A 70,139-nucleotide genomic window follows, 5' to 3' on the forward strand; every position below is an offset into this window, starting at 1 on the left:
ATGTGGGCACCAAAAGGGTATTGTCTAACGTACCCTACGAAACAATTTTGTTCTTTAGGGATGGCTTCTCTTTTGGTTTACGCTATTTCCAATTTTGATAATGCCTTCACACGAAGACGCTTCGTTGTGATGTTGGTTGGATCTAAATATACCCCGTAATATACACTTCTTTTAGAAGTACTAAAATGTTACATTTCAAAGTCCTTTTTATAAAAGTAAGGAAGAGCTTTAGGAGAATTTGTTGTCTTATTCACATTGAGGTACATGCCTTATACACACGATTAGAGATCAATCCTAGTTACATTCTATGTTTATCTAAACACACTTTACAGATGAATTCATTTTAGCCATATTGTATTAAAATATGGTTTGGTTTTTTGGAATGATTATTTTGATTCAGTTTGGATTAGGATAAAATTGCTTTATCTAGAGTGAAGATCGTTTTATTTCCGACCGTTGGATTACGTACATTGAGATCTGAAGATCGTTTAAGAGCTGTTATTTGGTCCGAGTCATTTCTAGTGTATGCTGACATTATTAGGCCCAATAGTTCTCAGTACTGGGTTATTCATCTACAACAGTATAAAGTTTGGATCAAAGCGTTAGATGATGATTTAACAAATGACATTCAAGACCCATAAAAGATCTTATCTTATTGGATTTTAGTCGAAAGGTAATGGATATCCGATGTCTGATATCTCCATGTTTTGTTAGAAGTTAGTCTTGAGCTTGAAAATCTTACGGTAAGTAATTTTCTGAACTACTGATTTTGGGATAAAAGAGTAATTCTGAAAAACAAATAAGGATCAATCTTCATCCCACAGAGTTCGGAATTAAGAGAAAAAAAGGAAACTGTAATGAAAATAAATGTGAAAAGCTGAAAACATGCATATACGAGAACTCGCTATTGTAATCAGAAAAAACGATGGAGACCCGTAAACTGACGGAAACCACAAACGCACCGAGACGCAAAGAATAGGTCCAATTCCAAATCCAAATTCCATCATTTTTTATGGTGATAACAATATTATCGGATTTAATGGTAACATGAGTATATGACGTAGCTGTAAGATTAATTCTTTAAAAGATTAGTTAAAGTTATTTACTTATTTTTTTGACGTAGTTATTTAGTTTTTAGTTGTAAATATGTAATTTAGTACACCAAACTTTGGATACAAATATAAGATTCAAAAACACCAGATTTTAAGTCCTCTTATTGTGGTTAAATACGCACGTATCACGTATGCTAGTTGGAATATAATACAGTCTAATTTTTTTTTTTTGATGGTTGGTAACGATATAGTTTAATGTTTAAGTTGCAATTAGCTATGTCAGACATTTTTAAATCTGGCACCACATAATTGTTTCGTATATTTTCGGATTCTAGTGACAACTCGAAGATAAGAAATATCAAAGTGAGAAAGTGGTTTAATTTGAATTTTTCTGAAAAATATTTAGTTAAACAGTTTAAACTATATTTTTTTTCGACATATGTCATTATAAAAGTTTTGGAATATAAGTTAGTACATTAAAACATATGTTTCATATGATCCTATTATAGAGTAATATCACTATATACCAATAGATACATGAAAATTAAGTGGTTCTAAAAAATGGTTTTGACTATATACTATTTACTGAGAAAAGTCCATAAAAACCCTAAGACATATATCTGAAAAATTGAGTTCTCTCATGCGGTGGATTCAACAGATACGAAAATGTGTTAGGAAATAACATACAATTGTTCGCGGTAATCGAGACAAAATAGAGGAAAGATAAAACAACAAGGGCAATAGAGAGAGAGAGTAGTTATTTACTATTTTTTAGTCGGATCCAACTAAATTACAGATGGTCTCTTATGTTTTACATCACTAACTAATATGTTAACATATTAATACTTATAACATTTGGACAATACTTGTTATTATTGTTACCACGCTACCAAATATCGGATAACACGCCAACAAATACTATATATTATTGTTAACATCTTAATAAATATCTGATATTATTGTTAGCACGTTAACAAGTATCATATATTTTATTGCATCATAGTAACAAACTATGTTAACATGTTACAATATTTAGATATTATTGTTAACAAGTAGAAATATTAACAACAAGTATAGATGTTAATATATATCATTGTTAACATGTTAACTTGTATTACATATTATTATTAGCATAATCCGAACAAACGATAACACTCATATGTAGTTATCGGATATATATACATTAAAATTAGCAAACGATAACCATAATACATAAACCGTTATATCGCATCTACCACATATGATACAGCATATCTTATGGCATGTGACAGATGTCATAGATAGTTATCAAGACTATCTCTGACCCCAACTGACGAGCATTAAATGCTGCTGTCGGTTAATTTCTCTTTTTTTTTGTAAATGTAGTGACGTCAATTGGATATAAGGGTAAAAATGTGAAGTTTTGCTGATGTGGCATAAGCCACTTAATTTTGAAATATCTTTTGGTATATACTTAATTAAATGGTCAACTTTTGGTATATACTAAAATGATCCTATATTATAACGATAAAATTATGGAAGTGCATTAGCTAATAGATAGTTAAATGTTGTTTTTCTTTTCGTAATCGATTTTACTTTGATAGAAAATTCTTACGTGTAGCATCTTTTGAAAGAAACTCTAAATCGTACATCAAATAAAAGAGATTATTTTCTGGGAGAGAAATAAACAACTTTTAATCATTCACATTTTGGGTTTTTCGTTAGTCAATATATTTACAAGAACTCAGAAAAAAAGAGAATTAAGAAAAACAAAAATCTATAATATTATGTTTTTGGTAATACCACTATTATAAAATCATCATATAACTAACATAATCAATTGACTTTTAGTTTTGAACTAATGAATCAATATTTTTTATAAAAAAAGAAATTACTATTTCCACCTTTTTGATGATTTAATTTATTAATTGATTTTTTTAGAGTTGGTAATTATGTTATTTTTAACCGAATTTTGGACGAAACTTTGAAATTTATAGAAATGTGGGTTTTCTTGTCATTAGATGTTTGCTCAAGCATATGCATATGTAATAAATATGAATCTAAGAATATTTAAGAAAGCATTTACGTGGGATCTATTTAAAAAGTTTACCCAAAAAAAGAAGAAGCATATTTTTAAAATGTCTTACATCTTCCCCCAAGAGGGCAGTAAACAGGGTTTCACAAATATTGTTATGGTTTTAATAAGGGTAAATTACATATATTTTTTTCTTCTCCCCCACCCCCCCCCCCCCCAAATATATTATTTGATTATATGGTACATATATTAGTTGACTATCATCTTATATATATTTATATATAAGATAATGACATACGAACTTACATTTCATGGTGGAAAATGGAGACATACTACAGTAAATATGCGATAGGCTCCGAAGCATAAGTTTATCTCCAATCAATTTTTATTTTTGTTAAAAACAGTCTTTAATCAATATAATGGGAAAGAATAAAAATCGATTTTATTTGAATAAATAATTAAGTGGGCTAGAAAAATATTTAACGGTTATGAACGAGAAAAAACTTGATTTGCCAACCACTTACGATTTCAAGTGGGTGAGAATTATATTTTATTTAATACTAAAGAAGTAATCCGAGTTTTTCTATCCGAATAACTTACTTATCAAAATTTCTAATGAATTTTACATGAAATAGAACTTACTCATCGATTTTATTAGATTAATTAATGGTGAAAAGGAAATATATGTCCTTTTGCGAATTGCGGTTGGCTTGGGACATCGAACCCATTAGACAACACAAAATCAAGTATACATTTGTCTTTTTAGTATATATTAGAAAAGCATATATATATATATATATGGCATTATGTTCTGTTAAGTTTAATAAATTTTAAAATTCAAAACTAATTAAGAATTAGTAAATTAGTCTATATCTATTTTATACTATTTAAATTTATCTTGAATCAGTAAATTAGTCTATATCTATTTTATACTATTTAAATTTATCTTAATTTTTTATATGAGATTTCTAACACATTCTTTTGAGAAATGATAACTTTCTATCTCAAATTGAAACTCATTGTAAGACTGGTAATAAACTTTTTTTCAACCATCCTATTTAAATTAACAAACTAAAACATATTAAGTTTTATCAGTTTTTAATTCAAAACTAACTGATAGTGAACTGCTAATTTTTTATACTATAGTATGTAGATTTTTTTCTTAATTTCCGATGTATAATTTTTAATATCCATTTTTCATAATTCTATTTTTGAGTATTTAAATACTTAGTAAAAATCCGTTTTCAATTAGTATGTTTAGAGCAAAAAAATGGATTTTCAATAAATTATCGTAAACAAAACAATGATAAAAACAAACCAAAGTATTATTATTCGAAAGATTCGAAACTAATCTAGCAAATTAAAATTAAGTGAAATTGATTTGCAGTAGAAAAATAATTGACGACAAAAAAGGGAAAAAACTTTGAAATTTGCACCTTATATTTTGAAGAAGTAGCTGACTAAACAAACTCCATATAGAAGAAAATCAACTAATTCTTTATCATTGAACAAAAAAAATAATAGTAATAATAAGTAAACAGAAACACGTGCTACCTACCAGTTGCTTAATTCATTTAACACCAAAAAAAAATAAAAAACCGACTCAAATTTATTTATGAATAGAAGAATACTTCTAAAAAATAGGGTTAAGTTTATAGGTTTTTTCTTTTTTTTGGTCGTCCCAACATTCCATTCCATAATGACAAATTACATGGTCCATTAGATTACAAAGCTTTGCATATCACACCTAGCTTGTTTAGCTAATCCACCAGCATCACAATTGGCTATTCTATCAATCTTCATAAAAGAGAAATCACAATCTAAGGAAATTCTCTCGATGTCTTGAATATATTATTATTTAGCTTTCATCTTAACTTAATATCTAACATAATTTTCTTTTAAAAAAAATTATTGCTATAAGGGTCTGACAAGTTAGACGGAAGGAAAACTTACTTAGGTACAATTGAATTTTATTCTTTTTTTTGGTCGGCGATAATCTATTATTTGAGATCCTTCCAACTGCGCGGTAAACCAAAAACAATCGTAATCATGTATGGTTTACGTAAATGTCTTCAAAAATTAAATAAAACAATTGTAGTCATGTATGAGTTAACTACCATTTCTCTTACAAAATTTTGTATTTCAAAACTCGATTTCTTGTAAAATAAAATAACACTACATTTTTAATATTAATCATATGCAATGAACTTATCTCATGTTGAGAAGTTTGATGCTATTTGAGACTGAAATAAGGTTCCTTCCTCCACAACGTTCGTATATGCGGAGAGTAACTGGGTGAATCAGAGTCTATACAGCAATTAGCCAGGCAAGGACCAAACATGTTTGATGTAACAGAAGTTTTTTATTTTTGTTTTTCATTTGCAGAAAGTGTTTAATTGACGTCAGATAATAGAAAGTGCTTAATTAATAGAAAATAAAAGTTCGCTTTAATTAATCTTGCTCCGTTATCTTTCCTAGTTAGCACAATTTAAATTTGTTCCTAAAAAACACTTGGGATTATATATATATGTATATATATATATATATATCAGTCACTAAATAGTTTAAAAAGGCGTATGTAGTTGGTAAGGCAGGCATATATGTTTGTAGTTTAAATCATGAAGTTGGTAGAACGTTATTAAAAGATAGAATATACTATTCGATTTAATAAGGTATACATAACTATAAAATGATGTCACAAATGCTAATGTTGATCTGATCAAGCTAATTAGTGTAAGTCGAGATCGAATGCTAAGGACACATACTTTCACCGTTTTACGTTCTTAAACTTCTAATCCACTGAAGCTCTCTTCTCACTGAGACAGCGTAATCGTAGGGAACATGATTAATAATTAAGTCACAAGGGAGTATAATTTATAGATCAATGTGAAAGCAAGATTTATGTAAAAGAAAAAAAGGAGAGTGAGAATTTTATGCCACATGCTTGACCATTTAGAAAGCAGATTACGTCAATAAATACTATACGTATGGTATTCGTATTACCTTACCTTTGATTGGGTGGGGAATCGTGGAGACATGTGAGCATCCAATTTAAGATTCCATAAAACAACCGAGTTCGCCAAGTGCCAAACATGCCCTGATGCACACTAGCTCCCTCGTGATACGATATGAATTTAAGTAGTATAATAATTTGAATTTGAGAAATTTCTCCTATATTGCCTTCAAGCAACACAGAGGCTCGTATTCGCAAGTCCGATCAGTTGTGTTATAATATACTACATACATATACAATCACGTTTAAACATAAATTCGTATGGTCTACTATATGCATATAGTATATTATACAGTTTGAGATGATTTACCGTAAAAAGTGTTTCACTATAGTAATATTTTAGAAGAAAAAACATCCGTTTCAATATAAATAATATTTAAAGGAATAAATTAGTAAAATATTCTATAAACATTGATTCATAAATAACTGTAGAATCGTAGTTAAAAAACGCAATTTTGTTGTTAAGCCTAGATGCCAACGGAGCTTTTCCATAATAGCAATTTTTTTGTATAAAACAAGAACCTTGTCAGTCTATCAGTCTATCAGTCTATATCTAAGATTTTGAGCTATTAGTTAATAAGTATAATTGCAATAAAATAATTGATCTTGTGTACTCACTGCTCGTGGTCAGTCTACTAATGTCTAAGATTTAGAGCTATTAAGTAATGTTAAAAATTAATTAATAGACCCTGTCTATGAATTAATATACAGATTAATTAATAGACCCTGCATCAATTTCTAACTATAAGTCGCAAATACACTTCTCCATTACGTTAATATTTTCTATAATTTAATGTACAATTGTTTAAATATTTTCCGTCATTTTAGTCGACTATATATATATATATATTTTGTTTCCGTCAAACATTATCAAATTTTCATGACTTTTTTAGTTTTTAGTTAAAATTTTCATAATTTTAGTTATTTCTTTTTCTCTGTTAATTGTATAGATTTTACATCAAAGATGCTATTTTCTAATTATATTTCAAAAGAATCATTGAATTTGCATTTGACTCAACTGAAAAGTCACCTTTACGATACATATGGATGCGTTAAAAAAAAAAACGATACATATCGATGGCATTACTTATTCTTTTATAATGTTTGTTTTCTTTTTTCTTCATTTAGGGTGACAAGTTTTGAATTTATTTACTTTATTATATATAAAATGGTGATTTTATTAAATATTTTTACAACTTGATAGTTTAGCTTACTTTAGTAATTCTTCTATTTAAATGTCGTAATTTATAATATTGAGGGAAAAAATACATGTATGCCACAAGTTGTGGATTTTAATAGATATTCTAACATATATGATGAATCATTATTGGTAGTTAGTGAATTTTAAATGACTGAGCTGGTCATAAAACGCACAGCTATGTTTTTTTAAAAGGTTACATATTCATTTCTCAAAAGCTATTTTAAAACTAAATATACTGAATACCAATAATAATTGATCATACAGTATATGCTAAAATTTTATCCATTAAAATCCGTCTGGTATTACTACTTATTTCCATATTAAACAAAAATAATAGCTATACATATATTTGACACAAATTAAGTCGCAATCGATAATACTATTAAATGAAATATGTCAATAAATGGGACCTACAGTTTGATTATAAAACCGACCTCCCTAATCACATCCCAAAATGGCGAACTTAATTTGCCTGGTCGATTCCTGAGACCTTTCCACAAACAAAAGAAAAAACACAATATGGAGTTTTCTATATCACAAACACTAAGCCAAGTAATAGATCCCACGACGGCTATTCTCATCGTCGTCTCACTTTTCATCTTCATCGGCCTCATCACACGACGGCGAAAGCTTCCATATCCACCCGGTCCACGTGGTTGGCCCATCATAGGCAATATGTTAATGATGGACCAACTCACCCACCGTGGTTTAGCCAACTTAGCTAAAAAATACGGCGGCTTGTGCCATCTCCGCATGGGATTCCTCCATATGTACGCCGTCTCTTCACCTGACGTGGCTCGACAAGTCCTCCAAGTCCAAGACAGCGTCTTCTCGAACCGACCCGCAACGATAGCTATAAGCTATTTGACTTATGACAGAGCCGACATGGCGTTCGCTCACTACGGACCGTTTTGGAGACAGATGAGGAAAGTTTGTGTCATGAAGGTGTTTAGCCGTAAACGAGCCGAGTCATGGGCTTCTGTTCGAGATGAAGTTGACAAAATGATCCGGTCGGTATCTAATAACGTTGGTAAGTTAGCTATGAATATGTTAAAAAGTAAAAGAAAAAGCAAAATCTTTTTTTCTTATGTACTTTAATTTAACATTTAACCCAAAAAACTGTATAGGGAAGCCTATAAACGTCGGAGAGCAGATTTTCGCGCTGACCCGAAACATAACTTACCGGGCAGCGTTTGGGTCAGCTCGCGAAAAGGGACAAGACGAGTTCATAAGAATCTTACAAGAGTTCTCTAAGCTTTTTGGAGCCTTCAACGTGGCGGATTTCATACCGTATTTCGGGTGGATTGATCCGCAAGGGATTAACAAGCGTCTCGTGAAGGCCCGTGACGATCTAGATGGATTTATTGACGATATCATCGATGAACATATGAAGAAGAAAGAGAATCAAAGTACTGTTGATGATGGAGATGTTGTTGACACCGATATGGTTGATGATCTACTTGCTTTTTACAGCGAAGAGGCGAAATTAGTGAGCGATGCAACGGATCTTCAGAATTCCATCAAACTTACCCGTGACAATATCAAAGCAATCATCATGGTAATTATCTTTCAAAAAGACACTAGTCATAGTCATGATTCTTAATGCGTTACACCATAAAACTTATCCATTATTATTAAACCAGTTGGTTTCTCTTAAATACAGTATTAGAGAACTTGCGTAAGCATTAGGGAAAACTGAAGTCATTTACTGATAGCAGGAAAAAAAAAATATTTCTCAATATAAATCTACAAAATACAAAAGCATGTAAAAAATAGTTACAGAGTTATATATTAATTTACCGTCTTGTAGCTAATATTTAGTTAAGATTTTTAAACCTAATTTGAACTGGTTTATTTTATTTAATAGGACGTAATGTTTGGAGGAACGGAAACGGTAGCGTCGGCGATAGAGTGGGCCTTAACGGAGTTATTACGGAGCCCCGAGGACCTAAAACGGGTCCAACAAGAACTCGCTGAAGTTGTAGGACTTGACCGACGCGTGGAAGAATCAGACATAGAGAAGTTGACTTTTCTCAAATGCACACTCAAAGAAACCCTAAGGCTACACCCACCGATCCCGCTCCTCCTCCACGAAACCGCCGAAGACGCTGAGATAGACGGTTTCTTTGTTCCCAAGAAATCGCGCGTTATGATCAACGCGTTTGCGATTGGACGAGACCCGAATTCTTGGGTCGATCCAGAAACGTTTAGACCATCGAGGTTTTTGGAACCGGGCGTACCTGATTTTAAAGGGAGTAATTTCGAGTTTATACCGTTCGGGTCGGGTCGTAGATCGTGCCCGGGTATGCAACTCGGGTTGTACGCGCTTGAACTAGCCGTGGCTCATATATTACATTGCTTCACGTGGAAATTACCTGATGGGATGAAGCCAAGCGAGCTTGACATGAGTGATGTGTTTGGTCTCACGGCTCCTAAAGCCACGCGTCTTTTCGCCGTGCCTAGCACGCGCCTTATTTGCGCTGTTTAAGTTCTGGTTTGAGGCACGTGACCGGAGGAGAGAGAAGGAAGGGGTTTGGTAAGGTTCTTGGCTAGGGTGTGAAAAGTCGAAAGTAGCCCCGAAGGTTTGTGGATGTTAATACCTGCTTATATGTATGTGTCAATGTATGTGACTATGTGTATCAGTGTGTTCTGGATGAAACATAATATGGCTCTTTGTTTCGTTTTTCTTTTCTTTTTTTTTGGGGATTTTTTTTCCTTGAATGAAATGTAACTGGTAATAAATAAGATTTTTTTTAATAACTAATTATGCATCCAAGTATATTGTATTTCCAACACTACGACATAAAAGAGTTTGTCAACCCGTTATTGAAAACAATAATTAAGGTTAAAAAAAATCAATATTTTGATCAATTTTAGAATGGAAGAATGTAATTATATGGCCAGTAGGATTTTTTATTTAATGTTAGTTATCTACTGTTCTTTTTATTAATATATATCTCCATTTTCTTAATTCGATCGTATATATGTGTCAATAGCTTAACTGGTGTACTAGAAGAGTTTTTTTCATAATAACGAGAATGACTTTTGATGGTGAAAAAACGATTAAGTACCATGTTTTCGAGAAGATTATGGGTTGAAACTTAGAAGTTATTGTAATCGCGATCGTTAGACAGATTAACATTAAACTGATCGAGAATATTCACATTTTTCTTATTTTCTTTTTTATTAAAAATGAAAAATGTATTAGAGAGCAGATTTTTTTTTTATTATATCACATACGTATGTGTTAAATAATTAATTCTAACACCATCAATCATCAGATAATGTATTAGATGGATGTCAAAATCCATATCGGAACTATTCACTTATAAAATGTTACAACGACCAGAATACATCAAGTACTGATCGATTACTAATTTAACTACCTTGACGAAAATCAATAAACTACAGTTACTTGGTTAGATTTTTTCGTAGCTACACACGTAGCACATTCATATACACATACTGACATACGTACGTACCCTACGTGGACTATTGAATATCACAAAATAATTGCATACATATATTATTCTCAATATTGAACACAGTATGTCCCATGCAAAATATCAAAAATTTCCAAAAGATAATTAAAGCCTCTAACTAACTAGCGGTGCCTCCTTGACATACATTAGTTCTCATTGTGGTGGAAACATACGAAAATGACATATTTATATACAAGCGATGAGTTGTGAATAATGAAGCAGTCATCGCTAATATTAGCTCTAGGCCAAACGTATCATTTAAAGCTTAACTATTTAAGCCACATGCATCTTTGCAAAGAGGTTGGTTCGAGTAGGGTTTGTCATTGTCTTCTAGAGAAGACAGCTTCTCGACCCATCAACTATTAAAGTTATACTGTTATAGCCATACCACCCAAAAAACTGACATTGCGTTTAAGTTTTTATTGTTTGTAAAATCATTTTTCAGAAAGATTTTACCTGTAATTGTGGGGACGATGAGTATATAATGGGACCCCATTTCCAGTAAAAGTTGGTTGGTATGGATTTTATGAAATTAATACACTGATGGGATGGTTTACAATACATTTTAGGGAACAAATGAGGCGATGCATGGCTACAATTTGTAAATAAAAAAATCTCTTAGGTATTTATTTACCATTGAACTTATTGTAATTCTAACATGGATGGACCACAGGACCGGTGAAGTACAAAACATTGACACCCAATTGAATGAGAAAAGATGCGCTGGTTCAAAGTTTTTTTTGTTTCCGCTTTATATTAGTCTTCGTTTATTTGATAACAGAATTTTCAGCTTAACACTAGTTAGAGCTGTCAATTGTGCCATGCCCGTCAACGTCCGTCCACAATGTCTATTTAATTTAGCGGACATAACTGGACTGGTTATAATGAACATTGGGCCAAAAAGTGTCCACGTCCAAATTGGACCATGTCCAGATGGTTTTTCCGCGGGCCGTCCATATTATTTTGTTGACTTTTTATTTGATATGTTGACTTTTGTTTCTATTACTAATAAATTTAATTCTTTTTATTTTCTAAAAGTTCATTTGATCTTTTAACTACTACAAAATGATAATTCTATGTTTTTCTTAATTTACATGTTTAAATTTTAATTTAAAATGTTTTTTTATTTAATTTTCAATTATTTAATTATTTTAAAAATCCAAAATTAAATGAAAATCGAATTTAAATAATTAATTTCTAAATCGACGTATATTCGTCGTAACTTTACGTCGAATTGACGTCAAATAATTTACGACGAATTAACGTCGATTCATTTTACGTCGAATCTACGTCGAACATTTACGACGAATTAACATCAACCAATAATAAATTTATTTCCCTTAACTGAAATAGGTCGTCTCCTAATCGTTGTTAAAATCGATGTAATTTTACATCGATTTTACGTCGTTGTTATGATAGACTTATGTCGTTGTACTTTTGTTGAAAAATTTACGTCGTATTACGACGAATAGTTTCCGACGATATTACGACGATTTTCCTGAGTTGGTAATTTTACGACGATTTTACGACGATTTTTATTTTACGACGATTGTTTTATGACGATTTTTCATTCGTCGCTAATTCGACGTAAATGGCCTATTACGTCGATTTTACGTCGATACTACCAATGTAAAACGTGATCTTTCTTGTAGTGGTGCAGCTTCCCATCTCAATTTTCCAAGTTTGTCGATGTGGGACAAACTTTTTGTCCATGGGCGGACCAGTGTCCAACATGTCCAGCCCGTTTTGTCTATGGGCAAAATTGGACGAAGTCCAAATAGGCCCGTTTAAAAATGGGCTTGTCCGTGACCAATCCAAAATGTATTGGACATCGACAGTCCATGGGTCGCTTTGACACCTCTAACACTAGTAGTCTCACAAAACAATTTTTAAAGTGATTTTAACAAGGTCACCCGATTCTAAAACAAATTTAATATGACCCGAAAGAAAAAAAATTCTCGAACTTCTAGTTACTTTTTCAGACATAAATACAATTTCTTTTTATCATCTTAAATATTGTATCAATTATAATTTATGAGAATAAGTATATTGTTGTGAAAACTTAGAAACTTTATTGATCACTGGAATGTATATATAGAGTACATAGGGAATTTAGGTTAAGTACAATGCCCTGATGGACCTAATGGGCCGGTATAAGAGTCCATATATGATATGTGTTATAACACTCCCCCTTGGACGAGTGAACCGGGCCAGCTACTCAATCGGGATCTCGATAATGCGCTGGGGAATGTTGCCTCATTAAAACCTTACCAGGAAAAACCCAGTGGGACAAAACCATGGTGAAGGAAAAAGAGTACAACACGCATTACTCCCCCTGATTGTAGCATCACTGCAGATCTCTAAGTCTATACATTCCTATCTGTTTGACGAGCTTCCGGTGTGTTGAAGTAGGCAATGATTTGGTGAAGAGGTCAGCTGAATTCTCACTGGATCGGACCTGCTGAACGCTGAGTGTGCCGTCCTTCTGCCAGTCTGAGGTTGAGAAGAACTTCGGTAGAATGTGCTTCGTCCGATCTCCTTTGATATATCCTTCCTTGAGCTGAGCTATGCATGCCGCGTTGTCTTCATACATCACCGTGGGCTGTGTGTCTTCGTCCATACCACAATCTCTGCGGATGTGCTGAGTCATGGAGCGCAGCCAGACGCATTCCCTACTAGCCTCATGAATGGCTAGGATTTCAGCATGGTTTGATGAAGTGGCAGTGAGTGTCTGCTTCATTGATCTCCAAGAGATGGCTGTTCCTCCATGCGTAAAAACGTAGCCAGTTTGAGACTTGGCAGTGTGCGGATCTGATAGATATCCTGCATCGGCGAAGCCGACTAACCCATGTTTATTTTGGTTAGTATAGAAGAGTCCTAAGTCTTGAGTACCTCGAAGGTATCTTAGGAGATGTTTTATACCGTTCCAGTGCCTCTGAGTTGGAGATGAACTATATCGAGCGAGGAGGTTCACGGCAAAACATATGTCTGGTCTAGTGTGACTAGCCAGGTACATTAACGCTCCTACAGCACTGAGGTATGGCTTTTCAGGACCAAGGATTTCTTCATCATCCTTTTTGGGACCAAGAGGGTCATCACTTAAGCTTCTAACTACCATTGGGCTGGTCAATGGGTGAGCTTGGTCCATATTAAATCGCTTGAGTACCTTTTCGATATAAGCCGATTGATGCACAAGGATTCCTCCTTTGATGTACTCAAGTTGTAATCCCAAACAGTACTTTGTTTTGCCTAGGTCTTTCATTTCGAATTCTGCTTTTAAGCAGTCGACTGTTTGGGAGATCTCACCAGATGTTCCGAGGATGTTTAGATCATCCACGTATACTGCTATGATTACAAATCCTTTGTTTGAGTACTTCTTGATGAAGATGCATGGACTGATGGGGTCATTTTTGTAGCCTTCTTTGATGAGGTAATCGCTGAGGCGATTGTACCACATACGCCCACTTTGTTTCAGTCCATACAAGGATTTGTTCAGCCTGATGCAGTATTGATCTCGAGATGCATTTTTATCTTTTAGTTCAATGCCATCTGGGAGTCTCATATATATTTCGTTGTCCAGGGGCCCATAGAGATATGCGGTTACAACATCCATTAACCGCAGATCAAGATTTTCTCTTATGGCCAGACTTATGAGGAATCGGAATGTTGTTGCATCCACCACTGGAGAATGAGTCTCCTCATAATCGATTCCGGGTCTCTGTGAGAATCCTTGTGCTACAAGCCGTGCTTTGTATCGAACGACTTCACCGAGTTCGTTCCTTTTACGCACAAAGACCCATTTGTGGCCCACTGGCTTGATGTGTGATGGGGTCCGGATGATCGGACCGAACACGTTTCTGAGTTTGAGACTCTTTAACTCCACGTTTATGGCTTCTTTCCATTTTAGTCAATCTGTTCGATGTGTACACTGTGTTATTGACGTGGGTTCTAGATCCTCTTGCGTGAGCGCAATATCAAGTGCTACTTTGTATGCAAAGAGTGCATTTAAGTCGACTTCTTTTCGATTCTATTGTATTCCGGACATATTGTAATTGATGGAGATCTCATTGTTATCTTCTGAACCTGGAGATTCGGCGTCCCGAACTTCTATTGAGGGTTCATTAGATTGAGTCTCAGCCGCGGCTATGTCTGATATTGCAGGAATCCCGGTAACGGTTATTGCACCTTTCTTTGATTTCCGGGGATTCTTATCTTTGGAACCGAGAGGTCTGCCCCGTTTGAGACGTGGTGCAGACTCTGTAGCAACTTGGGTCTGTCCCGTTGGGACAGCTATTTGTACTGGTGCATTACAAGCTGGGATGTACGATTTGGTTACTTTGGTCGGGTCAGCAAAGGAATCTGGCAATTGATTAGCTAGCTTTTGATAATGAATAATCTTTTGGATCTCTGAATCACATTCTAGAGTCCGAGGATCTTGCCAATTTAATGATGTTTGATTCCATGAAAGATCTTTGACCAGCTTGTTTGTCTCACTACCTAAAGAGGGATATACCGATTCATCGAATTGGCAATCCGCATATCTGGCCTTGAAGAGATCTCCAGTGGTTGGCTCGAGATATCTTATGATGGTGGGAGAGTCAAAACCAACATATATTCCCATCCTTCTTTGAGGTCCCATTTTGGTTCGATGTGGTGGAGCAATGGGTACATATACTGAACACCCAAATGTTTTGAGATGGGAGATGTCTGGCTCATGACCCGAGAGTAGTTGGGATGGGGAATATTTGTGTTCACTAGATGGCCGGATGCGTATGAGTTCAGCAGCATGTAATACTGCATGTCCCCATGCTGAGGCCGGGAGCTTTGATCTCATGAGTAATGGTCGGGCTATCCATTGAATGCGTTTAATGAATGATTCAGCCAATCCATTTTGAGTATGGACATGTGCTACAGGATGTTCCACGGTTACCCCCATGGCCATACAGTAGTCATTAAACGCTTGTGAGGTAAATTCACGAGCATTGTCAAGGCGGATAGTCTTAAGTGGGAAGTCAGGGAAATGGGCCCGCAATTTTATGATTTGGGCCAAGAACCTAGCGAAGGCTTGGTTCCGAGAGGACAAGAGACAAACATATGACCAACGGGTCGATGCGTCTATAAGGACCATGAAGTACCGGAATGGTCCGGAAGATGGATGTATAGGTCCACAGATATCGCCCTGGATTCTTTCTAGGAAATGAAGTGTTTGTTTAGAGATTTTAACTGGTGAAGGCCGAGTGATCAATTTGCCTTGAGAACAAGCTGTGCACATGAGGTGTTGAGGATAAGCTCGGTTTTCTTTGAGGGTATGCCCTTGGGAGTTTTGAATTAGTTTACGCATCATATTTGCACCGGGATGACCGAGCCGGTCGTGCCAAATAGTATAATCAGTAAACCGGGCTTTGAGAGTGGTATTAGCTTCAATCATACTGACTTTAGCATGGTAAAGTCCAGTAGAGAGCGCGGGTATGGTTTCGAGGATTTGTTTATGGCCGTCTACGGTTTTAGTGACTAGGAGGGATTCTTTGTTCCCTTGACCTTGGGTTTCTATGTGGAAACTATTCTGTCTTATATCCTTGAAGCTCAGAAGATTTCTCTTCGAACTAGGAGAATATAGAGCATCTGGTATTTCAAGTTGTGTGCCATTTGATAGCAACACATAGGCATGGCCATATCCTTCGATAAGGTTTGAGGGACCCGCGATGGTGCTAATATTTGCGGTTTGATAGGTTAGGTTTATGAAGTAACTTTTGTTTCTTAAGATAGTGTGGCTGGATCCACTATCTACGACTATGGTTTCCATTTGCTGGTGTGCTTTATTATGAATAGAAGATAGAATTCAGTATTGAGGAATTCAGAAAATGTGATAAATCATAAAGTAAAGCAGTGTCTGAGAATAAAGGCAAATGGAAAAAAAAAATGAAACAAATCCCAAAATGAAAAAAATAAAGAACAAAATCAAATTGTATCAGAGTTTCAGATGATTGAATTAATCGAGGAGATCAGCTGTTTCATAGTCCATGGGGTCGGTCTGCTCGTTTGTGGTGTTCTCATCATCAAGGAGGTCGTCACCTTCCAGGTTAGCAGCATCGACTGGCTGAGTCATGTTGGCTTCAGCAGGAGCTTTTCCGTACTTCTGGTATAGATCGCAGTGGATCTTGGGGGTGCGACATTGCTTTGTTGGTGTGGTCGGGGTTGGTGTGGCGGGTCGGCTTGGTGATGCCTCGACCACGACCAGGACCATAACTGAGGTTAGGTCGGTTGCCACGACCATGTCCGCGTCCATGTCTTCCACGTCCATGTCCTCGGCCATTACCACGTCCATTACCACGTCCACGGCGGTGATCTGAGGATCTATCGGGTTGAACATGGTAGGACTCTTGACGAGAAGCTGGGACAGGAGCCGATCCCGAGGGCCTCATAGCGCTGTTCCTCATAAGCAGCTGGTTATTCTTCTCAGCGAGGAGAAGACAGGACAACAAGTCTTCGTACAATGTGTGTTTCATTGCACGGTATTGTTGTTGGAGCACAACATTCTCTGTGTTGAATGTGGATAATGTTTTCTCGAGGAGATCATTATCTGTCACATCCTCGCCACAGAGTTTCCGGATGGCAACAATACGAAAGAGTTCGTTGTTGTAATCATCTACGGATTTGTAGTCCTGGAACCGAAAGTTCTTCCAGTCGAAATCTGCCTGAGGCAACTGGACCATTTTCTGATGGTCATATCGCTTTTTCAGCGCTTGCCACAATTCAAGTGGATTCTCAAGAGTGAGATATTGCTGCTTAAGGCTCGGGGCCAGATGATGGCGTATGTGACATATCGCCTGAGACTGTCCCTTACGGGATGCGGTGTTACCGTCGGTAATACATGCATCGAGTTCTTTTGATGCAAGGAACAAGCGCATGTCTAGGGCCCACTCGAGGTAGTTATCCCCGGAGACGTGAAGGGCCTCGAATTCACATTTCTGAATGTTTGACATCTGAAACATGAGATTGATTTTGTTAGGGATTGTTTTGAGAAAATTTTGAATGCTGATGATGAAACTTTCTATTTTGAGAATATTTCTATTTTAGGAAAGTTTCTAAATTTGGAAAGTTTCTAATTTGGGTAATTTTCTAAATGAGGAAAGTTTCTATGTCGGGAAAATTTCTATATGAGGAAAGTTTTTATATGAGGAAACTTTCTATTAGAGGGAACTTTCTCGGAAATAGTAAATTTTAAAGGGTATGGTTTTAGTTACCCCGAACATGATGTCGGTTTAATAGCTGTGATTTAATCGGTTAAAGCCGAATATAATTTCGGTTAATGAGAACCAGGTTTAGCCGGTTTTAGGCGGTTTAGGAGGAACCCTAGGGGAGCCGAATATGATTAGGGTTTTATCTAGGGTTTTAACGGTTTGGAAAACATATTTTGGATGTGATTTCGAGATCTATAGGATCTGTGGTCGATGGTTTTAATAATTTCACAAGGACAACAAAGAAATCACGTGAAAAGGACTAGGGTTTAAGCATTATGACTTACGATTTTGAAGATTACAAAATCGTGAATCAAGCTTAGGATTTAGGGTTGATTTTCTTAGTTTATTCAATCAAGTGTTTCAAGCAAGAGAATCAACAATCAAATAAGCTGCAACAAGCTTATTAAACATGAAGAAAATCGAATAGGTTTATGCCATAAACATGGCCAAAAACGGTTGTTAGGTTTTTGTAGATTAGGGTTTTATAAAACGAGTTTAAAACCTTTGAACATGCATAAACTTGTAATTTAAACAATCAATCAACAAGTTATCAATCAATCATCAGAGTATCAAACACTTTCAATCAATTAGAGATCGATTTTTTTTTTTTTTTTTTATAGGGTTTTGAAGTGTTTAAACAACAGGTTCTATGGCTCTCAGTTTTAGAAGATACCTTTTCCACCTTTGGATTTCTGACAGGCTAATGAAACTGGGAGCTAATAGACCTCAGTTAGCCGCTACAAATTCCAAGGATTGATCATCAAAACTGGAGAAGCTGCTGGTTGAAGAAGGAAAAACTCGGATCTGGTTTTTTTTTTTCGGTTGATCGTCGTGTATTGTAAGTGTGCGTGAGGGCGCGTCCGACGTTGGATCGACAAACGGTTTTCACCAGTAGATTCGTCTCGTCGAGGGCTTCGATTTGATATGTAGGTCGTCTTCTGGTTCCTCACGGTTTGGAAGATATGCGTCTTTTAAGTTTCGACTTGCTTTTAGGGTTTTGGTGGTGGCCGGATTTATTAGGGTTTTTCGCTCAGAGAGTCTTATCGTGCTGATAACGTGTTGTGAAAACTTAGAAACTTTATTGATCACTGGAATGTATATATAGAGTACATAGGGAATTTAGGTTAAGTACAATGCCCTAATGGACCTAATGGGCCGGTATAAGAGTCCATATATGATATGTGTTATAACATATATGGAATATTTTACAACATACAGATTTATCGATTTACAAAGATTTACAATCAACAATCTACTGATCATGTTTATAATAAAACATTTTTATTAATACGCTGGATTATGCTCTTCTGTGTTTGTTCCGCACTATATAATTTTGTTTAGAATTTTTTTCTCCTTTTCACTTTACAATTTTATCAAACTTTTCACCTCCTGGTGTAGACGAAGGATTAATGAACCACTGATCAATTGCTGAATAAAAGGGTTTCCACTAAATACAAAGTTACAAACATCAGGTTCCACGTTTACATTTTTCCGTTTTCAACTTTTTTTTTTAATATATACTGTATGAAAGAAAACAAGAAGGGTAGCTAAAGGCTTTAAAAAAAGAAAAGAGTCGCTAAAAAAATAAAGACCAAGAAATGTCAGAGAAAACGGTAACATGCGGTGGTGGATTCGGCACGACGACGATTCGAATAATAACAACGCATAAGTTGTCGTCTTTCCCCCGGCGTTTACAAACGTTTAAACTAAGACGATGAAAATTAACATACAAACAAAATAAAAGAAACCCGTAGTGTCGACGTACAATGAATGACTTTTTTGTTGTCTGTAATTCAGAACATGTGAAATCTAGTAAAAATATGAAGTAAGGAGGTCCCATACGGATATGTTAGAATCTCACAGCGTTGACGAAACATGACGTAATATGAAATATGAATGAGATCATAATTCATTGCTAATTGATATGAAGTTCGAATGTTTAAATAGCATCCGAGAGTGAATAAGAAGGAAGATCTCATGTTAGTCAAATTTGGAGTCTGAATTACTTACATAAAAATCATTATATATACGTTTTGTCAGATTCCGATTTGCTACGTTGTCCATAAATTTGAGGAGTGACCTTGACTTCCACCATATTGTTCACGTATTCACTTGTAATGTTGAGACCGATTAAATCGCTCACTTTTTTTTTTTTGTTAAAAATATAAAACATTCACACTAATCTGAAAATCATAGTTGACCTTTCACTTATTGTTTGATTGAAAGCGATCTGACACCCTTTCTGACAATAATCTGTTAAATATTCACTCGAAAACAAATCTTGTTTCATCATCTGATGAATGAATTATGTATTGTAATCTCGAAGGATGAGAGAAACAGATTGCTTAAGATATTTTAGATCGCTCAGATATTTAATTTCAACTAGCTCCCTCATTTTCAATAATTTTGAAGTTCATTGATATTTTAAAAGGAGAAGAAGATTTTGCCTCCTTTAGCTATCTATGAAATCAGCAAATACATTGCACCTTGTTTCATTAACTTCAGGGAAGCAAATCTTTTAACTTTGGATCGAACAGAATATATAGCTTCATAAAAACAACGTTGAGAAAACTTTTAAAATAACAAACCGTTGAAAAAATAGAAACGGGTAGGTAATATTGACTTTTGCACGGAGTCGCAAAATTATGCAATTGACAAATTTATAGAAACTCGATCAGTTGTCCAGGCTGAATTTTATTTTTCTATTTTTTTTTTTGTTTTTTTTATCTATATTTTTTGTTGTTGTCAGGGCTGAATTTATGAATATAAATGTGATGATGAGAGCAAATAAATAAACTTAATGGGTTGCTTTTTAAAATAGTTGCGATGTGAATGTGTAATTTATATCTTAGCTTGGATGGACCACCAGTGGTGAAGAAACATTGTATATAGTAGTTCTAGATGTACTCCAGAGGTCTATTTTGTCTTAAATAGCATTTTTTTAAGTAACCGTAACCAGGAAATTGATATGAACTCGAAAATAAAGGTCCGGAACTTTTGATTCTTCTCCTGTTCCGACTTAGCATCATCAGATAAGCAACATTTTCACTTTTGACTTTCTTATATATAAAAAAAAATTGAAACATAAGAACGTTCAACGAAGACAGTTCCGTATGTCGTGGATGATTCAACACGATGTCGTTTAATAAATTTAGAAAATTACAAAACCGAAGCCTCTCGTCTTTCGCCGGTGTCGACGAATGTTTGAAAGCAAAGGCGACGACTACAAACAAACAAACAAAATACAGCCCTTAAATTAATGTCTAACGTATAACAGCTTTTTATGTATACAAACATGTGAAGTTTGGTGAAAATGTGATACGTATCTAAAACTGATTTGGTTAGAGAATGTCTCGAAAAACAGGGTAATAGGTGTCGATTTCGAGCCTCTCTAGAATCTGCTGAGTTTTCCATAGATATGAAGAGTGACCTTCCACCATATGTGTTACATCCACCTGTAAAACGTTGAAATCGAGAGGTGAAATGATTAAATTATGATTGAAACTTTACAATCATTGAAAGCGATCTTATATCTTTTTTGATGATAACTTCATTTCTGATGATAATATCGTTTCATACTTTCATTAATGGAAAATAAATAGAAAGGACAAGAGAAAGAGATGGCTTACATTTTCGATCCCCGGGATACAAATCGGTTGGATTCCGGCTAATCCTTGAGATAATAAACTGTGGAAAGATAATGACAGAAAAGAAAAACAAGTTAGGTAGGCCACAAAAAGTAGAATAATGGAAGTTATGTATTACGTACCTAGCGCGAAATGCAACACCGAGGGTCCAATCGTTTGTTGCATAAACATTGATGAATCTTCCAGCTACCATCTGCCAAATAGGACCAGAGAAATAAAAGAAAACAAAACACTCATTTAAGATTCGATTCTACGGACGTGACATTTGTTTTAGTAAGGTTAATGAAATGAAAAGAGAGTTGATTACCTTCCTTACGTCTCGCCAGTTTTCATTGTTGATTGAAATGGGAGCTCCAAGAAGAACAACTCTTTCCACAAGTTCAGCTACCAAGAAAGACATATCCAAAAATCCATAAGAAAAATTCTATCTTTTTCCTTCACATTAAACTAAAAGATATTCAAATCTTTGAAAGAAATCTTCTTGAGTAACACATAGGAAAAATACCGTTTTGTTCTGTCTCGCCAGAGTTTGGAGGCATTTGAAGATGACACGCGCACCAAGCGAAAATCCCACGAGTGTTATGGGCCTGAATTCCCACAATTTTAGGAAATATAAGAACACAAGACATAAAATTACATATATATAAATTATTTTCATGTCCTCGCAGCAGTCGTGAACTCTATACCTATTTCCTTGCAAGCCTTTTTGTAGCACTTCAGCTAGTAGTCTTCCCGCTTTATCCGACCTAAAGAAATAAGATTATTAATAGCCACAGATTTCGTCAAAACGAAAAACGAACACCAATGTTTCAAAAGATTTGGTCATTAGTTGGAGATGCAATAGGTAAATGGTGCATCATCTTCATTCATAGATTGACTACTGCGCTAAGGAAAATGTGTTACCTATCAATAGCAATACTCCATTTACTATCTATGAAATCAGCAGCTACTAAGATTGTCGCTGGCCATGCCAATGCCATTAAAAGAGAGCTCAACACAGTGAGCATTGCTCCTTGTTTCATCAATTCCATGGCAAGTCCTGGGGGAAATCAAATCGATATCACAACTATTCTCAAAAAAATTGACATTGTTACATCAACATGGTCATTTAGTAAGATGCAAACCAATTACTTGAAGTAAGCCAATCCTGAATTGCAGTGCTCACTAAGATAAGATTCTTGGACTCCCATTGCAGCGTGTACCTGAAATAGTCAAGACCATACTGTAAGAAGCAGATATAGCATAATTCTTGAGAATCAGACACAAACGTGAATGAGAACAGATAATCACGATTCCTTTATAAGACACAAAACTTCTTACACGACATACCTCTCCATACTGCTAGTTAAACCTTCCCATGGTTTCAGAAAATCTTCTTCTTTAAAAACAAAACCAGCAACCAAGACTTCAACTGCTAACCGCTGTTAAATTGATTTTCACATATGTTTTCACATCAGTCAAAAACGTAGCCCTCAATAACGGAAATACTCAGTGCAATGACATTTCCAAACTGAAGGAGGGAGAGGAGACACAACCACATTTAATACTCCAAAATGCAAAACTATGTTATAATAATTTCGCAGCAAAGGGAAAATATGCACTCACTCCTTGATTATGATTTTCGCCAATAGCTATAAATTCGAACTCATCAAGGTCCCCAGTTCTCCTTGCCATCTTAGTCCCTGTGAGACCAGCTCCAGCAGCTGGGTACGGAAATTTTTAAGAACCAAGCATAAGTGACATTGTAGACGCTTCTTCCCAATGAGTTAATACATCGTTGAGGATGAAAGAGAAGCCAAAACAACTAGTGGCTAATTGTAAGCGCACACAAACTGCAAAAATTGAGCTCACTACTCTAATTCACCTCCAAACGATGCTGCAACCGCAACAGAGCCAGCAACAGTTCCGGCAGCACTAGCCGCAGCAGCAAACCCACTAGCTCCAATCACTGGCACAAGTGTGCCCAGTGTTGGTGCCAATGCACCAAACCCTGCGGCAATAGCTGGAGCAGCCAATCCTGTTGAATATAACCATGTAAATCAAAATAGGTAACCAATTTCAAAATGCGCTCTTATCTAAGGCTAAACTTTGAATTTGCCGTACCACCAGTGATGGCCATCAAAGTGCCCCCTGTTAAAGCAGCGGCACCAATGATGCCTCCACGCTTCCACTTAGCCCATGTATTCGTAGGAGACTGAGCATTTTCACCCTCCATTTCACCAGACTTCTGAAGGGCCATGGCAGAGCATGCGATCATTGTCTCAATTGCTTCCTAGAAGTTGAATATCCATAAATATCCATAATGATTTAAAATACGATATTCTCATTAAATAAACAACTGCCTGATCAAAACAAAAAACGAAGGAAATTAGAACATAGATCGTGGCAGATGAAAAAGTATAGGAATTTAGAGACGTGCCAATTCCATATCCTACCCCAGAGCAAGATAGCTAAATGGTAACAACCATAATACTATGTAAAAGCATCAAATTTCACGATGAGCTACTGATTGAAGAAATAACTATACGAACCACTTTAATCCACTCAATGTTAAACCAGGTCGCAAGTAACCGGAGGGCAACGCGGTGACGCGCATCATAGCCTTTTCTACGCCGAGTACATTTCTTAACCTCTTGATGTTTATCTGACAAACATGCAGAAAGAAGCTCATAAAGAACGTTTATCTTCCTCTGATGACTAAGCAATGTTACTTCCTCAACAGATTTGTCATCTTCAACAACTTCAGGCTTGTGGCTTCCATCTATAATAACTACACCCGTTTCAAGACTCTCTGTTTCAGCAGTTTCCTTCTTGTCCTTATCCGAATCCTCATCTTTTGATTTTACCTCAGGAACAGCATATTTCTCACGGCATTCGTTTTCGTATTCCTGATGCTTCTCCTTCTTAGCATCTACAGACAAAGAGCTTTGAATGCTATGAACCATAGCATCAGCAGCTTTAGCTAAAGCCATCTCTTGCTCCATCATCTCGGCAGAAGCATCACTCGCTTCTTCTGAGAGTAACCTCGTGAACTGCAATAGATCAAAAAACAGAAAGTTTATGAACAATATAGCTCATCAAAGCTAATCGGATCCATAACACCAAAATTCAGACTCCAGAACAGCCATACCGCACCGATGTGGTGCTTAGCCGGGGAAGAATTAGCTGTTTCCTCGAGACCAAGCCAAGCAGAGGGCTGAATATCAAGACACCTGTGGATAGAAACAAATTAAAACACACAGGGAAAGCGAATCATAGCTTCAATCAAAAACATAGAAGGTTTCAGTTTATTTCTCAGAAATGAACTCCTAAAATAGACGACAACAATACCGGATTTTGGGAGATCACCTGAAAACTGGTCGAAGAAGCCCCGACTTCTCGTGTACCCAGAGGCCTGGGTCATCGGAGACAGAATCTCCACTACTAGAATTGCTTTTTCGATCCTCGGAACGACGATTTTCACACTCTTCGTCGTCGTCTTTCGCCGCCGGGATACCCAGCGGCTGAGTCTGGTTGATTTGCGCTTGGTTGAGCGCGATCGCGAACAATGCGCCGGCCGCATATCTCTGCGTCGGCGTCAAATTCGACGTAGCATCCACCATCGAACGGAGCAAAAACAAACGTTTTCTTCACCGATCAGCCAGACAAAAATGAAAGCGAAGAAATCGTTGGAAGTCAGATCACCGTCAAATTTCGAAATGCCGAGAAAGGTGAATCCGTGACAATGGATGAGTCACCGGTTTTGATTTTCCTCCCGGTCAAGTAGCGGAGTTACATCTGTCCTCACTCTGTTGACTCATTACACAAACGACGTCGTCACAAGTCAAACAGCCCAAAATTTTAAATCTCAATTCAAAATAAAACGCTCCGTTGCCGGGACTCGAACCCGGGTCTCTCGGGTGAGAGCCGAGTATCCTAACCAGCTAGACTACAACGGATTTGTGTTCTATAACATAAAATATTTTATATGACAAATTATAATTTGAACTTAGCTTCGTGAGACAGAGAACCTTCAGTGTAAGCTTCATCAACCTACATGCAGTGCGTGTAACTGACATACATCTCAGTTTACACAGATACAAGTTTGCATTGCAACATACATATGTTTTTATTTATTTGTTGAAATCAACAACAAATGTCATGATTATACGTGTAAACTCTAAAGTCAGACTCTACATGGAACTCCTAAGCACTCCACGACACTCGGAGAGCCACAAGTCGATGTGTTCTACTATATGTTGTCTCACTTTGTTCACCGCATCTGGTGAACTGCAATTCTTGGAATCACCTGAAAAATGAGAAGAAAAAGGACATCACGTATTTTCAACTGTTGTTTCTCAGTTCAGGCATTGGAAAAAAACGAGAGGAGAGGCAGGTAATATATACCTTCAATGATCATCGGCGATTGAGGGCATCCTCGAAGATCACTTCCATGGCCACAGTTGTGACAATTCACGATGTAAGAAGGCACTGTGTCGTCGTCGAGCGTTAAAATTGTTAATGTTTCGAAGACAATATTTTTCTGAATGGCTACTTTACGTCAATAGATTATGCGTGGTTAATGTTAATCAAAGAAAGCGGAGACTTACGGTCAGGAGATGAAGTCTGCTTGGATGCATGACGCCATGGATCTTGTGACCCATTTGTGAAGATGATTTTGGTTGCTGCAAAATTGAGAACAAGAAGATCCGAAAAAACTGTTGGAATGTTTTAAAAGAGTAGAGAGGAGCATCGAAAAGTTTTTGGTGTTACATACCAGCAATTCTATCACCTCCATAGTACAGATTTGTTGCATCGACTTCAGGGTAAACACCTTTCCCAAAGAGACTCTTGCATAGATCCAAATGATAACTATGAAAGATACCAAGAAATGTAAGCGGGAAGATCAAAAGAAACGATAAACAAGAGTTAAGCTAGTGACTATGTGTACTCTGTATTGATTTGATGAGACCGGATGCTATCGTTTGCAGGTGCCACCTGGAAATACGCCACTTCAGTACAAACTTGGAACCACCAAAGCCGATCTGAACTCTCTGGGGTGACCGCAGTGTCTAGCAGATGATTCCGGCTATATGTCTTAGCGCTTAGTCCAAAAACTCCCACGCAAAACTCTCTAAAATATTTAGCATATGCTTCCTGCATTTGCACACACAAAATAATGTGTCAAATATTTGGTCTTCAAAGCAAATTGCTGTGATCATAATAGTTATACACCAAGCTTAAGCAAAAGAGGGAGAAAGGGAAAGTTACCACTAAATCACCACCGTTTTTCTTAGCTTCCACGAGTGGAACACATAGTTTATCTGGGTTTCCGTATTGGATCTGCCAAACTTTGAGGATAAATATCTAAAACTAGAAAGAAAATGAGAATCATATATATATGAAAACACGTATGTATATCCTTACCGCCATAACTTCTGCGTCCGCTATCAAGTATAAGAAATCAGCATCGACATTGAGCTGCAGATTACAGACACTTAATCAGAGTGGAGACAAGAATTTTTACTTCCACAAATGTTAAGAATCAAAGAAGAGAAAAGAGAAACAGCAAAACTAGACCTCGGTGGCATTGAAGAGAGCTTTCACAGCCTTGTTATTTACTTTAAGCGTTAGTTCCAAGAGTTTATTAGTCTCCTGTAGAGCCGCTTTACATTCCGGTCCAGCCGACTCACCTATCTGCTCAATAAGGCACAAAAATCTTGATTCAATAAGCAACTAAACTCTATACATGAAAAGACACAACATGTCTTCACGTAAGTTTACTCTTGTAACGAAGGTTTTACCTGTTGATCAAATTCAGGGAATTCGTAGACAGCACGAACAACCGCGGAACTAGCGAGGCTTCCACAGGTCAAATGAGGAAATTTAAGCCGGAACCAAGCACTCAAAGCTCCAGAATAAGACGCACCGAAGAAGAACCAAGGATTATCAACAGTGCCACTTCTATTCAACTTGGCATTCAAAGACTCCTGCATCCACACAAAAATCACAGTTAGATGGTCAGTGAATTATATAGACGCAGTTCTATAGCACAAAAACAGCAAGACTTGCCTGGTAATATTCACGGAAAGCAGCTAAATCGAAAAGGGCCTGTTTAGAGGAAAGATATTTGAGATTCTCTGTGGCCAATGAGTTAAAAGGTGAGCTCTTTCCGTAGTAACGATGCTCGAGTGATACAATGCCCGCTTCAAACTTCTTTGCTAACACCTAAAAACATGTTTATGAGGAAAAGCGATGCAAATTTTAGAAACTATCGATGGTATGAGCAAGATTATCATATGAATAGGTTTTATGAAAAATCTTTACACTTAGATAGTCATTGGGGATTCCGTTACAAGGGCCTTCGCCACAGATCAACAGAAAGATAGGTCCGTCTGGAACTCGTAAATGGTCGAGATATTCGTAGTATCGCTGACTGAATTTGCGATGATCCTGAGGTTAAACAAAAATCGAATACCACAATTTAGAGCATAAACCCAGATAAGTACTATTTATGGAGCTTCGCAGCAAAATCAGGATCATATTAAAGGAATCTAAAAAGTTTCCCCTTTGACTCGGGTTTCTCAAATTCGATAACGCAAGAAAAAAGGAAATTCAAATCGAACAAGTAACGAAATCGGGAAGATTGATTACGTGTGGAGAGTAGTGGTCTAGGGTTTGATTGAACCAGAGCTCATCCGTCGTCAAGTACTTCCCGCTTGCGGACAAGCCATGAGATATCCTACGAGGTTGCAGTAATCCATGAGACAAGGTCGAGTATGACAAAATCACCGTGAGTAGAGCAAGTAATCCAATCTCCGACGACATTTCTCGCCGTGAAAATTGATCTCCGGAAGTTTAAAGGCTTAATTTACTCTAAAGCAAATGGATAAAAAGAAAAAAGGAAAAAGAAACCAAGGACAACAAAATGATGATTTTCTCTGTTTTTTATTTATTTAACTTGCAAGGACAATATTAATGATTAGAAAAATGTTTCCGGAATTTATAACAAAAATCAATTTTTTATACGCATGGATTATAGTGCGGACTTCAAATGGATTTCAAATTATTTGAAGAAAACAGATTTTATATTTTGTTTCGACTTTGCCGTCAAAAAGGTTTCGACTTCTTCTTCTTTAAAACTTTAACTTTACTCTTTTTTAGCTCTCTCTCAGTGACGGTTTTCAGTCTTTCTCTCTCTCCAAGAATCACACTCATGGCGACACTTCTCTCACCTTCATCTTCTTCAACCTAGTTTTCATTTTGTTCACTACAACGGATCTATGGCCATGGGAACATCCCTGTTCTTCCTTTTCCTGGTGATTTACGCGCCGTTATTCTCACGCGCCGATGATTCTCAGCCCGAGATTGACGCCCTCACGGCGTTTAAGCTTAACCTCCATGACCCTCTTGGTGCGTTATCTTCTTGGGATCCTTCCACTCCGGCGGCTCCATGTGACTGGCGCGGCGTCGGCTGTACTAACCACCGTGTCACCGAGATCCGCCTTCCTCGTCTCCAGCTCTCCGGACGAATCTCCGATCGTATTTTCGGCCTCCGCATGTTACGTAAGCTCAGCCTCCGATCAAACTCCTTCAACGGCACTATCCCTCCTTCACTCGCTTACTGCACGCGCCTACTCTCCGTCTTCCTCCAGTACAACTCACTCTCCGGGAAACTACCTGCGGCGATGAGGAATCTCACATCGCTTGAGGTCTTTAATGTCGCCGGAAACCGTCTCTCCGGGGAGATCTCCGTCGGTTTACCATCGAGTCTCAAGTTCCTCGACATTTCCTCGAACGCCTTCTCTGGTCAGATACCGAGTGGACTTGCTAACTTGACTCAGCTCCAGCTCCTGAACCTCTCCTACAATCAGTTAACCGGCGAGATTCCGGCGAGTCTCGGAAGTCTTCAGAGCCTCCAGTATCTCTGGCTAGATTTCAACCTCTTGCAAGGAACGTTACCGTCCGCGATCTCAAACTGCTCCTCCCTCGTCCACCTAAGCGCGTCGGAGAACGAAATCGGCGGCGTGATTCCCGCCGCGTTCGGCGGTCTTCCTAACCTCGAGGTTCTCTCGCTCTCCAGCAACAACCTCTCCGGTACTGTGCCGTTTTCTCTCTTTTGCAACACTTCGCTTAGGATTGTTCAGTTAAATTTCAATGCTTTCTCGGATATCGTACGGCCTGAGACGGCTAGCTGCCGTACCGGTTTACAGGTCTTGGATCTCCGGGAAAATCGAATCTCCGGCCGTTTTCCGATGTGGTTAACGAACATTTTGTCGCTAACGAAACTTGATGTTTCCGGAAACTTATTTTCCGGTGAGATTCCTCCGGAAGTCGGTAACTTGAAGAGGTTAGAAGAGCTGAAGTTGGCTAATAACTCTCTTACGGGTGAGATTCCTATTGAGATTAAGCAATGTAGCTCGTTAGGGCTCCTAGATTTCGAAGGAAACCGATTAACAGGGCAGATTCCGGAGTTTTTAGGGTACATGAAGGCTTTAAAGGTCTTATCTTTAGGCAGAAACAGCTTCTCAGGCTATGTTCCTTCATCTATGGTGAATCTGCAGCAGCTTGATCGGCTTAACTTAGGTGAAAACAACTTGAATGGGAGATTTCCGGTTGAGTTGATGGCCTTGACGAATCTGTCTGAGCTAGATCTCAGCGGAAACCGGTTTTCAGGGGAAGTTCCAGTGAGTATCAGCAACTTAAGTAACCTCAGTTTTCTGAATTTGAGTGGGAATGGATTCTCTGGTGAGATACCAGCTAGTGTAGGCAATCTGTTTAAGCTTACATCTATTGATTTAAGCAAGCAGAATTTGTCTGGTGAGATTCCTGTTGAGCTCTCTGGTTTGCCCAATTTGCAAGTGATTGCGTTGCAGGAAAACAATATCTCTGGGGTTGTACCTGAAGGGTTTAGTAGCTTGGTGAGTTTAAGGTATCTGAACCTTAGCTCTAACTCGTTCTCTGGTCAGATTCCGCAGACTTTTGGGTTTCTTCGGTTGTTGGTTTCTCTGTCACTGTCTGATAATCACATCTCTGGATCTATTCCACCTGAAATTGGAAACTGCTCTGCTCTTGAAGTTCTCGAGTTAAGATCGAACCGGCTAATGGGTCATATTCCAGCTGATCTCTCTCGTCTTTCGCGTCTGAAAATGCTTGACTTGGGACGTAACAACATGTCAAGTGAAATCCCACCACAAATCTCTGAGTGCTCGTCCCTCGACTCGTTGTCGCTTGACCACAATCATCTTTCAGGAGTCATACCTGGATCTTTGTCTGTGTTATCGAACTTGACGAAGCTTGATCTCTCTGTTAATAACTTAACCGGGGAGATTCCAGCTAGCCTCGCCCTTATTTCCAGTAACTTGAAATACTTCAACGTCTCAAGCAACAACCTTAAAGGAGAGATCCCAGCTTCTTTAGGGTCAAGAATCAACAACACATCGGATTTTTCTGGTAATACAGAACTCTGCGGGAAGCCTTTAAACAGAAAATGCGAACGCAACACAGCGGAAGAGAGGAAAAAGAAGAGGAAAATGATTCTGATGATAGTAATGGCTGCGATAGGTGCTTTCCTTTTATCACTCTTCTGCTGCTTCTACATTTACACTCTCTTGAAATGGAGAAAGAAGCTGAAACAACAGTCTGCAACGGGAGAGAAGAAACGAAGCCCTGGTAGAACAAGCGCAGGAAGTAGAGTGCGTAGCAGCACGAGCCGGTCAAGCACAGAAAACGGAGAACCAAAGCTAGTGATGTTCAACAACAAGATCACTCTAGCTGAAACAATAGAAGCAACAAGACAGTTCGATGAAGAAAACGTACTTAGCAGAACCAGATACGGATTGCTATTCAAAGCCAACTACAACGATGGAATGGTTCTCTCCATCCGCCGCTTACCCAATGGCTCACTCCTAAACGAGAACTTGTTCAAAAAAGAAGCCGAGTTCCTCGGTAAAGTCAAGCACAGAAACATCACGGTACTTAGAGGTTACTACGCCGGTCCACCAGATTTAAGGCTTTTGGTATATGACTACATGCCAAACGGAAACTTATCTACTCTGCTTCAAGAAGCTTCCCACCAAGATGGTCATGTCCTAAACTGGCCAATGCGACACCTCATTGCTCTCGGGATCGCTCGTGGACTCGGTTTCCTCCATCAATCCAACATGGTAAGACATTTCTAAAACACATTCTACACTAAACATAACTTTCAGTTTTCTTTTTATAACATCTAATTATCCAAATTAGGTTCATGGTGATATCAAGCCACAGAATGTACTATTCGACGCCGACTTCGAAGCCCATTTATCTGATTTCGGGCTAGATCGTCTCACAGTTCGATCACCATCAAGAACAGCGGTCACATCAGCCACCGTAGGGACACTAGGATACGTTTCCCCAGAAGCCACATCAACCGGAGAAATCACAAGAGAATCCGACATCTACAGCTTTGGTATTGTCCTACTCGAGATCTTAACCGGGAAAAGACCGGTAATGTTCACGCAAGACGAGGATATAGTGAAGTGGGTGAAGAAACAGCTTCAGAGAGGCCAAGTGACGGAGCTGCTGGAGCCGGGTCTACTTGAACTTGACCCGGAATCATCGGAGTGGGAAGAGTTCTTATTAGGAATAAAAGTCGGACTTCTTTGTACTGCGACGGATCCTCTTGACCGACCAACAATGTCCGACATTGTGTTCATGCTTGAAGGCTGTCGTGTTGGCCCTGAAGTTCCTTCCTCTGCCGATCAACCCTCACCGGCCTAACCGTATTTCCTTTTTTTTTTGTTTTTGTCCGTTCAAATTTGAATTTTTTAGCTCCCCAAACAAAAAAACAAGGAAGTAATTTTAAAAAAATTCAACATAATTATTGGTCTTTGTAGCTTCTTTAATGTCTTTATTGTGGTCTACGAAGTCTTTGTTTGGACCCAGAACTCGAATTAAACTGTTGTTTCAGCTCGAGTGGCCCACTAGAGATTTTCATAATCGCTTTTTTTTTTGTTTAGTCAACGTACACTCCAGGGACTTTATGTATGTGGGACCGCTTCAATGAAGTTATGTTTTCGCGCCAAAGAGAGTTTAATTACGCTATATATATATATATATAGTTGGGTTGGGTGAATAAGCACAAAAATGGAGGGGAAAAAACATCATTCAACCAATAATTTTATCATTTACAAGGAAAACAAATCATTAAAGCGGGATTGGATTTTTAAACTTGGTTTAATCAAGCCACACTCGTTTTGGGGTAAGACTGAGAGATGAGAAGGAGACAAGAGAGCAGGATTATTGGTGGGTGGGGCCCGTTCTTTGTCACGTGCCAATAGTTTGCCGATTCTGAATATGCCCGTTGAGCCACTGATGTCGTCACGTGCTTAGCCTAAAGTTTCGTACACCCTGGCATTATTTGACTCTGCTCCGGTCAGTTTTGCACGTGGAAACGTCCAAGTTCATGTGGTGCATCTGTGTTCGTTCTATCTAATTACGAACCAAACATTGAAATGATCCAGGAATTTAGAAATCTGCTAATTACGGAAACCACAATGGTTTAGTTTTTTTTTCTTCTAATTACAGAGTTTTAAATTGCTCTCTTCATTTCAAAACTCGATTCTCCCTTGTTTAAATTGAATTCGTATATACAATATACCACCTAATTGTTTGAAGTAATATATTGTCTAAATGAATTCTTTTTCCTATTTTTTTCCTACCATTATAAATGTTAGGATTTAGTAAAGGTTTTGATGATTTATAAGTACTCGACTAGAACTTGGATCAATCCACTATGATTCTGAATTTCTGACTCAAAGCAACAGCTTCCCCTTGGATTTAAAACCCCTATCAATCACGAGGCCCTTATTGCGTTTATATAAAATTAATGGGCCTATATTGGGTCGAATCTCAGGCCTCCATTCAAAAATTCGGCCATCATATGTTTTGTGATCTCAGATAACTTTAAACCATTTTGACAAAAAAAAAAAAAAGATAACTTTAAACCATCAATCACAAATCCCTGATTTAGCACTGTAGATTCCATGAATTAATGAAAAAGGAAAACCATTAACCAATAGAATCTTATTATATGCCATTGTGATGATTACGAAAATATAATGATTTTTCATTATGTTCGGAAGATGTAATAGAAACTTTGAAAGAGTATTCGACCAAAAAAAAAAACTTTGAAAGAGTATTCAACCACACGTTCATTTTCCAGCCAATGACTTCTTGACCAACGTATATATATCCAATTAATCTACAGTATTATTATTACGAAATAAATGGGCCCAATGAAGTGGTGATTTATCGCGTAGGTGGACTATCCGCAATCAGTCAATCACCACTACTTGTCAGTTGTCACTTGAACCCAAGAACGCTAGAGTTATATTACCCGGAACAAAGAACACTCGTGACATATTCGTGTTTTTTTTTTCTTTTTCTTTTTTAATAAATTTATGAAATGGTAAAACATAAACCACGACTACTAAAAAATTTGGATTTCAAAGTTTGTGTAATCGGGCATTACTGATAAAAACATTTATTTTCAATCTACTATAATTGTAAATTAATGTACATTGATTATATCACTATTCTTCTATCAAATATTCAAATCCCATCTGGTTCTTATGACTTGCGAATAACACCAAAGTGCTTGCTGTTGTCAAATCCATCGATGACATTTTAGCTTTTACTATATTCTCATATATTATTATTACTCACATTCATACTATTACAGTACATAAATACATACACTTTCTTATTATATATATAATGATCAATCATCGTCTCTTTTTCGTCACGGTTTCAAAATTTAGTCTATAATTGGGTCTTTCCAATCGTATAAGCATATGCCATTATCATGTAACTGGTTTCAGCTATGGTTAATCATTAGTGCTATAGTTGCATCAAACTATAAAATCGATAGAGCCACAATAAGAAACCAATTTCATACTAAATTATTTGTTCTTGAGGTGCGGTTTAATCAAAGAGAAAATCTTATGTGTTTTTAAATAAACCAAACACTTCTTAACCGAGCTACACTTAGAGATTTTGATTAAAAAAAACAAATCTTATACATTTCTTTATTAATTGAACCAAAAGGCTACACTTAGAGATTTGAAAAAGCTGTGAAAATAAAAATGATAAATGTTGCAAAGAAGCTTGAGGATTACAGTTCCAGTATAAGCATAATGAGAGTACTATACATAAATATATTATGTGCGCCCGTTTTGTGTATGACGCATTATGTTAGTGGGAGGAGACAAAAAGGAATGAGTGAGTCTCAAGATTGTTGTGTGATTAGAAAGAGCTATTTACAAGTTAAAAATTCACATGTGACTTCTACAATTTAGTTATATTATTACAAGTTTACTTCGGTCCACTTTAGGCATGTGGTTCATATTCTCGTATGGCATCTGCTTCGCTGCTAAAAGAAAGTATTTGTCGACTAACCATATCATCACGATAGTTTTTCTACATTCACCGCCGATGATCATAAATAACCTTTCAGTAGATTACGATTTTAGAAATTGCTAAGAGTACTTAGCTCTACTGGTAGTATAATCGCTTCTTCTAAGCATGCAACACCATCTATTTCTAAACACAACAAAAAAAAAAACTTATTTTCAATATTTTTCTTTTTAGTTCTCGTTTTTCATAACTATCACTCAAAATCAGCTAATGAGTGCATATAAGAGAAAAACATATAATTAATCAAGTAGTTTTGGTTTAGTGACTTAGTAACATCAATCGTTTTATATATCGTTTTTATTGTTAGATAATATAATCAATTGGTGATCATATAATTTATATAGCGACTACAACCTTAAATCTAATTAAACTCTGCCTAGAATGTTTAGTGGACCTTAGTGCAGTATTATTTATTTTTCCTTAGATAAGTTAAAATTTGGTATACATATGTTTTAATAGTTCTTATTAGTACTAGTGAATGTGATCATGTCGATCTTAAACTAACAACTAAGATATATATATAACTTAAACTTACTTTTCGGCACTCACGAGTTCAAACTATTTTTCTCGAGATTGATATTAGAGAAGATGGCGATTTTATCATTATCCCCATGCTAAGTGCAAGTGAATAATCTTTAGGACGGTGATTTACATATTGACTTGTTTGTTTAAGCTTATAATATGTAAAGATAAAGATAGTTACCTTGTTTCCAAAAAAAATTCTAAAGGAAAAATTTGTCAAGATAGATATAAATTTTATAACGAGAAAGATACACACAGATATTTAAGTTCTTAATCCATATATATTGAAGTTTCAGTTAAGTCGTTTGTCAACCTTTAAAAAATTAAATACACGTATTGATATCTAAATTCATATATACATATACATTATTGTTTAGACTTCACATGACACTCTAATAATTAAAATGAAAATACCAATAAAACCCATAGAAATCACAATGATTTAGTATCAAATGATCTTACAAAGAATTTGGACAAATATTGTTGTTACAACTCACAACTCACAAGGGTGTAAATGATCTCAAATGGTCCTACTAGAATCTTTCTTTTGCCTGTTACGCTAACCTCTCTGTCTTTGTCTCTCTCTCTCTCTCTCTCTTCAAGTCTTCATAAATAAAATGTCGAATTTTGATTAGTTAGTTATGAACACAGTTACTTGGTGAAAAAAAAAATAACGCATAAGTCACTTGATATTATTTCATCATAAATATGTTTGGATTTACTCTGCATTAAACGGTTAGCTATAGTATTGTCATCCTATTTATTCATTCTATGTTTTATTTGTTTTAAACCGGGCTCGTGACTTTGAACCCCTACTTACCCATAATCCAGAGCAGCAAGCGACTCCATACTACCTTTTGGGTATTAATTCTCGCTAGCAAAACTGTGAAATATATGTAAAAAGAGAGGGAAAAGATTAAAGTTTTTTACCAAATAAAAAAAGATTAAAGTTAGGGATAGGAGTTTTTTCACCGGCCAAAAAATTCAGGGAAAGGTGTATGGGACCCACTAAGGGATGATGAGTTCCGCCGCTTGATTAGTGACCGCCGGCCGACCCACCACCGTCCTACGTGGACATATCTTCTTCCCTCATATACTTTTATGTTCTCTATCTATTTATTTACCATTTACAAAGTACCATGTAATCATTTTTACCGTAGCCGCCGACACAAAAAAGAAGAGAAACAACAAAAAACAGTCTCACCTCAAACTATTACCTTTTTCGTATTAAAAAATAAAAATAATCTCGCCGTAATATTTAAGTGGCTCCGTCGGCAACAAATTGCCAATAGACCTGAAGTAGAAATAATTAGTTCATCTTCATAGGATCTTCTAAGAATATATATTGTTCGTATCTATTTACAAGCTATATTTATTTTTAATTTTTTTGAATGAATTTACAAGCTTTATTTCGAGATTTATCAAAATGACTTATGTCTGATTCTTTTAAAATGAATAAAGACATATACTCTTCCTAATGTAACAGCCCAACAGAATAACAGGATTATTCCTCACCTTTAAAAGAGGTTTCATAGCATGCGTTAAGATTTAAGAATTTATTTATTTATTTTTAAAAGCATGCGTCAACCTTAAAAAGAAAAGACTTATGTGCAGAGAAAACAAACAAAACAATTCTTCAATCCGAATATGAACTTGCAGTTGACACGTGCATGAAGCTCGATTGAGAGACACGTTGTCAACGTTCAAGAGTTCGTTTAGAAAAAGAAGAAAGATCATAAGGAACCTAAAGCCACTTACTAATTTATGGGAAACTAAGTGGTAAATCAAATCATAATTACCCTCCTGTAACTTTATATCATAATCAGCTCATCTATAACTCTTGTTGGGCCACGTATTTTAACTCTTAGAAATAAATCTTGTTTACTCTTTTGTTCACATATTAAAAAATAATTTTTTACCGCTATTTTTTCTTCTTGAAAATACTACATTATAAACTTTACATAAAAATATGAGTAAAACAATAATAAAAAATGAGCCGCATTTATAATGCAACGGATTTAGTAATTGATATTGCTCAAAATGACAAGAGTTGTTAGCATCAGCAAAATATTCAACCATTGTTCGATATGGATTTTCGTGACTTTAACTATACATTTTGAAAATTTATGTGATACATTATTCCTTAGATTGTAATTAGTTTAAAAAATTAGTTATTTTCCTCCTCTGTTTATTCATGAGGTCGTACTTATTGATCATATATCAACTATTTTCTGAAGTCAATAAAGCAAAATTTTAACAATAATTAATTAATATGATCGAGATGTAATCAAGAGTCAACGTCGAAACGACGGCAATAAGTGCAACTTTGAAGCCCAACGAGTTATGTCCAAACACGTTTAATGAGTAACTATATAATGGCATAGGTCCAAAAGCATCAGGACCAGATTGTTTCACTTTGGTTTATGTTTTTTGTGTATCTTTTTTTGGTGGCATGTCATTTACAGCCTCTTTGCTAATTCATGCTTATAGTCTTATTCATGTATATGTATATGGGAGACATTCTACCAAAACTTAAAGTTACATATTAGCTATTCTAAATATAAGTTATAATTAGACAAACTTTTTTCTTATGATTAGGATGTATTTGACCGAATGTATCTCTCTAAATCGAGGACCTGAGTAAATAATAAGTCATTTTATTATCCAATCACTAGAACTGAACATAATTTTTTGTTAGGATAAGTAGATATGGCCGTCTGTGTGAATTAAGAGTTCTGTGGACTCCGATTCCACACTCGATGTAGCTTAAGGTTCATTTTAACTGTGTCCGTGTGTAAACACTGCGTATAAACTACTTGTTAACACTCTGCAAATATTGCATGAAATATTTTTGTCAAGGGATATACTCACCTTAATCGAACGTTTTGATAACATCTGCATATTTCGATGCCATAGCTAAAAAGGTCAATTTTTAATTTGAAATGTACAATTACACTCGAGCAGTATTTTACCTTCTTAAATCAGAAACAAAATTTTGAAACTTTCAGTTCAAGATATATTTATACGCATTGACTGTTTCTATTTGAATCATCATAACAAGTTTTATTAAATATTATTATGTGTTTGTTAGTATAGCTATATATATATATATATATATATATTGAAAATAATTTTTTAAGAATTATCCAGAACAGAATTTACTATGGTAAAACTGCAAATAAAAAATCTGACGGATAGGTGCTTATTGGTGTATATAAAACCAAATTTCGGACTACCATATTTTCTTACTAATTTTATCCTGGAATACAAACACAAGACGCTCTCAAAATGTATCAAATCATTTTGGTACCAAAATAAGATTTATGACTTTATTTGTTTGTTTCATTTGATTTTTATATATTGGTACTAGCTTTATTTATCTTCTACGTAAAGAAAGTAGCTCAATAGCCAACCAATATCTGCCACGTGGTAGCTGCTGTTCGATTTCACTCCCTTCTCGTTGGTTTTTGTCGATAAATCATTGGAGAGGAGAAGGCCGTCACTGGGGATGCCTGTAAATTACGAGTATATCCTTCTCAAAAATTGAATTAGAGAGGGCACATTGGTAAATCGTGAACATCATAAGCAGGTACAGCGGGTGGTTTGTTTAATCTCTCCCACGTGGCAAATGGACATTCTCTGTCGTGCCAGCGTGGCATGTTCCAGAATGTCAGAATGTTTGCAACACTAAAACCCGTGATCTCATTGGTCTGACGGATAATTAATAATTTAACATTTCATTTATTTTTGGTTTTGTTGATTTATTACAGAGCAGTCACAACTAGCACTTTTGAAAAGAAAAAGAACTAGTCCATTTATATATAAAAAAGAAATACAAATGATATATTATTGATAAATGGACAAAGTTTCTTAGGTCCCAAGCTTTAAGAATGTCAGAATTAGTTGGAATTTTCAGATAGATATATATTAACCCCTAGAAAATGCATTTTTTCTAGTTTTTTTTTCTCATGACATTGATTTAGATCAAAATATATCTATACAGATTATAAATTTGCGAACCCTACATTGAATTATGATATATACCATCATTTTATGAAAAGGATCGTTACATAACTGTTTGTGTATGTGTTAAGTTAGATTTAGTGTTCAACATCCAAGGATATGCGAATATCTTGCAAATGTAGTTTTTAAAAAAAAAAATTTGAAAGAAAAATGTATGTAAATAAATATCTAATAATGCATCAATCAGAAAAATCAGAAGTAATAATTTTGATATCTTTAGGTCCGTATTACTCCTAAAACATATATATATATAATTAAAGAAAAATGATAAGAAGAAAAATAAACGAAGAAGAATGTGAAAAGAAGCGGGAGGAGGGTGACGTAGGCAAATGGGGACATGGAGAATGCCACGCGCAATCGAGCGGTCCACACTCTCTACACCTTTTATATTTCACCGAATCATCAATCTCTTTCTCTCTCTCACTCTCTCTCCCTCTCTCTCTTTTCACATTCCCCGAAACTTATAACAAAAACTCTATCTCGATGATCATCATCTTCTACACCTCCATATCTCTCTGATCTTCTTCTTCCTTCTCGATCTTCTTCGTTTTCTTTTGCTTACAACCGAGTAACATTTGATACACATATATTACACAGATCGAAGAAAAGGTAAACCTGATTTAACTAGGGTTTTAAGATCAAAAGAGTCCATTTTGCAGCACATATGTGTGTGTTTTAAGCTGTTTTATTCACTAAAACATTAACTCTTTTCACGCTTTTAAATATTTTCTTTAGTTCTTTAGCTTGTTGTGTTGACCGATCTATGCGTGAGTGATGGATCTTGATTATAGAAAACTATTTTAAATTTTCATTATAAAATCTCAGAAACTTTCATTTCTCACATCTTAAGATAGTCCTGTTAATTAGTATACACCTAATACCCCGGTTTTATCTTCTTTTTATTTGGGAAACCCTTTTCATTATTAGTATTCGAGAATATGATTTGCATATATGTACGTATATGTAAATTATCTAGTAGTAGTATAATGCAGTGATACAGTTCTGTGTACTTGAAGCTTTCCCAAATGAAGATAAAACAGACACAGGCTTTGAAACCTTTCCAACAGTGTTTGCTCAGACTTGATGATTATTTTGTTTTTGTTTTGTTATATAAGTGGAAAAAGCTGTTTTTGTTTGTATTCCATAAGGTTGAATATATTATATATATAATAATAATTTAGCTAGCTTGGGGTTTTAGTTTTTAATATTATATCAATATATTATGATATATAAAACAATGTTCAGAAAGAAAGAACAAAAATACGTGTCTCGATATATGATCATTGCCACCATTAATTTACAAACCACGTTACAACAGGAAAACATCATTAGTACAAAACTCTACATGTCCGTTCGCTTTGAGCCTCATAGAAGCTCCCATGCATGCCCTCTCTTTCAATATTTCAACTTTAAAACCTAACTTTCATGTTCTTGTTTCATCTTCTGATCACTTTTTCAGATAAATAAAAAATATACTATGTACCATTATGAGTACATGTAACTTTTAATTATATATGGAAGATGGTATAATTAAGTGGAAACTAACCAATAAATGAGCGGTTAATTATACTTTTTACGAGAATAAATTATTTACTTTCTTTCATACTTCCATTCTTACCTTTTTCTAATTCTCAGTGATATATAACCCAACTCTTTGCGATATGAGTTGTACATATATATATATATATATATGACAATATAGTGATGATCTTTTTGGTGTTATGCAGAAATAATGGAATCAGTGGATCAGTCATGTAGTGTTCCTCCGGGATTCAGGTTCCATCCAACAGACGAAGAGCTCGTTGGTTACTATTTGAGGAAGAAAGTTGCATCGCATAAGATCGATCTTGATGTCATTAGAGATATTGATCTCTACAGAATCGAACCATGGGATCTACAAGGTTTAACAATATACTAATTATTTTAGGATTTGCTTTCTTAATATGGCGATGTGAATGCATAAGATCTGATGAACGTTTGATTTTATGTATGATAGAGAGATGCCGAATCGGATACGAGGAACGAAATGAATGGTATTTCTTCAGCCACAAAGATAAGAAATATCCAACAGGAACAAGGACAAACAGAGCGACCATGGCCGGGTTTTGGAAGGCCACGGGTCGAGACAAGGCTGTTTATGACAAGTCAAAGCTGATCGGTATGAGAAAAACACTTGTATTCTACAAAGGAAGAGCCCCTAATGGCCAAAAAACTGAATGGATCATGCATGAATACCGGTTAGAGTCAGATGAGAATGCACCTCCTCAGGTATTCTATTTTTTACTTGATGATATTTGATTATTTTCCAGATAGATAAGACAATTGTGTTTATACAACATTTTCAATTTAAAAAGTTTCCCATTTTTTTAATGAAAAATTACATGGAACTTGTTTGGATTTTCAAGGGGCCTAGAGACTTGTTTGGGGGTCTCGTCGCGTAAGCTCTTTTTTTTCAGACACATGTAGACCTTTTAGGTAAAAGTCAAGCATCTTTAGGACTTATGTAAAATGTTACACCTTTAATCACAAAACAAAAAGTAAAAAGTCTGTCCTAAAACTTCAGTTCCATAGAAAAGTTCATTCCTATTTATCTCTCTTTTTATTTATATTCAAGTGTTTAAAGTCTTAAAAGTTTTAGGTCGTCTAAGTAAAGACATGACATAAAAACGAAGTTAACGTATTCTTTCAAATCCCTTTTCCAAAATTTTGTGAATCCTAAATACTGTTATTAACAACAATAACCCAAATTTTAAATAGTATTGAAGGATATATGTGTTATATATCTTGTAATCTCTCAAGATCGATTTTTTTTAATATTAAAATATATAGCTTGCAAATGGGTATGTACCTATGCTTATTGGTAGCTTTCTTTCTTGTGGTCTCAGACTTTAAAGGCATGCTTTTATTGTGTCTCACTACATATATAAAGCGAAATTATTTTCTTCTTTTTGTTTGATATTGGCCTAAAAGTTAGGCTTATTTACATCAAATGTAATGAACCGTCGTTTTACTATGATTGTGTGTGTATTGTAGGAAGAAGGGTGGGTGGTTTGTAGAGCTTTCAAGAAAAAACCAACGACAGGGCACGCCAAGAACACGGAAACTTGGAGCTCAAGTTGCTTTTACGACGACTTACCGAGTGGTGTAGGCTCGGCTATGGAGCAATTCAGTTACGTATCTAAACAGAAGCAAAACATTTTTGCACAAGATTTAATGTTCAAGCAAGAACTAGAAGGAACAGATATCGGTTTAAACTTCATTCACTGCGATCAATTCATTCAACTTCCGCAGCTCGAAAGCCCTTCACTCCCTCTTACAAAGAGGCCAGTGAGCTCATCGTCGATAACATCATCGGAGAAGAATCATAATAAGTACAAAAGACCATTAATAGAAGAGGATGAGAGCTTAAATGCGCTAATAAGTAGCAAAAATAAAGATAAAAAGAAGAAAACATCAGTGGTAACGACAGATTGGAGAGCACTCGATAAATTTGTTGCTTCTCAGCTTATGAGCAAAGAAGATGGAGTTTCAGGTTTTGGAGGTCACCAAGAAGACGAGAATAAAAAAATTGGTCATTGCAATAACGAAGATATCTATAACAACGGAATAGAGATGGCTTCATCGACGTTATTGAGTGATAGAGAAGAAGAGAACAGATTCATCAGTGGATTATTGTGTACGAACTTGGACTATGACTTATAATATAGGGATTTGCATGTTTGATAAATGATAACACTATATGTTATGGTGCGCAACGTGTGCTATATAGGTAGAACATATTGATATTATAATATAAAAAAATATAAAAGATTTGTAAAAGATTTTTTTTGTTTCTTATATCGATATAATATAGTATACTTCTTCGTGAAATAATTGATGTATGGATGTGCATGAGTGAAGATAAATGCTATTTATTTTTGTGTTTGATGTAGCTAATTAGGGCTTAGGGTTTTTGTTTATATGTGTCTGATTTGGATATCAAAATCAAAAGAAAAACGGCGTGAATTGATAGGATAATATAATAGTAGTTTCCAAACGGGCAAACACCATCTTTTTATATATATATATATATATTTTTTTTTTCATCTGGGTTTCATGAAGATTAGTGTTTTAATTTTTAGTTTTATTCCATTCAGATATATAAATGCTTTATTAATCTTCTAGTTTCTGTTTCTCTTAGCGTGTTTGCTTCTACATCCTTTTCTCTTCACTACTATCAGAGTATATGTAGTTTGTTTTCTTATAGTGTCCCTTTTCTTAGCCTCTGATCTGATTTGCTCCGTTTCATACGTAATGTCTATTTGTTCAATATAAAGACCTCTTTCTTCGGTGACTATATATTTCTTAATATTTCTACAATATAATCAATTAAACCATAGGAGATTAGGAGTCGAAAATATAAACAAGAGTTGGCCCAAAGTGGGCCCATGAGTTGTCGAGCGTGCGGTGTACAAGATGGGAGTCCGTTGGGCATGCTTTGTCGTCGTTTCAAGAGCCCCTTGCCCATTTCTTCCTCACTCTTTTTTTTTCCCATGGAAATTTTCTTTTTATTCGTATTAAATTAATTATTCCTTATCCTAAATCATTGTTTTTTTTCCTTCCAGAAAATTGAAAGCATTATTTGTATATTATACGTGAAAACATTTTGGTCCAATAGTTGATTTGAACATAAAGAGTTTATATAAACCAAACGCCTTCAATTTACACCTTGCTAAAATGTTACATATGATTGTACCGAGTTAAAGCTTCCATGCACAAGCTAAGATCAAATTAAAAAAATATCAAATTAAAAATTCGTTCGTATGCCCTAGCTATATGTGTTACATTCCGCTTTACGTGACTTACGAGTTACGACGGGAGATAGACAGAGAGTTATATATGGTTGTTCGTTTTGTGCTTGATATTATAAAAAATAAGAAGATTGAAAACGATATTGATTAAGTAAACAACAATAGATACACATACAGTAAAACCTCTATAAATTAATAATGTTGGGACTGCAATATTTTATTAATTTATGGAGTTATTAATTTATCGATATAAAATTAGTTTGAAAAACTAATTTGGAATTTAATAAATGTATTAATTTATCGAAATATTAATTTATTGAGTATTAATTTATAGAGGTTATACGGTATATAGTTCATTTAGTAGATTAGTTGAAGAACTTGACGTTCATATTTTTAGACAAGGTAAATGGAATTAATCGTGTGGATATAATAGACATGCTAAAATCTTAGGATATTAAAATAATCTAAACAAAACTGAATGATATATTAATATATATACTATACACATAGCTATAGATTCTTGTTGAAAAGTGATTCAAAATCTTTGAAATGGAGATTTACTTGATTGTGTCTTTTGAAAGGGAGGGATGTGATTGAAGGAAAGACAAGGCTTGTGATTTGTCCATTTCATACTTAAGGTGGACCAACTAAACCACCAACTCTCATGTCTTCTATGCAATTATTTCTTAAGCATTTTTCCTTTTCTGTCTTTTTTTCCCCTACAAATATTTCAAAAATTGTGTCGACAATGCAGATAATTATTTGGGTATGTTTTGAGATTTTTCTTTGTTCCAAAATAGATAATGTTTTGGAAGTATTTAATACTATTACACTTTACAAGAATAATTTAATAGCATATTTTATTTAATTATTTTGAAATAATAAATTTTTATTTGTAAACAAACTAATAGTATTAAGTGATGGAGCTAAAGTTCATTCATAATGATTGTAGAGCATTTAATAAGTGTGTGAAAAACAAATTTTAGAAAATGAAAAATCAAAAAATAACTAAAAGTAACACATATTTATTGTTTTTTAATAAGAGTGAAATTTCTAAAACATCATCTATTTTGGAATAGAGGGAGTAATATTAAATACATGAACTGTATTCCCAAAACAAATATTAACCTCAACTCCAAACTACGAGATCAGATGAGTTGACTAAAACAAAACTACGAGAGATGTAGCCAAAGAGGCTTAATTATTTTTTTTTCCAAAACTTATTGCTTTTCACACCATAATTTTCTTATCTAACGAGTTTTAATAACTCTTATCTACAAAATTTAATAGTTTTCATAACTACTTCACGATAATATTTAACAAACAAGAAAAGTTATTCTTTGAGCTATTAATTCATTCTTACATCCAGATTTACGAAAATATCTTTGAATTAAACGTTTTATCTTACACTTTTAATTAATTATAAACTAAAAAGGATGAAAGCCACAATACTTTTCAAATCCATGTTAGTGCGGAATGGATTAGAATTATGGCATAACGAGTTAATGCTGTACGGTCAGTCGGTCACAAAGATGAGAGATCTATTTCCCGTTATCACCATTGAAGGCGCTCCACGTAAGTAAAAAGTAGTCGGTAACTAAAGAGTATGATTAGCAACAATTAGGCACTTTTGATCAAACTAATGATTAACTTCCTCCGCTTGTTCACTCCCAAATTATTTCACTGAACTCTTCGTTTCCCTATAATTTACTTTTTACTCAAATTACACCTTTAAATGTGTTACATACATTCACGTTTCTATAAATTTTTCAAAAGTAAGATTTGTGAAATCTACAATTTTACACTAATAAAATGAAGTTCATTAGTTTCGACAAAATGTCTAAATTTGATAGATCGTACTCGTACAACTTTTGTTTGGTTGTGGTTTTGATTTTGGCAAATATTACGAAAATCTTTTTTTTTTTTATATTACGAAAATCTTATATATCTGTATTATGTGATTTATGTTGTAGCAAGACCTACAATAATGGGTAAATACAGATAATGTTTATATGTGTGTCATATGGTTCATATATATACCTAAACATAAACATATAACTATATTAGGATATGGGTTAGACCCACTGACGACTTCTAGTCTACTCTCTCTTTTGGGCAAACTAAATAAGAAAAGTATCTCAGAATCTTGACCAATGGGTTATCCTTCAAAATCTAAAAAAAAAAACCTTCTCTTTTTTTTCTCTCACGATACTGTAATGTGAACTTGACCAGAAAAGGGAATCGCTGTTTTGCACACGTTGTCGTCTTTCTATCAATTTTCAGACCCAAAATTGAAAAAAAAAATTAAAACAATAAGGAGAAAGTTTGGGTGTGTGTATGTGGTGGCTAAGAGAGAAAAATAATGATGCCAATATAATGATGTAGTTTCTCTACCGTGGGAAAGATTTGATCGATATATAAGTATATATAAGTCATTTCAATGTACGAAATCTAAGTTTTACTCAAAAACTTGGTTATGTATTTGACATGTGAGTGAATAGAAAAAAAAATTTATGTGTTTTAGTTATTATTATGTGTACACGTCGTAACGTCGGTCGAATGGTAAATTGAATTTTATTAGAAGAAAAAAAAATTATTAGAAGGAAAATAATCAGTGGGTGGTGAATAATGTCAAGTCATTGCGTAACTTCTGATTCTGAGAGTAGCGGGCCAATGAAATCAAGATTTCTAATGAAGGTTTTTTGTTTGAAGAACCAATTAAACTTTCTATTTCTGGATAAACCATTATACGAATCTACGCTTATTTTGCCGATAGCATGAATATATCCAAAGAGAACTGAAAACTAGGGAATCAAGAGAAACGTAGCTCTTTTACCAAAGAAGTAGGAGTTTATGATTAAGAAATCAACTATTAATATTTTTTCTTTCAGTTATTCTTCGATTTGGGTGTAAATACTCAACTTAATAATAAACTAGATTTTAACCTCCCGTGTGGACGCACGAGAATATTTTTTTTTTTTCTAATATAAGTTGCATTTATCTTTTTTGTTTAGATATAACTTATTTTTGTTATTTATTTTTTAAATCAAAAAATTGTTATCATATTTTAATTTTAAACAGTAAAATTTGTATATTAGTAGAATAAGAGTATACGTTAATTAAGTATACATTGATCTAATGTTAATTATAAACTTTGTTATTACGTGAATTTAGATTTACACATAAACAATCTATATATATATGAATTTGCTAATCCATCCGTTTAGTTGTCTTAAATTATTTTTAATATTTTACATGTTTTGACAAACTAACCCGTATAAAACTATAATTATAATTGTATAACCCTATAAATATTTACTAATATGGAATATTTGGACCAATTGATTATGAAAAAATATAATAAGATATTTATTTACTATTTGTGCTATTAAATATATATATATATAAACGGACTAACCTGTTAGTTTAATTGTCTCAAATCATCTTAATATCTTACATGTTTTAATAAATTAACTCATGGACCTTAAATTTTAAATAGTTGACAAAAAAAAATAAATCTTTTATGTATTTAAGAAATTCTAAAGTATTAAAATTATTATCTAAATTTTCATAATAAAATGTAATTATAATTTTTTTTTGAAATTTTTGAATTTAAATTAAATTTAATGCAAATTTTTGTAACTAAATTTAATTAAATTTCTGATAATTTGAAATTTAAATTAAAGATGACATAGATTTTAGGAAATCTAAAAATATTTAAATTAATAACTAATTTTCAGAAATTAAATATAAAAATAAAATAAAATATTATAAAAAAACTTTGGGAGTGTTTGGATGCAAGCACTAAATGTCCTTATGTTTTAATAGAATAGATGCAATATTCGATTATCTTGTGTTTTTTTTTTTGGTGAATGATTATCTTGTAGTTTACCGATGTTGTACATTAAAAAAAAATCTGGATTAGAAACATTATAGTACTCCTTCCGTTTCATAATAAGTGTTATTCTGACACATTTCACACAGATTAAGAAATTAATAAAATATACAAATATACCCCTAATTAATATACTTTCATAACATTTAATTACAAAAACTATTATTTTTAAATGAGGGATAAAACAGAAAATAAGAGTAAAAAGTTACATTGAAAATGCAGAATGACACTCTTTTTAAAACAAAAAATGAAATATAAAACGACATTTATTATGAAATGGAGGGAGTACGATCTATCGTTCTGTTGATTCAGACTGTTGGTTTTAGCCTAAATGGTTGTGTTGAACTCAACAAAAAAAATAATATACTTATATATTGCATTTAATTACCAGAATTTAAATTTAGATCTCTCAAGTAAGACTTCGACTATGTAGAATGTTTTCGGTAAAAAAATTTGATTGCATTTAATTTAAACTCTTTGTTTTTTGGTCAAACAATTGCATTTAATTAAAACTAAAAAACTGTTGCAATTTTCATAAATTTATAAAAGGGCCCATACATGGCTAGTTATATGAAGAGTCCAACAACTTGAACCAAGGAAGTGTACAAGATTAAAGGCCTAAATAGCCCATTGTCTATGAAAACAGAAACAATGGAGGAACCGAAGCAGAGTAGAGGAAATTCACCAAGTTCGATTATGAACTCACAAGTACATTCTCTTGAGAAACTGTTGATCTCGTCTTGAATGTAAGGGAATGAGACAACAGCGCATAAAGCTATCGTTGAAATCCTGTTGTCACGACAACGGGTGATTTGCGTTCATTACTGCCCGGTCCTTGAAAAATGAGCTAAACCGTAGGAACTGAATAGTGCAGCAAATGTTATAATCCGGATAAAAAATGCGAAGTAAAGGTCGAACCCTAATTAGTCTTTCAGATCCAGATTGCAATTTACGTATGAATGGAAAGTTTAAATTATCAAATTTAGATCCTTATGGCAGACCAAATTCAACCAAAGAAATAAGAAGCAGACCATCGAAACCGAAGATATGAAATTTAAAAGGCATAATAATGTTGAGGTTCAACACTGAAGACATAGATTCTATCTGATAGAGAGAGGTCTCAAAGAACTTTATAATAAATCTTAACGTTTCAAAACAAGGTCTCAACAATAATCCCAAAAAAGTGAACAATTTCATCTTGAAGACTCTTCTTCTCATCCTTAGTCTTGCTTGGCAGCAAGAGCAGCAGCTTGACCTCTGAGACGACCAGTCCTCCTTGCAGCAATAAGACCAACCTTTTGTCCAGGTGGTGCATCACGACGAACCGTACTGGCGTGACCAATATGTTGATGGTTACCTCCTCCGTGAGGATGCTCCACTGGGTTCATAGCCACACCACGCACCTTAGGCCAGCAGTTTCTCTTCACACGGTACTTGTGGTATGCGTTTCCTGCCTTGAGCATTGGCTTCTCTGTTCTTCCACCTCCTGCAACTTGACCAATCATGGCCCTGCATCCACTTGGGACAATCTTCTTTGAACCAGATGGCAACTTAATCCTGTCAAAATCATTTCCCAATTTGTATTTTTCAGAACAAAGCTTTTTCAAGTGTAAAATGAAAATTCACTAAAGCTTTTCTTCTACAAAAATGGAAGAACTCAATCAAATGATGAGCAATATTTTCTATAAACATGTCTAATCCCATTCCAACGCAATCAGCCAAAATGATTCAAGTTTATACCAAAAACAATAAGGTGAAACAATTCTATGAATCAAATCACCAGTCATTTTCAAGCAGATGATCATTTCTAATCTAATCTAACGCATTCATCAAAATTGATCAATGAGGAAAACATCGCCACAAGAGAAACAAACCTGCTTGTATCGTTATCAGGGTTGTGAGCGATAACAATGGCGTAATCACCAGAAGCCCTAGCGAAAACACCACGATCACCAACATGATGCTCGACATTGCAGACAACAGCTCCTTCGGGGATAGATCTGAGCGGGAGAACATTTCCGACGACGAGAGTGGCTTTCTTACCGCAGTAAAGGAACTGACCGGTGTACATTCCTTCGGCGGCGACGAAGAGCTCCTTCTGCTTCTTGTATCGGAAAGGATGACGGAAGGCGACGCGAGCCAACGGAGCTCCACGTCCTGGATCGTGGATGATCTCCGTCACGACTCCCTTGAGATATCCATTTCTCTCACCGAAATCGAGGCTCCTGAATTTGGCCGGACCTTTACGGTGGTGAGTGTGGGACTTGAAGACGGAACCCGCTCCCTTACGTTGAGCTCTGATGACACGACCCATGGAGGATGATTTTCCTTCGTCTTCTTCAGATTACGGCTAGGGTTAAAGCATTTGCAAAACAGAGAAAATCAGGTTTATATTCTTCTGAATACACTATAGCCTTCCAAAACCCTAGTGGGCTAAGATGGATCATGGACCTACTACCTTAAATGGGTCTAATAAAAGTCCAGTTAAAGCCCAAACTAAAAAACCCGGGAAAATCGAAGATTTTGAATCATTGGATCAGTCAAATCCATCAGAAATCCACTAGTTTTTTCCATGCACCCGCCCGTAGCCTACAACTGTCTCCTCGTATTCCGTTTTATTTCTTTTTGAAAAAGAACAATAAATGGCGATTATTGGTTTACATATCGAATGGGGAAACAAATAAAAAAATTTAAAAAAAAACAAAACTTTTGAAAAAAATAGAGAAAGTTTGTCTGTTTGTGGAGCGTCAAAGTTGAAAAAAAGCGACAGCCTCAGGCGCATAAATCATCCACCCGCTCCTTCTTCTCTGGCACAAACACGCTCCTCCCACTTTCTTCTCCTTCTTCTCTCTTTCTCTCTGTAGCTCCAGGAATGTTCTTCGATCTTCGCGCGCTCTGAAGTTTCTGTGGATTCATTTGTCTCTGAGGTATGCTTCTTTCTGATTCTTAGCTAAAGCTTGGAAAAAGTAAATTGTAGTGATTGAAATTGTTCAAGAGAAGTGATTGATTTTTGGTATTTTTTACTTGCTTTTGTGTTCTAAGTGGAAGATATAGTGTAGCTGATGATGATCGGTTTTATATGAAGAACTCGCGTACAGTGGGTAAATTTTTAAAATGATTTCGAATTTTTGTAAGCGTATCTCTCCTTTTTTTTCTATCTTATTTGAAAGTGAAATTTTAAAAGGAAATAAAAACTGGTGGGTGAATGTGGTCTATATTCGGAAAGAAATAGTTATTGTCATTCATTGTAGAAGAAAAAAAAAAACAAGAAAACAAAACGGTCACTATTGAGTTATACTAGCCTATAGCCTATAGGAGGCATAAATATTGCGGGATTTGTTGGATTATTTGAAAGCAACATTTTACGGAATCGTTGAAGATTTTGTTTTCCTTTTTTGGATGTTAGTTCAAATTTCAAAACTTTTCCCATGTCGGAACAAACAATCACAGTCTCTTTTGTTTTTTTAATAAGGAAGCCTAAATTTCTTGCTTTCTTATAAACGGATGTGTAGAGTGATCTTGCAAAGGAGCACCAAAAAAAAAAAAAAATGGACGGTCGAAGTTGGCCATGGAAGAGAAAGTCTTCGGACAAAGTCACGACCGAGAAACCAGTGGTTGGAAACGAGTCAACTAATGTTTGTTCTTTGTCCTACTTAGCATCTCTTGAAAATCAGGTAGCTTTGATTTACACAAAAGCTCTGCTTTTTAATATTGAGACTAAGTCTTTATTGAAGTCTTTCGTGTTTGATTGTGTGTCAGGAGAAGTGTAAAAACACAAACTATGTTCAGATACCTATGGATTCATACACGCATATGAGTAGAATGGAGGATCAGGTCAAATTGTTTGAGGGTGAAGTTAAGGATCTTAAAGAAAAACTCACTCTTGCACACTCAGAGATTAAGACTAAAGAATGTTTGATTCTTCAACATGCCAAAGTCGCCGAAGAAGCTGTTTCAGGTAAGGCTACAGACTATTCTGCTTCTTTAATTACCAGTAAGGCATGGGTGCACGAAAACCTAGATAAGTCTTCAAATGTTATCTAAGTGTTATGTAATGAGATTCAGGCTGTTTTTGAAATGTTCTGATTAGTAATTTTTCTTTAGGATGGGAGAAAGCGGATGCAGAAACTTTGGCACTCAAACGTCAACTTGAATCTGTTACACTCTTAAAGCTCACTGCAGAGGACCGAGCATCGCATTTGGATGATGCGCTGAAAGAGTGCACGAGGCAGATAAGGATTGTGAAAGACGAGAGTGACCAGAAGCTGCAAGATGTGGTTCTTGCTAAAACCACTCACTGGGACAAGATCAAGGCCGAGCTTGAAGGAAAGATTGATGAATTGAGCCAAGGACTTCACAGGGCAGCTTCAGACAACGCAGCACTCACTAGATCGTTGCAAGATAGATCAGAGATTATAGTAAGGATCAGAGAGGAATGGTCTAAAACTGAAGCTGATGTTGAAAAGCTGAAGACTAATATTCAGTTGGCTGAGAAGGAGATTAGTTCGCTGAAGTATGATGTTCATGTAGCTTCAAAAGAGCTGGAAATCCGTAACGAAGAGAAAAACATGAGTTTGAAGTCAGCGGAAATCGCAAACAAACAGCATCTGGAAGGAGTGAAAAAGATTGCAAAACTTGAAGCAGAGTGTCAAAGGTTAAGAGGGCTTCTGCGGAAGAAGCTTCCTGGTCCTGCTGCTATGGCTCAAATGAAGCTAGAAGTTGAAAGCTTAGGGCATGAGTTCACAGACCCTCGAGAACTGAGAAGCATAGCTCAAAATTCCTGTCACAGTGCAAAAGATACTTCTGCAGATCATAGGTGGGAAGAGTGCAAAAGAGAGAATGCACATCTCACAAGACGAACACTGGAAATGGAGGAGGAGATTCAGAAACTTAAAGAACTTCTCGCTGCCCGTAACAGTGAATTGCAGGTTTCGAGAAATGTATGCGCTAAGACTATTGGAAAGCTTAAGACTCTTGAAGGGCAGTTGCATATGTTTAACAGTGACAAGAATGCTCCAAAATCAAATAGCAGAAACCTTTCTGAAAGTCCATTCAGTGGTCATGATCATAACTATCCGCCTAGTGTCACCTCGGTATCTGAAGATGGATTTGATGAAGAAGGAAGTTCCTCTGAGTGTGGCCTAGCAACCTCAACAGATTCTCATAAAGTAAGAAAAGAAAATGCCGATGGTTCCTCAAAGTCTAGGATTTCTAACAGACTGGAGTTAATGGATGACTTCTTGGAGATTGAAAAATTAGCAGCCAGTGATCCAGATGGAGCAAACTCAGCTTCTAAATCTTCCGTTTGCAGTAGTAAATCTGTAGGCAAACAATTCGCTAGTAAGTCCAGTGAGCAAGATGATACAGCACTTGGTCAGCTGTTAATGGTTTTGCGTTCAAGAATCAGTAGGGAATTTGAATCTCAAGAGGGCATTAGCATTGAGAAAATCGTCGAAGCTACAAAACTTTCTATCCAAGAGATGCAAGGATCATCACCCAAACAACTCTCAAGTCTTCTGTTTGAAGTTTCTGATGAAACTCTGGAGAAACATGTTTTGTCATCTCAGGATATCGGAAACAGCAAAAAAATGCATAAGAACACCACGGAACAAGATTTGGAAGCAGCTGTTTCCAATATTTACAACTTCATAAGATCAACTACAAAGGAAGCAACACAAACTCAGGAGATGCATGGTAGTGGACTCAGTGAAAGCTTGGAGGATTTCTATTCATTGGTTAGTAAATATCGAACCGGTGAATCAAGCCTTTCTGACCTTATTCTAGAACTCTCCCACATTTCGGTTCTAGCTAGTAATCTGAACAATGGTGCTTTGGGTCTCAAGTACCATATTAAAGGGACCTCTGCAGCAGAGGTTACATTGCTAGAAAAAGAGGTTGAAGAGTCAGGTTCTGATCCTCTGGGAGACACATTTGCTAAGACAGAGGATCACCGTGTAGATAACTTGAGCAATGGTCATGAGTTGGAAGATTCATCATGCAAGAGCTTGTTGAAAGAGGTGGAAGAGCTAAAGTTGGAGAGAGAGAACATTGCATCAGAACTATCAAGATGCTTGCAGAATCTTGAAAGTACAAAAGCGGGGTTGGAAGAAAAGGAGAAGCTCATATCAGAGCTAAAAACGCAGCTTACTTCATCAGGGAATCTCCAAAGCTTGGCAGAAACTCAGCTCAAATGTGTGACTGAGTCATACAAATCGCTTGAACTCCGTACCAAAGATCTAGAAGCTCAAGTGAAAAGCTTGGAAGGAGATACAGAGAGACTTGAAATGGCTCTTTCCACAGAAAAGCAAGGCCATGAGGAGACTCTGGCTAAATGCAGAGACCTTCAAGAAAAAATGCAACGGTATACTACTGAAATCGATAAAAAAAATAGTTAAGTATTCCGTGATGCATAGTTTATTTTGCTAATTATTTACTTATACTGAAGGAACGAGACTTGCATAAAGTGTTCGTCACTCATTTCTCAATCCGGACTCCAACATAATCAGGTACATCTCTTATTAGTTTCTTCTTGATTCGCATCCGTTTTGTTTCATCTACTTTCTAACGCAACTAGCAATAATCCTCTTAACTAAAATCTACAATTTTGCTTGTTGCCAGGAGAAAGACATAGCATCTGCAACAGAAAAGCTTGCAGCTTGTCAAGTAACAATTCATTTACTCAGCCAACAGTTACAATCCTTGCAGCCTCAGAGCAACCAGAATCCCAAATCTCAATCCCTTGAAAAGAAGCTTCAACACCACAAAACATCAGAAGCAGCGCCAAACTCTGCAATAGATGATCGTCTCCATGATCATATCATTCAACCATCTCATTCTTTTAGACACACGGTGAACCCAACGGTCCACGCGATCATCAAGTCTAGCTCGGTTTCTTCATCTTCTAAAGAAGATAATGAGAAGCATACTCGTGGATTAGGCCGTTTCTTCTCCTCTAAACCGAAGAACAATGGACGTTAAAAAGCTAGGAGATAACAACCTCATTATCTTCTTGTTCGTTTGATTTTCATCTTCCTTCTTGATATGTGTATAAGTTTATATACGTTTTTTAGTATGTGAGAAGATAAGAGAACAGTGTTACTGTGTTAGTGAAGATCAATCTTTGTCTTGTTACAACAACAAGATCTCTTACAACACCAACTGAATTAACCGAAAATTGAACTAACCGGACCGTAACCGAGACTAAATTAGAGTTTTGCTACAAAACCGAACAGAAAACAAGTGATTTCTTTTTGTTTATATTCAATTCCTACATTTCTGCGAACCGGAACCGAGAGTCATTTTTGTCCATTTTTCATAAAATCTTAATGGGTAAACTCAAAGGGGAAAAAAACAGTTTCTGAGAAAGTTGTACATCAAATCAGTATATTTCATTTTTTTTTTGTAGCCGCAATATACTTTATACTTGTCAAATACTAGTAAATGTAGGCAGGTGGGAAATCATTACTAAATATTAAATGGTCTAGAATTCTAATTCTAACAGTTTTCGTTGGATCCATTTTTAAATTCGATTTCTCTCTTGACAGGGTTTTAATTGGGATGTGAATATCCATGAAAACGACTCTACGAGACAAATAAGGCAAGTATTTTCCAAAGAAGCATTGGTTTAAATTGCATATGAACAATAATTAAATATATATATGGGAACGTGAGGTCCATGCAACATTAAAACAATAATAATGCATGTAAGTGTCTAAACGGATTAAAAAAAAGAGAGAGAGGAACAAATAGTTTGAAAAAGGACAGAAAACAGATCAAACAGATAATGCTCATCAATGTCAAGCAGACAAGGTCTAAACTCAAAAGCAACTTGAGCGTATGGCCAAGCCAGTGTTTGTACAGACAAAATGATTTTCCTTCTTCTAAATGGTATTCAAAGTCTTTTTACTGAATATTTATATATTTGTTTGGTTTCCGTGCTTTTGAATATGATATTGGAATTTTATTTTGTGTCGTCTGGTAAGCTAATTTAAAACCAGAATATATGATAACTGTGTGCGCTTATTGGAATAAATCGCAGAATTCATATATATAATAATGAAGAGGAAGATAAGAGTCAAGATAGGAGAGGCATTGTGGCTTACATGTTTTGTCTTTCAAACAACAACTCATCTCTCCAAACCCATTTTCAAACACACACATTGTATATATATATATATATATATATCATATTAATTATTTTATTATATATATAATAAAATAATTAATTTTATCAAACAATAACGATCAATATGAGAACAAAAAATTTGTTCGAAAATTAGATATGTAGTAATTATGATAAAAGTTAGATGTACATGTCTTTTAGATAAAAGGGTCCTTATTTTGTGAATCTAAACTTTTTAGAAATGTTATTTTTAAACTAAACCTTTTTATTGATTGAAACCCTATGATATTCTTGGTTTTGATATATGTCATATTTTCATTTCAAAAAACAAATGACATATCTAGTGTATATATTTTTTTTCCTTTCCCAATCGCATGTTTATAAGAATGTAGACTGTTTCGCCGAACATGTTTATGAAATTAAAATCTACCAATTAACAGCCACTTTGGAAAAATCTTAGAAAGATGATCTGAATTGAACTACCAGACGTTAGAAGCATTTGAAGTTTTTTTTTTTTTTGCTATATAAGCTACAAATAAAGAAATTTGAGCATGCAAAAATAGAAGAATGTTGTTAGCGAAAAAACATATATATTTCAAATTTCTTTCTCTGTTATGCTCAGTTCAACTGCCAAATAATGCTAATACAGTTATACGTATATTGACAAATCCTCTTGAAGGCGGCCTTAAGAAAATATGAGTTTTATGATTGAAAGTAAAACAAAAAGAAGAAACTAGACAAATGGAACATATATGATAATACCATATGAAAACGACTCAAAAGCAATTATCGAACCCCACTCAAACAGAGACACTATACTATATGGACTTGGGATCGATCATATCTATTAGTTTGATTTTCTCGGGGGTCAAAATCTATTATTTCATCATTAAAGTATTAATTTTTTGTTTACTCGAAGAAAAGGTTGTATCGACATATCTAGACTAATTTTGTTCCCATACATTAAAAATCGATTCATAACATTAGCTATAGAATTTCCCTCTGGTTTAAACAATTCTTTCCTTTGTGCAACTTGGTTAACCAAAAAAAAAAACTTGGTTAACCAATCAAAAACAAACAAAAATGCAAAGATAACCGATAGGATATATAAATACATCGATTAAATTTTCAAATATTGTTTTTACTTTTAAGAATCTCAACCAGGCCTTAAGTAACTGTGTAGCCGTACTGAATACTTCAATTTCTATGTTTCATGAATCAAATTCCAAAAAAAAAAAAAAAAATTAGAGAAGAGAGTCGTGTTTAACATTTGGAGTAAAATCATGGTCTATAGCGAAGAGTTTGGTGATAATGGTTCGATATATTGATCATTCTTTTGAATACACTTATGGTTGTGTAACCGATCATTACGCTTTACCCATATGTTGTAGAAATAAGATTGGAACCACATATGGTAAATCGTTGATGTTTGGCCAAATATGGTCGATAGACCGTACGTTAAAAAATATTTTCTGAGAGAGTATCATCAGTTTTGCGAGTATACTGAGTATTGTACTATTGTTTATTTTTCATATGTGTTTGTTTTGATATGTTGTATTTTATTTTTTAATTTCTTTTAGGTGAAAAAAATTATTTGGTGACACAGATCATTTACTTCAGATATACAATCGACAGAAAACACACAATGCAGTTGTTGTTTTTTTTTTCTTTCTTTTTGACGTAATACAGTTGTCATACATCGCTTTTAGTTATTTTTTTTTTATGTTTGCATATATAGAACTAAAAATAAAAACTGGCAGTCAAAATCAAAATATTTATTTTTATCAAAGTAACTTAAAAGCGCGGAGGTTAAAAAAATTCCCGAAAATGTTATTTAATATATAAATTAAAATTAATTTTAACAATTGTAGACATTTAAAAAAAAAAATCATAAAAAACTGTATAATATAATTGGTTATACAGACTTTCAATAATGTAAACATTTCTTGATTCAACAAACCCTGAAACATTCCCTTTTATATTATTAAGGGAATAGTCGAATAGTATTTTCTACTGGATTTTTAATCAGTCATTCTTTTGTAACATAATGTTCAAAATTTTGAAATTTTATATTGTAGAAACAAGATAATAACAGCTCATATAGTGGGACTAAATAAAATTTCTTGATTCAAAATTAATACAATTAAACTAGCTATTCCTCTCAAAAACCAACGGGCAACAATACACGTTGACTTGAGGGAAAAGTCGCCCACCCAAACTAATATACAAAATATTCAAAATAAAATAGAAAGAAGCCAGGGAAAATATATATAAGAAGAAAATAAAAAGAAAAAATCGCAGGAGAGTGGTTAATTCAAAAACTGTTAGATATATTAATATAGCCACAAATCTTGAGTCGATGCTTAACGCGATCCCCGCCATTTGCTTCCGTCTTCTTAGCAAAGAAAAAACCTAAATAATATATATATATATATATATATATATATCCTTATTTCTTGTTTCTTGGTTTTCTTGATAATAACTTTGATGCTTCGATCTTCCAAGAGTCTAGAGTAGTGTAACAATGTGATTAAACCTTTAAGAACCATAAAGGGGATCATAATCTTGAGAGATGACCCATTGAGCTAAGTCAGTCTCTTTGGAGATCGATATCTATCTGAACATGGAGATGAGAGATCGAAAGACGACTTCATCACAAGGGATAGTGAGACCCATGTCGTGCTCGAACCCGAACTCTTCCTCGGCTAGTTGGAGAAGTGTCTGAAACTCAGGATGAGCTAGCCATGAGATTGGTATCACATAGCGACTCCGGTGTTGACCAACGTAGACCGGAAAGTGACCTTTTGGCACATCGTTGAAGTAGCAATTACCTTGATTCTTCTTTCCAAGACTTGAGCATCTCTTCAATATTTTCTTTATAGATGCTGCTTGAGACGCTGCCACTTTGTTCGACTTTCTTATCGCCATGATTGGAGCTTATTGAAACCTAATAACTTTGCTGGAGAGAGAGAGAGAGAGAGAAAGAGAGAGAGTTTGGTATGTTTGAAGAAAAGTGTGGATGTGAAGGTGGTGGGGAGGAATATGGAGGGGTATTTAAGGGCTCAATGAGAGAGAAAACTAGAAGCCTTTTATTAAATTAATAAGAAAAATCACATATACTTTTTACATAGATTTTTTAGGTTTACTTATGACTTTTTAAAAGATTTGTGACTAGGTTATATGTATAAATTATATACACACTAACGACTAATTCATGCAGAATCACATGAAGTGTTTTCCTTCGTATGATAATCATATTAATGCAAAGCAAACCCGCGTAAACATATACAGTACACGTAAATTATAAATTTAAATCTCATCAAACCCCAATCCTTTTTTTATTGGTACATTAAATCCCATCAAATCTAAACACTTTTTGATTAACACTCACTGAACGTCAACTATTTCTATGGTTTTTTTTTTTGGTCGAACAACTATTTCTATGGTTAGAATTCTTTTTTTTTTACAAGCCCACTCTCGGTATATTGCCCAGAGTAATAAAGTGGTCCAAAATTACTGTTTTGGCTTCAATGGAGAATTATTTAAACTTAGGACTAATCCCCCAAAAAATTTCTATACCACTATATCAATTCATAAAAAAGCATAAATATAGAATATTTTAATAATAATTTCATGTTATTATGAAAGCAAATATCATGTGGGATGTAGGAAACATGCAAGGGCAAATTTAGAGACAAAGCCATAAGGGAAAGAGGGGGGAAAATATGTATACAAAATAAAATCGGAAGGTCTTATAAATAAGGTAGGGACTATAACATTGCCTACATTGTCTCCCTTTTGTGTTTTTATTTAGACACAACTCTACTAATCAATACGAGTAGTGTCCGTTTTCTCTTCACCTCTTTACACTCTACTTCAGATTTTTTTGTCTCTACTGAAACTTCCAATTTTTATTACAACTAATTTATATATAAATTAATCAAAGGAAAAAAAAATAGTATGGCCGTTAGTATATATTTATACCCGTTTTGTCATTAATTGATTCCGTTGCAAAGGGATTACGGACGAGTATAATGGTATGTGAAGTGAACAAAAGTACGTACTTGCAAGGTCACATGTCTTTTGCTACAACTAGAGTTGCCAACACTTTAATTTAATGCCCCATCCTTTTTCTTTTATTCTTGTAAAAATTTTATGTGAAAAAAATAACAAAAAATTGTTGTAGATCGGGGATTTTATATTTTTCTTGGTGGAAGTCGATCGACCATTTTTAATTGAGTACATATTGGTTATTGCAAAATATGTTGTGAAATCGCAAGTAAATAATGATGAATTCGTAAAACGTTAAACAAAGGGAGTATCCCTCTCCATCCCTCGGGTGTGAGTGTGAGTTTCCGGTTCGGCCTCCTGAGAAAGATTGACCTATAACGGATTAATGTGCATTCAGATTTTAAGTTTTAAGTAACAAGATTCACATGGCAGTTATATCTGATGATAGATCTGGATTAAAAATAAAAATGTCCGCCACCCAAGCAAAATAAGTACAATTTATATAGTATAGTGTAAGTACCTTTCGGAACTACTGTAGATATTCACAACTAACATCAGTTTAAAGAGACATTAACCACATATAGTTGTTTTTTTCTTCTAAATGACTAGAGGCCGGAAATTGAGATGTGGAAATAGTTTACACAAATAATTTGTCTTTCAGCCATCAATTATATTAATTATAAAATAAACCTAACATGTTAGTTTGTTTATCAAATATAAACAATTTTGGGGTAATTTGGAAATTAATTAGTGTATGTACTATAAATAACTATCAAATTAGTTTTTTTTTCGAAATAATATATAATAAAACGGGGAAAGAAATAGCTAAGCAATATAATAAATCGTCACCATGTGAAAATTTGAAAATGAAAACAAATGCTTAGGTTGGAACCTAATCTTTTGTTTAATTGATAGTATCAAATCCATGCAAGTTCCCATCTCATTCCTTCGATGCCTTGTGTTCCACGTACTTCTTTCCTTTTTGTTTAGCTTTTTGTTTTCTCGCTTTATCGTTTTCCACCTCATTTCAGTGTGATGAATATCAATCAGCAATTCAGCATCATCAAACATTTTCGAATTGGCTTTGTGATAAATCCAATCTAATTAATTGCAAAATTTCCGTGGTAGTAACCCCATATCGTGTATACTTGATAACCAAAAAAGGAAAACTTTTAAAGGTGCTTGAAAAGGACCCTTTGGCAGTTTCTACACTGATTTTGTCATCTAGATCGACCTTGTATATAAAAAAAAAATCACAGGAATTTTCGCAAGTTATTTGTTTGTTCAGTTTGCATAGTTTATTATTATTTTTCTTTCACAAAATTATGCAAACTGAACAAACAAATAACTGTTCCCGTATAGTTGTGATTGTAGAACATTTATTATAGAGATGTAAAATGTAAATTTGTTAGGGTATATGACCGTATGGGTAATCAAGAAGTAGCCAATACTTTCTTCTTAATTCTGCTTATTCAAACAAAACAATATGGTACTTGAAATATATATAGATCAATATGGTTAGTGCCATCGATGGACCCTTTTAACGTTTTCGTTAAAGAAATATGAAATAAGAGGTGCATATTGTTACAGGCGGTACATCTCACATTCAACAAATAAATACACCATATATTGATTAGAAAATCGGATGAACAAATGAAAATTTACGATAAGACTAGTCGTTGATTATTTCAACTAGTAAAGTTACACAGCAAGACGTTTGATTAACATTGGTAACGATTATATTTATACTGTGTAACAAGTTCTTGGACAATATATTTTTCTTAAGATTTGTTTTCAATTTTCAGTGTATTTGTTTTCAGTTTTCAGTGTATTTTTAGGATTCGTTTTGTTTATAAGAATTTAGGATATTTCAAGAAATAACGACAAAAAGAAATAAGAAAGAAGATCTCTCTGTCGACAAATGAGAAAAGAGGTTAAGAAATTGGATTCAACTGAAACAATAATTAGGAAAGGGATAGAACTGAGTTTGTATCCTTGTTAAAATTATATGAAAAACGTTAAAAATGACACTGTTGGTGGAAAGGGAAGAGAGGAGAAAAGTAAAAACTAAACCCGAAACGTGGAAGGTGAGAATTTGTCGTATTTATAGAACATATATATACTATAAAATAAGGAAAACAAAATTAGGAGACGGTGTGTGTAGGGACAAAAGGAGAAGGAGACAATGAGAGAATTAATCAGATGGAAATGAAAGGAACAATACTTGGCTGTCCTGAAATGGCGCTTCTGCTGTGGTTATAACTTTGTAGACATGATCCCTCACACTCTTCATTATCCCCACACCCAATTCATCATCCTCCTCCTCATCATCATCATCGTCATCGATCGTAACCCACTTTTCCACAACAATAATTCTCTGAATTGGCGCTTCTGTTGTAGTTATAAGTTATACCCTAACCTTTTGTATTCGTGTTACCGGCAATCAGTAATTAATTAGGTAGGATAAGCAACCGGCTAATCAACATCTCAAGTTGTAATTACCAATTTAGTATAACATATAAATTAACAGGAAAAATAAATGTATATTTATTTTGGTTTCTCTCTACCACTTTGTTCACCATATATCTTTTTTCTGTAGTTTTTAACTTGTTCGCTTATATATTTTGGTTATTAATTTCTATAGGTATTTATGTTACATGTTAAATTTATGTGTTTTCTTTCAAAACAAAATATCACATTTTATTATTTTTTTTTATCAAACATTGTTTGAAAAGAATATTCATTATAATCGCATACGGAAAATGAAAGTTAAGATATGTGGTGACATTCACAAATTACTATTCCATTTTTTGTTTGGTAAGTATTTTTTTAACAATAATTTGCCCGTAAGTATTTCTTAACAAATATTTGATAAACCATTGTTTATTTATATTTATTTTCTTCAACGTGAAAATTAATATGCTAAAGGCAAAACGCAAATATTTTCATTTGAAACAGTCATGCTGAATAGCTGAATTTTGTGATCTTAAAACTGAATTTTGAATCTTGATCATATTTTTAATACCATCGACAGTACGTACATGTCCACGACAAAAATAATGTTGCACTCAAACCTGTAAAGTCCAGTACAATAGAGATTGATTTTGCAATATGCAAGGTTGGTATGATGTGATGTAGTTACAAAGCCAAGTCACCTATCAGATTTTTATTGAAATTCAAAAACTTTAAAATGGACAGCTTCTAACGACAAAAATGCATAAAGAATATTTGAGAGATCTTTCATTTTAAAAAGATATTATAAAGATGTTATAAAGAAATATATTTAAGATAAAAGATTTTTAAAAATCAGTTAAAATTTCCTCAGTTTTCCTACTAATTTAATTTATACTCCAATAGTTAAATGGATAAACTGCATCAAAAGATATTAGAATTCAGTTATTTTTTTATTATAAAAATAAGTTCTTCCCCCAATTAGTTTTTCCTACAAGTTCATCTTCCAATCTAAAACTTATAAAAGGGACAGCTCTTAAGACAAAATGCATAAAAAAATCATGGAATAATACCTTAACCACCAATGGAAGAAATTAACATTAAAAAAAAGAAAAAAATATATTTAGATGTTAAACAAATATATTAATGTCTGCTAACTCCACATATAAGTACAACAACAAAAGAGAGTAACAGAAGAGTTGCTCATATAATCCTTAAACACTGTAGGATCCATTGTCTGCAAAAAATATAATATGACTCTCCCATGTGGCACTTACCTTCCAACAACAACTCAGCAAAGTCTTTAGCACCACAAGCAGACAAATAATCCTCCAATCAAATCTGAGCCACAATTTTGATTTGTGGATAATTTATGACGAGAGAAGTTTTTTTTTTCTCCCAACATCATGTTCTAAGGCCACTAGAGTAGAACATTGTTTTCTGTCTTTCGGCTGATTACAACTCTTTGCAGTTTCTATGTCACATTTGATGTGAGCCTCTCTGATAACTGTCAGTGTCACAATCTGTATTTTCCAGTTTATCCTTTTTTAGGAGAAGTGTTTTGTGTTTATTCTTCCAGATCTAGAGAGACTAAAGAAGTCATTTCATGGTTTTTCCTGTTTGTAATATGCCTAAAATTGGTGGATACTCTCATGTTCTGTGATTGGAAATGACCAAATGAGAAATGATTTATTACATTATGGTACAGGAGGCAATGCCCGTCCATGTCACAATAATGGAAGAATTTGATCCTTTCTACTTGTGTTGTTCCACTGATTTTCTATTACAACGAAAACATGATTGGTTCGACGACCAGTGGAAAGTTGGTTCTTATAATTTGGCTCCAAAAAGATAGAAGAAGATATGCGCAACTTGACTACCAAGTCATACATGTAATATTCATGAATCTAAGTTTGACAATTTTGAAGCATGATTGTAAGTATGACAATAGAGTTCTGAACAGCTTTTAAGCGTAAGCGCATATACTTGCATTTGAAACAGTCCAGGTTGAAAGAAAGTTGAGTTATGTGATCTTGAGCCTGTATCCTTTTAGATATGATTTATGCCTAATAGTTTAGAATAAGTTTATCAATATAACTAAATTTCAAATTCAAAATATATCCTAAAAAACAAAATTATATTCACAAAAGCCCGTAGGCGACTATTTCTTTTTTTCTTAACATGGGCACGGCCCTGATAATTAGATGTTTGAAGCATTCAAAGCCATGACTTTGCATTGTTCATTTAAGGCCAGAAGCTGAGCTTCTTTCTTGTCAAGAAGAGCGGTTAGCTTCACGTTCTCTTCCATTAGCTTTTGAACCTCTACCTCTTTCTGCGCTTTCTCGCCTTCCAGTTGCGTCGACCTAGCCACCAACCTGCTTTCCAAATACAACATATATGAGAATTGATTCAGTAATGTTGAAAAATAACAGTTGAATTTATGTCTCAGTCACTGAAATCAGGCGTCAACCGCTTGCTCTTACCGAGTTCCCCTCATGAAGCTATCATAGACATTGATTTACATACTTTGTACCTTTGTAAATGAACAATCACAAGCCTGTCTCATAATCTACATAAATCAGCTACCAAGTTGCATACAAAAGAGATGAGACTGACCGTGCTTCGATGATTTCAAGTTGCCGCTCAGATGAAGCAAGTGTTTCTCTAACACTGGTGGAAGTATTGACGTAATTTCTAAGTGACTCACACTCTGCCTTCACACGACGTAACTCCTCTTCATTTTCCACAGCTTTTTCTCTATCTCTCCTACTATCTTCAACTAGTTTCTTAATTATCTCCACTGTTTCGTCTAGAACAGCTTTATTCCCACGTACGATTTCTTTCATCTCTTCTAGCCTCAAGGACAAATTCTCGATTTGGACTGTCTTCCTTCGAATTTCTTCCTCGCCTATAACTACCCTCTCCTTTTGAAAAGACGTTTCAGATTCTGCCGCGGTGACCCTCCTCAAAAGAGACTCCAGCACATCAGTAACCATCTGAATGGATTGGAGCATCTTCCAAGTATAAGCTCCACCCTCTATAACCAAGGAATCCTGGTTCATGCTAGTTCCAGTCAGTGTATCTTCACCTGGATTGTGAAAAGCCAGAAGATTAATGTCCTTAGCCACTTCAGAGACTGAGCTGTAATCTTCTAGTTCAAGCTGTTCAGCACCGAGTGACAGATGGGAAATACCAGGAACGGTCAAGATTCTAGCTTTTGATCTCAAATAGCGCAAGCTTGCTGCAGCTGACTTGACCCTACCTAATAGAACACCTAATTCGTCTCGTGCATCTTCCTCTGAACCCTCCTCAAGTGAAGCATGGAAATCTACATGGTCAGCTTGTAAATTATCTACACGCAGCTGACCAGATTTCATCTCGTGATTCCACATCTCAAGGGCTTCTTCTGATAATGAATCCTGTGCACTAGTATCCGCGTTACCAGCCATTTCCAAAATCTTTGTCCAAAAACTAAATAAGAAGAAGAACTATTCTTCCTACAATAATATAAAGGAAGAAGCTTTAGAATCCAAACTAAATCCAAAAATCAACATCTAGTCTAGTTAAGGGCAGAACCAACTTGGGTTGACCTAAAAATGTAGAATATATAAATATCACACTTAGGCTCATGATAATAATGTCTTAAGTCGCTTGTTGACTGAGCAAGGATAATGATGATTGAGATGAAGATCAAGACAACAACAACAGCTAAAAACTAAATAAAAAACAGCTACATAAGCCAAATGATATTAGAGCAACAACAAATATACATAACCTTTTTCAGCTTCCATAAATTTTGAAACAATTTGAAATGTCTCGGAAACGATAACTGAGCATGAATATCCACAAACTATGATGATGAAGACTCGATGATCAGTGGTTTTGATTGGGAGGCGAGTGGTAAAAAAAAAAAAACAAGCACGAAACTCAAACAGTATTAACACTAGAGTTGAACAAATTATATTAAAAAAACTACTGAACGAAATGATAAGGAGAAACGCAGAGAGAAGCTACAAATTGCTGAAGAGAAACCGTATAATACTTGGGAATTTCAAAACCGATCGAGAAGTAGTAAGCACGAATCTAGAAACTCGATTGAGCAAATTGAAGGCACAGATTAGAAAGGATCTTTACGATTTCAAGAAGAGAAACGTTGGGGCTACTTGCTCCGGCTTGATCCAGTCCGTCGCCGATTGACAGAGACTTAGAGAGATTGTGAGGAGAGGAACCAGTTGTCTGAATTTCGAGTTGAGAAATCCGAAACTTTTTCTCGAATAATTAACGGGCTTTAATTAAAGGGCTTCAAATAGGCCCATATGAACCATGACAAAAAGGCCCATATGAATCAAAAGTCTGTCGGCGTGTTGTAAGTAATTACAAAACTACCCTATTGGGGTGAATGCGATAAAAGCCGCCCTAAACTTTACCGGAAATCGCAATCATTGAAGCAAAAGACTCAAAAGAGCACCAAAAGTAAACGAACCTTAGTTCAGTCCGTACAAACCGAAACTCTGTTTGTGTACGGAACGCACAGAGATTTCGATTGGTGTGGATTAAGAGAATGGAGCCAATTGACAAAGAAGACCCTTTTCTACGCAAGTATAAGCCATCGGATCTTAAGATTGCTTCGGAATTTCTAACGACTTGGCTGCCTTTCTTATCTAGAGATCTCTGCCAAGACTGCGTGCTTGTTCTTTCCGATCGAATCCATTCTCTCGACTTCGGTTAAGATTTTTTCTTTTCCCCCTCTGTTCAACGAAAATTTCGATAATTCGAGTGAGAAACAGAGAATTTTAGTTGCATTGTGCTTGATTTTTCTGATCGTTGTTCTGATAATTAGGCTTGATAACATACACCTATAAAGGACGCATTTTTCAACTAATCGATAGTATATAGATGATTAAGGAATTAAGCTATCTTCTTGAGATTTCTATATTGGGATTTCCCATCATCTTAAAGTTGAATTTAACCCAAAAAAAATCATCTTAAAGTTGTGTTCTTTCCTTGTTACAGAGCATTGTAGTAACATAGAGACGGCTACTGGAGATGATAAGTCGATTGTGAAAGATATGGAACCTGAAGTAACTGATGTGAAGTCCTCCTCTAAATCAAATGCTTATGAGACGGCGAGTCCTAAAATGTCTTGGGCTGATATGGCACAAGAGAATGATATGACACAAGATAATGGGCTCGAGGAGGAAGAAGAAGGTAAGCAGAGTGAACCAAGTGCACAAGACGTTGATGCGAGTCATTACAATGGAGACTCGATGAAGACTCATGGGAAGCGTCAATTGTCTAGGGAGGAAAGAGAGCAATATCGGTTTATGAATGTAAAGAGAGTGAAAGTGTTTACTTGCTTTGAGGAAGTTAAAGGAAAACGCGTTAATATCCTCGAGGGGCTTGAGTTGCATACCGGTGTTTTTAGCGCGGTGGAGCAGAGAAGGATCGTTGATCATGTCTATGAGCTACAAGAAAAGGGTCGAAAAGGAGAACTTCAAGGTTCGTTTCTTGCATAAATCTGAAATTTGGAAACTTTATAATGTAACTTATCTAAATTTCGGTAAAAAGCTGAGAAATACATTGAGGAAAACGGAGCGTTTTGCTAAGCAGGCGAAAATTTTGGCGACTAGGGTTTAGTGAATTTCTGCTCACGAAAGCGGCCGGCGTTGATGTCGGTGGCTTCGACGGAGGGCTCACTACCTCCGGGAGGAACTCCGGTGGATCGGGAAGTGATAGGAAGTGATGGAAAACAGAGTGACGTACCAAAAGAAGCAGATATGGTTTTGAATGAACAAGTGATCGAGAAAGAGGAACTAAGTGTTGTAGGGCAACAGAAGAAATCGGGATCGTGGGCAGGGGTGGTGCAATCGAATCAAAAAATGCATCGATATGAATACAAGGTTGATGACGTGAATGGAGTGCCCACTATCAAGGTTCCAAAAGAAGTTGTGGAGAACTCGCCGCCACTATGGGAAACTTTACTGGTTGGAAAATTTCTTGATACAGCCCCTTACATTGGAAAAATTCATGTGCTCGTAAACAGGATCTGGCCCCTATCGGATAAATCTGTGAAGATCGATGTTTTTGTTGTTGACAAAACCACAGTTAAATTTAGAATTAAGGATGAGGTGGTCAGAAACAGAGTTTTAAAAAGGAGAATGTGGAATTTGTGCAATGTGCCGAGTTTGTTTTCAAAAATTGGAGTCCTATTGCGGAAGAAGGTGCAAACCCGAGCTGCAATCTATTTCCATTATGGGTTAAGGTCAAGAATGTGCCCCGTTCCCATGTTTGCGTGGAAAGGGTTATCTTTTTTGACAAGCCCAATTGGTGCACCGAAGAGTCTACATCCTGAAAACAGAGTTGTGTACAAGCTTTGAAGAAGCAAAGGTGTTTTGTGGAGGCAGATTTAACGAAGGAACTCCCAAAATGCTATACATTTGATATGGAAAATGGTGAACAGGTGCTGGTGCAATATGAATATCCTTGGCTACCATCAAAGTGTAATGGATGTGGAAAATGGGGACACAAGACAGAAGAATGCATTTCTAAACCTAGCGTGGGGGGTGGATCACCAAAGAAAAATATTCCTAAAGGGCCTATCTGGGTTGAAAAAGTGGCGAAGGACACATGCTCGACATCAACTGAACAAATAGAGAGATTGAAACAGGTTCAGACGGGGACCAATGAGAATGTGATACAGAGTATGGAAAAGGGAGAGGGAGAGGAAGATGAAGGGGGCAAATGGAGTACACCACCGAATCCGGTAAAATCACCCGCAAAGGTGACAAAAGACTCCAAGTATGGAGAGGTCAGTATTCTCAGTTCTCGATTTGAGGCTCTTAGTGGTATGGAGGATGAAGCAGGGGACATTAGAGAAGAGAATTTGGAAGAGGGGGAAGTGGAAATCAGTTCGGAACAGAAAGAAACAGAGAGCACGACTGTAGCGACTGTAGTGACTGTTTCGGCTGAGTCGGATCCGGGCAAAGAATGCTCCGCTATCCCAAAATTTTCGGAGCTGGGGACAAGGCAATCTCTCAGACTTGCCAGTAAAGAGGTCCAGAGACCAATGACAAAGGATATACAGTTGAATGCTAAGGAAGCTCGAGGCATTCACGGCAAAAGTCACTCACGCAAATCAAATTAATATGTCGGGTTTCTTCTGGAATATGAGGGGATTCAATAAAAGGAGTAAGCATACAGTTGTGAAGGATTGGATAAAGCAGAGAGGATTTGATTTT

At 35.2% G+C, this 70,139-nt stretch overlaps 11 protein-coding genes and 1 non-coding gene across 15 annotated transcripts in view; 6 read left to right on the forward strand and 6 right to left on the reverse strand.

Annotated features, from left to right (window-relative positions):
• The first annotated feature begins 7,799 nt into the window (after positions 1-7,799).
• Positions 7,800-10,044, forward strand: LOC18030749 (cytochrome P450 84A1). The gene is made up of 3 exons (XM_006411954.2): positions 7,800-8,310; positions 8,408-8,838; positions 9,148-10,044. Exons 1-3 carry the CDS (start codon positions 7,800-7,802, stop codon positions 9,766-9,768), a joined length of 1,563 nt encoding a protein of 520 aa, XP_006412017.1. The 3' UTR covers positions 9,769-10,044.
• An 11,082-nt stretch (positions 10,045-21,126) lies between these two features.
• LOC18030750 (transmembrane and coiled-coil domain-containing protein 4) lies at positions 21,127-25,374 on the reverse strand. Its single transcript, XM_024149570.1, is given in 16 exon segments — positions 21,127-21,458; positions 21,633-21,690; positions 21,773-21,843; positions 21,958-22,034; positions 22,156-22,173; positions 22,176-22,237; positions 22,337-22,396; positions 22,554-22,689; positions 22,782-22,852; positions 22,980-23,071; positions 23,256-23,353; positions 23,515-23,667; positions 23,754-23,922; positions 24,182-24,682; positions 24,781-24,862; positions 24,999-25,374. Coding segments are annotated over 16 exon segments (2,016 nt in total). The 5' UTR covers positions 25,253-25,374; the 3' UTR covers positions 21,127-21,344.
• A 141-nt stretch (positions 25,375-25,515) lies between these two features.
• Positions 25,516-25,588, reverse strand: TRNAE-CUC. The gene has a single exon. It is a non-coding gene; the product is annotated as a tRNA-Glu (tRNA).
• Positions 25,589-25,651: 63 nt separating this feature from the next.
• Positions 25,652-28,568, reverse strand: LOC18030751 (probable serine protease EDA2). The gene is made up of 12 exons (XM_006411956.2): positions 28,284-28,568; positions 27,957-28,082; positions 27,702-27,857; positions 27,434-27,619; positions 27,210-27,326; positions 27,057-27,110; positions 26,901-26,972; positions 26,581-26,786; positions 26,407-26,501; positions 26,240-26,314; positions 26,037-26,120; positions 25,652-25,938 (listed from the first exon to the last, which is right to left on the reverse strand). The coding sequence occupies exons 1-12, from the start codon at positions 28,455-28,457 to the stop codon at positions 25,823-25,825; spliced, it is 1,461 nt and encodes a 486-aa protein (XP_006412019.1). The 5' UTR covers positions 28,458-28,568; the 3' UTR covers positions 25,652-25,822.
• Positions 28,569-28,760: 192 nt separating this feature from the next.
• LOC18030752 (probable LRR receptor-like serine/threonine-protein kinase At4g36180) lies at positions 28,761-32,584 on the forward strand. Its single transcript, XM_024149872.1, has 2 exons — positions 28,761-31,795; positions 31,875-32,584. The coding sequence occupies exons 1-2, from the start codon at positions 28,913-28,915 to the stop codon at positions 32,388-32,390; spliced, it is 3,399 nt and encodes a 1,132-aa protein (XP_024005640.1). The 5' UTR covers positions 28,761-28,912; the 3' UTR covers positions 32,391-32,584.
• Positions 32,585-40,073: 7,489 nt separating this feature from the next.
• On the forward strand, positions 40,074-43,393 carry LOC18030753 (NAC domain-containing protein 76). Its single transcript, XM_006411958.2, has 4 exons — positions 40,074-40,241; positions 41,360-41,533; positions 41,629-41,900; positions 42,666-43,393. The coding sequence occupies exons 2-4, from the start codon at positions 41,365-41,367 to the stop codon at positions 43,332-43,334; spliced, it is 1,110 nt and encodes a 369-aa protein (XP_006412021.1). The 5' UTR covers positions 40,074-40,241; positions 41,360-41,364; the 3' UTR covers positions 43,335-43,393.
• Positions 43,394-49,344: 5,951 nt separating this feature from the next.
• LOC18030754 (60S ribosomal protein L8-3) lies at positions 49,345-50,695 on the reverse strand. The gene is made up of 2 exons (XM_006411959.2): positions 50,192-50,695; positions 49,345-49,874 (listed from the first exon to the last, which is right to left on the reverse strand). Exons 1-2 carry the CDS (start codon positions 50,629-50,631, stop codon positions 49,538-49,540), a joined length of 777 nt encoding a protein of 258 aa, XP_006412022.1. The 5' UTR covers positions 50,632-50,695; the 3' UTR covers positions 49,345-49,537.
• A 424-nt stretch (positions 50,696-51,119) lies between these two features.
• On the forward strand, positions 51,120-55,423 carry LOC18030755 (filament-like plant protein 5). The gene is made up of 6 exons (XM_006411960.2): positions 51,120-51,244; positions 51,830-51,991; positions 52,077-52,275; positions 52,422-54,678; positions 54,763-54,823; positions 54,936-55,423. The coding sequence occupies exons 2-6, from the start codon at positions 51,866-51,868 to the stop codon at positions 55,293-55,295; spliced, it is 3,003 nt and encodes a 1,000-aa protein (XP_006412023.1). The 5' UTR covers positions 51,120-51,244; positions 51,830-51,865; the 3' UTR covers positions 55,296-55,423.
• A 3,219-nt stretch (positions 55,424-58,642) lies between these two features.
• On the reverse strand, positions 58,643-59,367 carry LOC18030756 (auxin-responsive protein SAUR50). Its single transcript, XM_006411961.2, has one exon. The coding sequence runs from the start codon at positions 59,365-59,367 to the stop codon at positions 59,053-59,055; it is 315 nt and encodes a 104-aa protein (XP_006412024.1). The 3' UTR covers positions 58,643-59,052.
• A 5,618-nt stretch (positions 59,368-64,985) lies between these two features.
• On the reverse strand, positions 64,986-67,151 carry LOC18030757 (oral-facial-digital syndrome 1 protein). 2 transcript variants are annotated; one of them, XM_024148549.1, is made up of 4 exons: positions 67,036-67,151; positions 66,095-66,398; positions 65,518-65,989; positions 64,986-65,276 (listed from the first exon to the last, which is right to left on the reverse strand). In XM_024148549.1, the coding sequence occupies exons 2-4, from the start codon at positions 66,348-66,350 to the stop codon at positions 65,102-65,104; spliced, it is 903 nt and encodes a 300-aa protein (XP_024004317.1). In that variant the 5' UTR covers positions 66,351-66,398; positions 67,036-67,151; the 3' UTR covers positions 64,986-65,101. The 2 variants fall into 2 exon arrangements, with proteins under 2 accessions (XP_024004317.1, XP_006412025.1); XM_006411962.2 differs by having other exon boundaries at positions 65,518-66,398.
• A 194-nt stretch (positions 67,152-67,345) lies between these two features.
• The window catches only part of LOC112081900, a 7,600-nt gene continuing 4,806 nt past the window's right edge, over positions 67,346-70,139 (forward strand). For 2 of the 3 annotated variants that reach the window (XR_002896777.1, XR_002896778.1), the window contains exon 1: positions 69,961-70,139. This exon is cut by the window's right edge and continues 3,630 nt beyond it. Coding sequence is in view for 1 of the 3 variants with exons in the window: in XM_024148824.1 (XP_024004592.1) it covers positions 67,463-67,625; positions 67,915-68,400 (649 nt within the window). In the remaining 2 variants the exon portion in view is untranslated. Of the gene's footprint in view, positions 67,626-67,914; positions 68,401-69,960 lie in introns of those variants that run through there. The other variant, XM_024148824.1, reaches the window with a different exon arrangement.
• LOC112081901 lies at positions 68,550-69,353 on the forward strand. The gene has a single exon (XM_024148825.1). It carries the CDS (start codon positions 68,571-68,573, stop codon positions 69,276-69,278), a length of 708 nt encoding a protein of 235 aa, XP_024004593.1. The 5' UTR covers positions 68,550-68,570; the 3' UTR covers positions 69,279-69,353.

The sequence above is a fragment of the Eutrema salsugineum genome, unplaced genomic scaffold (genome assembly GCF_000478725.1).
Source record: "Eutrema salsugineum unplaced genomic scaffold, Eutsalg1_0 scaffold_1, whole genome shotgun sequence".
NCBI classification, from domain to species: Eukaryota; Viridiplantae; Streptophyta; class Magnoliopsida; order Brassicales; family Brassicaceae; genus Eutrema; species Eutrema salsugineum.

Coding starts and splice junctions, on each gene's coding strand:
- LOC18030753 (XM_006411958.2), top strand. CDS start 41,365: ATGGAATCAGTGGATCAGTCATGTAGTGTTCCTCCGGGATTCAGGTTC. Junction 41,534..41,628: donor CGAACCATGGGATCTACAAG/GTTTAACAATAT, acceptor TATGTATGATAG/AGAGATGCCGAATCGGATAC. Junction 41,901..42,665: donor ATGAGAATGCACCTCCTCAG/GTATTCTATTTT, acceptor TGTGTATTGTAG/GAAGAAGGGTGGGTGGTTTG.
- LOC18030757 (XM_006411962.2), bottom strand. CDS start 66,350: ATGGCTGGTAACGCGGATACTAGTGCACAGGATTCATTATCAGAAGAA. Junction 65,277..65,517: donor CTTGAAATCATCGAAGCACG/GTCAGTCTCATC, acceptor TTTGGAAAGCAG/GTTGGTGGCTAGGTCGACGC.
- LOC112081901 (XM_024148825.1), top strand. CDS start 68,571: ATGTCGGTGGCTTCGACGGAGGGCTCACTACCTCCGGGAGGAACTCCG.
- LOC18030756 (XM_006411961.2), bottom strand. CDS start 59,367: ATGGCGATAAGAAAGTCGAACAAAGTGGCAGCGTCTCAAGCAGCATCT.
- LOC18030755 (XM_006411960.2), top strand. CDS start 51,866: ATGGACGGTCGAAGTTGGCCATGGAAGAGAAAGTCTTCGGACAAAGTC. Junction 51,992..52,076: donor TAGCATCTCTTGAAAATCAG/GTAGCTTTGATT, acceptor ATTGTGTGTCAG/GAGAAGTGTAAAAACACAAA. Junction 54,824..54,935: donor CCGGACTCCAACATAATCAG/GTACATCTCTTA, acceptor GCTTGTTGCCAG/GAGAAAGACATAGCATCTGC.
- LOC18030752 (XM_024149872.1), top strand. CDS start 28,913: ATGGCCATGGGAACATCCCTGTTCTTCCTTTTCCTGGTGATTTACGCG. Junction 31,796..31,874: donor TCCTCCATCAATCCAACATG/GTAAGACATTTC, acceptor TATCCAAATTAG/GTTCATGGTGATATCAAGCC.
- LOC18030749 (XM_006411954.2), top strand. CDS start 7,800: ATGGAGTTTTCTATATCACAAACACTAAGCCAAGTAATAGATCCCACG. Junction 8,311..8,407: donor GTCGGTATCTAATAACGTTG/GTAAGTTAGCTA, acceptor AAAACTGTATAG/GGAAGCCTATAAACGTCGGA. Junction 8,839..9,147: donor ATATCAAAGCAATCATCATG/GTAATTATCTTT, acceptor TTTATTTAATAG/GACGTAATGTTTGGAGGAAC.
- LOC18030754 (XM_006411959.2), bottom strand. CDS start 50,631: ATGGGTCGTGTCATCAGAGCTCAACGTAAGGGAGCGGGTTCCGTCTTC. Junction 49,875..50,191: donor CCTGATAACGATACAAGCAG/GTTTGTTTCTCT, acceptor TGATTTTGACAG/GATTAAGTTGCCATCTGGTT.
- LOC18030751 (XM_006411956.2), bottom strand. CDS start 28,457: ATGTCGTCGGAGATTGGATTACTTGCTCTACTCACGGTGATTTTGTCA. Junction 26,973..27,056: donor CGGACGCAGAAGTTATGGCG/GTAAGGATATAC, acceptor AAAGTTTGGCAG/ATCCAATACGGAAACCCAGA. Junction 26,502..26,580: donor TCTCATCAAATCAATACAGA/GTACACATAGTC, acceptor TATCTTTCATAG/TTATCATTTGGATCTATGCA.